This window comes from Salvia miltiorrhiza, chromosome 7 (assembly GCF_028751815.1).
Source record: "Salvia miltiorrhiza cultivar Shanhuang (shh) chromosome 7, IMPLAD_Smil_shh, whole genome shotgun sequence".
Taxonomy (NCBI): Eukaryota; Viridiplantae; Streptophyta; class Magnoliopsida; order Lamiales; family Lamiaceae; genus Salvia; species Salvia miltiorrhiza.
In genome coordinates this window covers 12,365,967-12,438,055 of record NC_080393.1, presented here as the reverse complement: position 1 = coordinate 12,438,055, position 72,089 = coordinate 12,365,967, and the positions used below count along the sequence as shown (strand labels likewise).

The 72,089-nt window shown below is 35.3% G+C and overlaps 5 protein-coding genes across 6 annotated transcripts; 1 reads left to right on the top strand and 4 right to left on the bottom strand.

Moving 5' to 3' along the window:
• Nucleotides 1-11,566: 11,566 nt before the first annotated feature.
• Nucleotides 11,567-13,370, bottom strand: LOC130992664 (uncharacterized). The gene is made up of 2 exons (XM_057917402.1): nt 13,349-13,370; nt 11,567-12,481 (listed from the first exon to the last, which is right to left on the bottom strand). The coding sequence occupies exon 2, from the start codon at nt 12,477-12,479 to the stop codon at nt 11,751-11,753; it is 729 nt and encodes a 242-aa protein (XP_057773385.1). The 5' UTR covers nt 12,480-12,481; nt 13,349-13,370; the 3' UTR covers nt 11,567-11,750.
• Nucleotides 13,371-23,078: 9,708 nt separating this feature from the next.
• LOC130992608 (amino acid permease 6-like) lies at nt 23,079-28,437 on the top strand. The gene is made up of 6 exons (XM_057917313.1): nt 23,079-23,427; nt 23,796-23,889; nt 24,213-24,427; nt 24,522-24,664; nt 27,560-27,787; nt 27,862-28,437. The coding sequence occupies exons 1-6, from the start codon at nt 23,145-23,147 to the stop codon at nt 28,276-28,278; spliced, it is 1,380 nt and encodes a 459-aa protein (XP_057773296.1). The 5' UTR covers nt 23,079-23,144; the 3' UTR covers nt 28,279-28,437.
• A 3,508-nt stretch (nt 28,438-31,945) lies between these two features.
• LOC130992551 (receptor protein-tyrosine kinase CEPR1-like) lies at nt 31,946-35,126 on the bottom strand. Its single transcript, XM_057917226.1, has 2 exons — nt 32,637-35,126; nt 31,946-32,560 (listed from the first exon to the last, which is right to left on the bottom strand). Exons 1-2 carry the CDS (start codon nt 35,116-35,118, stop codon nt 32,187-32,189), a joined length of 2,856 nt encoding a protein of 951 aa, XP_057773209.1. The 5' UTR covers nt 35,119-35,126; the 3' UTR covers nt 31,946-32,186.
• Nucleotides 35,127-38,855: 3,729 nt separating this feature from the next.
• LOC130992629 (E3 ubiquitin-protein ligase RSL1-like) lies at nt 38,856-41,682 on the bottom strand. Of its 2 annotated transcripts, none has more exons than XM_057917345.1 (2): nt 40,545-41,682; nt 38,856-40,040 (listed from the first exon to the last, which is right to left on the bottom strand). In XM_057917345.1, exon 2 carries the CDS (start codon nt 39,916-39,918, stop codon nt 39,067-39,069), a length of 852 nt encoding a protein of 283 aa, XP_057773328.1. In that variant the 5' UTR covers nt 39,919-40,040; nt 40,545-41,682; the 3' UTR covers nt 38,856-39,066. The 2 variants fall into 2 exon arrangements, with proteins under 2 accessions (XP_057773328.1, XP_057773327.1); XM_057917344.1 differs by having other exon boundaries at nt 38,856-39,902; nt 41,247-41,682.
• A 15,683-nt stretch (nt 41,683-57,365) lies between these two features.
• LOC130993822 (protein FAR1-RELATED SEQUENCE 5-like) lies at nt 57,366-59,197 on the bottom strand. Its single transcript, XM_057918859.1, has 2 exons — nt 58,842-59,197; nt 57,366-58,752 (listed from the first exon to the last, which is right to left on the bottom strand). Exons 1-2 carry the CDS (start codon nt 59,195-59,197, stop codon nt 57,366-57,368), a joined length of 1,743 nt encoding a protein of 580 aa, XP_057774842.1.
• Nucleotides 59,198-72,089: the final 12,892 nt, after the last annotated feature.

The following is a 72,089-nucleotide window of genomic DNA, read 5'->3' as shown; positions in this document are numbered from 1 at the left end:
TCCTTTGCGAAGTAATTGCGTCATTGGTCTCGCTATTTTAGAGAATCCTTCGATGAATCTCCGGTAGTATCCTGCCAAACCTAAGAAACTTCGGATTTCATTAGGTGTGGTTGGTGATTTCCACTCGCGCACTGCTTGCACCTTGGCGGGGTCCACCTTGATTCCATCTGCTGATACGATGTGCCCTAGAAACATTACTTCTTTCAGCCAAAATTCGCACTTGCTGAATTTGGCGAACAACTTCTCCGTCTTTAATGTCTCCAGGATGATTCTCAAATGATTTTCATGCTCTTGGTCATTCTTAGAATAGATGAGGATATCATCTATAAACACTAAGACAAATTTGTCTAAGTATGGATGGAAAACTCGATTCATGAGGTCCATGAATACTGCCGGTGCATTGGTTAGACCAAATGGCATGACAACGAATTCATAGTGACCATATCTTGTGCGGAAAGCGGTCTTAGATATATCCTCTGGTCTGATCTTCAGTTGATGATAACCAGACCTTAAATCTATTTTTGAGAATACACTGGCTCCTTTGAGTTGATCGAACAAATCATCTATCCTTGGAAGAGGGTATTTGTTTTTAAGCGTCAGTTTGTTCAACTCTCGATAATCAATGCACATTCTCATGGTTCCATCTTTCTTCTTGACAAAGAGTACAGGCGCTCCCCAAGGCGAGACACTGGGCCTGATGAAACCCAAGTCCAAGAGTTCCTGTAGTTGCACCTTCAATTCTTGTAGTTCCTTTGGGGCCATCCTGTACGGTGCCTTTGATACTGGGGCAGATCCAGGTTCTAGATCAATGGTGAAATCTAGTTGCCTGTCTGGAGGTAGTCCTGGCAATATTTCAGGAAAAACTTCTGGAAAGTCTCGTACTATTGCCACATCTTCCACCTTCTTGTCTTCACTAGCTTCCCCGTTTAGGTAGACGAGATAAGCTGTGCTTCCTTCCTTCATCATCTCTTTTCTGGCTTGTAATGCGGATATCACTGGTACTCTTTTCTTCATACCTATGCCGTGAAATTCCGTCGGTTCCTTTCCAGGTGGTCGAATAGAAATTTTTCGTTCACTACAAAGGATGGTGGCGTGATTCTCAGCTAGCCAGTCCATTCCTAAGATTATATCTACATCCCACATAAGCAGAATATTAAGATTGTTCGCTACCATCTTAAGTTCTCCTATTTCAAATTCTACGTTCGAGCAAACATGTGTGGTGGTAGATCTTCCTCCTGAGGGTGTAGTGATTCTTAAGGCACACTTAGCTCGTTCTGATTCGATTTCTAAGGTATCTACGCAAGGGGCAGATATAAAAGAATGCGAGGCACCAGTATCGAACAGAATCATTATGGAAAAACCTTTAAGCTTGCCCATACCTGCCAGGTTTCCCTGGTTTTTCTCGGGCTGGTTTTGGGTGAGAGCAAAGGCTCTCGCCTGCTGCGGCAATGGTTGTTGCCGCCTCTGTTGCTGTTGGCGTTGTTGGTTCCTGTGTTGGTATTGCTGGTGGTATGGCTGTTGTTGGCGGGGCTGGTATTGGTATTGCTGCTGGTATGACTGTTGTTGGCGGGGCTGGTGTTGCCCTTGAACTGCTTGCAGGGGCTGGGCATAAGTGGCCCTGATTGCCGCGCCCTGCTGTTTGTTGGGGCATTGTGTGGAGTAGTGGCCCTTCTGGCCACACGTGTAGCAACTGTCAGTTCCAGCCTTACAGACACCACGATGTGGTTTGTGGCATTTTGGACAAAGGGGAACTTCATTTTGTCTTTGGCTGCCTCCAGCTGGGGCAGGACCCTGTTGTTTCCCCTGTCCTTGTTGCTGATATTGTCCAAACGGCGCATTTCCTTGCCATGGCCTCTTGTTAGTCTGGTTTTCATTTCCTCTATGGTCGTTCCAGTTGCGCTTCCCTTTAAAGTTCTGAGGGCGTGCAGGTGGGTTGGCTGGCGCTGGGGTCTGTGATGGAGCCAACCTTTCTACTGGCATCGCAGCTTCGATGTCCAGTGCCCTGTTCAAAGACTCAGTGTATGAAAGTCCACCATGACTAGCTAGAGTCATCCGAATCTCGTGCCTCAGACCGGCACAAAATTTCTCCGCCATTTTCTCATCAGTATCCACCTGTTGCGGAGCATAACGCGATAGATCGCAGAACTCTCTGTCATACTCTGTCACCGTCTTCTTCCCTTGTTTCAGGCTATAAAACTCAGCCTCCTTCTTCTTTCTGTAGCTCTTGGGAATATACTTATCATATAATCCCGTCTTAAAGTCTTCCCAAGTGTATGCTGCCCATTGTTCGGGAGTCAGAGTCTTTCGGCGGGCTTCCCACCAAAAGTCAGCCGATCCGGCTAGTTGGAAAGACATACACGAGAGTCGCTCCTCTTCTGTGCAGTGTAGGAAAGTGAAGATACGCTCCAAGGCGCGTATCCAAGCTTCGGCCTCGGCTGGGTCGCCTGTCCCAGTAAATGTAGGCGGATTCTGTCGAAGAAACAGTTCTTCAGTCCTTCTAGCAGGGGGTGGAGGGGGTGGGGTAGGTTCCCTGTCGTTTCGCCGCCCTTCAGGTATTTCATCGCGATTTCCATCATTGTTAACGTTTCTCCTAGGGGGGCGACCTCGTTTAGGCGGCATTCTGCAAATTACAAACACCCTTTTTAATACATTCTATACAGGAATCTCTAAGGCAATTAAGAAAGAACTGTTTGTTAATTTTAACTTATCATAACTCCAAAACTAAGACATTAACAGGAACCGTTGTATATACAAGTCACATTATTCAAAGTTACTACATTCTTAACTGACTCGTGAAGAATAAAACCCGTAGAGAAACATAAAACATACACGAGATCGTCGTAGAAAACCCATGCTAGGGTCATTTATATCTCATGGAAAATTGTCTCATCGAGGGCTTTTACATTGTCAACCCAAAATGTAAGTAAAGTCTATCTAGTACTCCCTATGATGTATCGGCTTACTAGTTAAGCAATCGCAAAAGGGTTTTTATTCACGGAACGTCCTAGAGACCAACATTTCCGTACTAATGCTAGCTAGAAACAACATAAATAAAATCATAGTCATTGGAACGAATCATCGTTTCCGGAGTACATCCACAAGCTAAAACTATCAAATTTGTGAACTCTGAGTCGCGGTACGACTGTTCCTCGGTGACGCCAGGGGGTCCTCTTCTGGATCCTCCTCGGGGTCCTCCTCCTCATCCTCCTCGGGGTCTTCCTCCTCATCCTCCTCGGGGTCTTCCTCCTCATCCTCCTCGGGGTCCTCTTCCTCATCCTCGCCCGGCTCCCAGCTGGGCAACGGAGTCTCTCCCTGGCCCTCGCCTGTCTCCTGCATGATCTGGGCTGAGCGGAAGATATCGTCCACAATCTCACGGATCGGATCGTCTCTGGTGCTGATCCTGGCCGTGGCACGAGGCTTGATCGGAGCTGGAGTTGGCACGGGTTCAGGACGAGTAATCCTTATCGTACCATACTGTGCTGTATCGTCATCCTCCTGCATAGGGTATTTGCCCCTATCTAGAAACTCCCTCATGTTGGCCATGACCCTGTCGACATTTGCCATGGCAGCCTCAAACCTTGCGTCTATCGTAGGTATCAGTGGTGGTGGAGTAGCAGTAGCTCGGATCACTGAGTCAGGGGGCGATGGGAAATCCCTGCGAGCCCGTGGACGAGAAGGGCCTGTCTCGTCATCGTGCCTACCACGGCGCCCTAGAACTGAGGCTCGTGGTGGAGAATCTCGTGGCAAGGCCATCGGAGACTCAGGGGCAGTAGCGGGTGTCTCCGCTGGCAAAGGCGTCCCCACCTGTACGTAGTCTCCCGGAAGGATGTAGGGCCCTAGAGGAGCACGGCCCCACAAAGTGAAACAGATCTGAAGCTCTGCAATAAAGCTAGGGAAGTCTCCCATGAGGTCGTGGTAATCTTCTCGGCGAAAGATGTAGTGGGCAGAAATCTGTCTAGCCCATCCCTGCCACTCGGAAGGTAACAGTAAGATCAACCTCTGGATACCGTCATACCCTGATACTCCATGTGCACTCGCCTCGACCCAGTGTCTGTGAAAACCTGCGAGGAACTGTCCGAGGTTATCCCCGTGACATGGAGCATAGGTGCGGTAGGACCGCTCGACTTCCTCTGGACTAGCCCATGGGGGCAGTGGTCGTCGTCGGGTGAAAACAGTTCTCGCCATCTAACAAAGGAAATTCTATCGTCAAAAGTAGCACACGACAAGTAACTTAAGGCGATAAGGTTCTAAATATCTAAAATCGGAAAACAAGTTTGGTTCAATAACCATAACGTGCAAAAACACCTCATCATCTAAATCTAGCATTTACACACGCCATACAGGTTCTTAATACTTAATCACAGATTACCAATTCGACTATCATATAGTTCTAGTGTCGTTGTTTCCCGAACTTAGGGCTTGTTATGTGATGATGATATTTTCTTAAATCTAGCAACGAGCACTAAAAGTTTCAACAAAATAAATTCAAAAGGCCAAGCTAATTCGAGATCTCATCGTAGAAAAACACTCGAATGTTTAAGCTATGCCCATGCCATCAACGTACTATTGGCGTTCGTTACGCTGCTCAATCTTCATGCTCGTGGTTTCATCATGCGACCCTTCGTGTGATTCTTCTTTCTCTATTTCGACCGTCATTTGTCGATGTCATCGTAACATGAAGAAAAAGTTAAGGCATCTCCCTAAGTTCTCTTCTATGTTCCGTCGTGAGAGTGAGCATATGTAACTTAACAGTTCTAAGTTCTTGTGATTCATACAATAGTCATACTTATTCATGCTTCATACATTTCAAGAAATTAACTTAATTAAAACTTGAAAGTACTTACCATAACCTCCGTTGAGCGTGACGAGATGTAGTGCCAAGCTTTTGTCAACTAGTTCAAAGTGTATTTACTTACTTAATCTAGACTCAACTTAGAAAGAATGAGTAGTACTCAGAGCAAAAGAAATGCTCTGATACCATTCTGTCACGACCGCACTTGCTAAGGATAGCAATTTCGGGAAAATCGCGACTAAGGGAGGGAATTTAGGAGCGGGATTTAGAAAGGGCATATTCGTTTTCTTGATGACTCGACTTGTATAAAGAAATCAATCGAAATATCTAGATATCAATGAAGGCCACAAGGGGACCGTACATAATATTATTCAAAGGGGTACTCAACGAGTTTGAGTACATTATTAAATAGTACATATTGTTTTGACAGATAACATAATGTCTTAGTAAAATCAGTGTTTGCAGCGGAATAATAATTTGAATATATGTATGAAGACATATACTCTACTCTGAGGTACTCGTCCTAGATTGACAGAAGCTCCGCTTGCACACTACATCCTCGATCACCGCTCAACCTGCACATTTAAAAATACATGCAGGGCTAAGTACAAAAGTACTTAGTGGACACTTGCCGAAATTTACATACATGCATAATATTTTATTGTCAAGCCTTTCAACAGTAGTAAAATACGAGGGTTTTCCTTTAAAGACTCGTATTTACCAAACATAATATCATTTCTTTCATCAATAACCCGCGCAGGTATTTTATATCATTAATCACCATATCAGTAACTCATGCCGAGAGGGAGGCCTCCCTCTACGGACACTATGATCGGCCAACCCGCTAGATGACTCACGATCACAAGGTGTACACTAATTCCGAAGGGATTTGCGGTCCCATCCAGAATCCGAATTCGATTAACATCAGATAGGCAATTAATAATAAAACATAAAGCATTTAGGCATTGACAATATCATTTAAATTCATAAGCATAAAGTCTTAACAATTCTAATATATAATTTTAGTTTATACATAGAAAGCCTACCTGAATAGCAGACTCACGGTTTAGCTCTAACTCTGGTGCTTGACCTTTAATTCGAGAAAATAAAATAAGATTCTAATTCTCGAAAAATCTCAATAAATGAGGATGCGTGAAATGATTATGCATGACTCATATTCCTTTAATTAAATTATGAGATGTTAATCCTATTTAAGGAATTAAAGCTCGTCTTATGAGGTCGGATTATTAATCTTTAATAATCTACTCATCTTAAAATAATCTAATTCACTTACTAATTAATAATTAGTAAGTCTTAAAATTTATCACTAATTAAAATAATTAGGTTTAAATAATGGGCCTAAATTAATAAATCTCATTGGTCTTAACTAATAAATTTCATTGAACTTAATCAATTAAAATAGTAGGAGTTCAATTAATAAAAATAATAAATTCATTATTAATAATTAATAGAAGCCCAATCAAAATAAATAATAAGAGCCCATTTATAAAAATAATAGAGTCCAAACAATATATATATTAGCCCAATGGAAATAAAATAAGCAAAACCCAATTGAATTAATCTCCGGCCCAATAAAATAAACTAGGCCCAAAAGGAATTTAATTCGAGCCCAAATGAACAAATTCGAAGCCCAGTGCATTAATAATATTAGGCCCAACATCAATTAAATTCTAGAGCCCAACAAATGAGGCCCAAGATAATAAAATCATGAAGCCCAATAAGTGAGCCCATCATCATCCTTAAAATAATTAGTAAATTTTAATATTAATCTTATCTCGTCAAAACCTTAGACTCAAAACATTATCACATACTATCATTTAGGTTCGAAACTATTTATTCGAACATCAACATGCGCATTAATCATAACTCGTTCTATTTATGTCATCAAGTCAAATATTCCGTTATTTAAAAACAAAACCTATAATATTACATAGATAAATTATATCATCATAGATCATGCTTTCTCATACATAAAACAATTTAATCCTTTTCAAATAATCCATATTAATAAGTCGTTTGAAAAGAATTAATTTAAATGAGAGTTTAACTCAAAATATTTTATTTATAAACCATTTATAAATACTTGAAATAAAGAACTCCATTTAAATAATTAATTTAAAGGTCAATATATAATTAAATTAATCAAGCTCAATTTAAATTAATAATTAAGAGCTCAAATAATTTAAATAGATATAAGCCCAAATTAATTAGATAAATTAAGTCTATCATGTTTTTCTTTGAGTAAGCCCCAAACAATTAATTAAATCGGCCCAAACAATTTAATTAAATCGGCCCAAGAGTTTAATTAAATCGGCCCAAGAAGGAGCCCAATATTTTCGGCCCAAACCCGGCTCAAACCCGGCCCAAACCCGGCTGAAACCCGGCCCAAACCCGGCTCCCTTTTCTAACCTAAATATACACACACAAACACTCAAACACACACATTCAAGCTTCTCTCTCTCTCTAACTCTCGGACCTCTCTCTCTCGCCTTTCCCTCTCTGTTCAGCTGAGGGCGGCGCCGCCTCCGGCGCGCCGCCTCGCCGTCGCCTCCTCCCCTCCTCTCCTTCGGCCACCGCGACCAGCCACCAGGTGTCGCCACCCTCGACTCCCTCGCTCCCTCGGCCGCTGGAACCAGGCGCAGCAGCGCAACCACGCCGCCGCTCCGTCGCCTCCGCCTCTCCTCCATGGCAGATCCGCCGCCGCTGCAACTGGATCTCGGCGAGCACCGTCGACTGGAAGCCGCTGGAGCTGCTGCTGTTCGCCTGGGGTCGACGGATCTGGCCTTCGGTCGTTCGTCTTGCTCGGAGTTCCCGCCGCCGTTGGCTTGCCCGGAGTCGCCGCTGGCTGGCCCGCGATCGACGGCCAGCAGCTCGCTGGAGGAGCGCCGCCGTCAGCCGCTGCCGTTGGCAGCAAGAATCCGGCAGCCGCCTCTCCTGGAGTCGCCGTCGCCGTGAGTCGCTGTGAGGAGCCGAGCATCGTCTCACAAAGGTAAGCCCCGGATCTCCCTATTCTCATTTCATTTTAAATTAAAAACTGAAACTCCTCTTTCCCTTTCTTGGCAGATCGGAGACAACCGCGGCTCCGTCGCCGTCCGTCAACCGCCGGCGACGACGAGCCACCGAGGCTGCCCTCCCCCTGACCTCGACTCACACACGCAAACAGCCAACACAAAGGGTTTTTGTGCGAGAATCATATACTGTAATTGCTCAAATAAAAGTTTTAACTCTTTCCTTGTAACTTCAGTTCACAAGTACATATTTAGTAACTGTAAATCTATGAATTTGCTACTCATTTTCTTCATTTATCAAAGCATATGTAAATCTGAGTTAATGAGCATGTGTTGGTATTCTGGAGTTGATGTATACAATTGAAGGATATTATAATATATAAATTAGAAATATAAACCTTGAATGATGAAAGATGTGGTGTCGTTTCTTGGCTGCGAGAGAGATGGTAGATGAATGTGAGAGGTGGGAATTGGCTGAAAAATGGTGTAGGTTATAAAAGAAAAAAAATGGGGTGGCTTGGATGGAAATTCTTCAGCTTACAGGTATGAACACTTTCAGCCTGCATGTAAGACTGAAGAATTTCCTTCAGCATGCGCTCCAAATTTCTTCAGCTGGCATGTAAGACTGAAGAATTTCCTTCAGCATGCGTAGTAAGAATTTCTTCAGCATGCTAGGATTATTCAACTTTAATCATTAAAAAAAAAAAATCTAAGAGATTAATATATTAATTATATGGTTCCAAACTCATTTAAATACATTAAGACATATAAGCCTAATTCTTATTGAAGCATAAAATCCATTTGAGCTTGCTTCTAATATAAATTAAATTACTCATGGGCTTAAGTAAAAATCGATAAAAGATTCATATTTAACACTTCAGTGTTAAATTCTCCACAATAAATTAATGGACTCAAAATATATTTTGAGTGCATCATCTATTGAAAATAAAAAAAAATAAATCATCACATATATAAATTATCAAATTCATATAAGTTCGTATTTTATAAATGGATGCTGAACTCTAATTACCATAATAAATCCTTAAATCAGTAATTAAAAGTATATAATCCTTAATAAAAAGTCGGGTCGTTACAGAAAGAGTGCGGCGGGGCGGTGGAATAAGAGGGAGGGCCACGGGCCTAGATCTGCAAATCGTGGAGGAAGAAAGAGGGCGGCGGAAATCATGGAGAAAGAGGGAGGGCCGTGGGGCGGCGGAGTTAGAGGGAGGGCCACGGGCCTAGATCTGCAAATCGTGGAGGAAGAGGAAGGGCCGCGGGGCGGCGGAAAACGCAGAAGGAAGAGGGAGTGTGGCGGAAGGAAGAGGGAGTGCGGCGGGGCGGCGAAAAACGACGATGTTTTAAGCTTCTCTAAAACGCTGCGTATTACTCATCGGCGAACAATTACAAAAGCGTGTGCCGGGAAGCCACGTCAGTGCCACGTGTGTTTTTGAGTCGTCGGAGATTTAATGGTTGTTAAAATTGAACAACGGGTCAAAGTTGGTGTATTAAATTGAAATTTTGAAAGAACGTGTTAAAAATGGATTTTCGCTAAAGTTCGTGAATTTACAAACAATTAACCCTTATTATTATTATTATTATTATTATTATTATTATTATTATTATTATTATTATTATTATTATTATTATTATTATTATTATTATTATTGAAGAAACTGAAACAAATAAAGTTTTTAGATATGAAAAATATATTTTTCTTCCCTATATAAATAAAATGTACGGATATATTTTATAAAAAATAAAAATAAAATTTTAATTATTTTGATAGACATAAAATAAGATTTTGCTTTAAAGTAATCAGGTTTATAATTTACATACACTTGCATGTCTCAATTCAAACTCAATTTAAAATTGATTTTATTGAAAATTAAGAAGATATATATATATATATAAATTCATACAGTACAATATATTGCAACATATACATATAATATATACGCTTTTGAGAAATATAAAATTAATAACAAATATACATCTAATCACTAACATTCAATTAAAATCATTTATTGTATATAAATTATAATTATATATATCTATATTTATTATTGATTATATTTATTAAGATTCATGAATCTTTATATGAAATGTAATAGTTAATTAATTAATAAATGATGAAGATTATATATGGTAAATTATTGAAATGGAACAATTCTAAGCATGCCACAGAGGTTAAGGCTTAATCATTTTATAAAGAAGATTTATTATTAATTATATTTATTACGATTAATTTTTATCGAGATAAAATAAATAATAAAATTTATTAATTTAGATTATATGTAAGTTAATATTATGATATATATATATATACATTTATTATTAATTATATTTATTAAGATTAATGAATCTTTATATGGAATGTAATAGTTAATTAATTAATAAATGATGAAGATTATATATGGTAAATTATTGAAATGGAACAATTCTAAACATGCCACATAGGTTAAGACTTAATCCTTTTATAAAGAAGATGAGCATGCTTTGTATTCTTTTGAAGAAATATAATAAATGAGTCATTTTCTCAGATTTCTCTCTTAATATCTTGTTATGGTATCAGAGAGCATGTCATTGGCTACGTAACTATCTCAACTTTCACTCTGTTTTTACCTCTGTTCGTTGAAGATAAATGCAGTAGTAAAGAATAAAGTAGCTTATGTTGACGGATCATTGCCAAAACCCCATGAAAATGACAACTCTATTATACTTGGATGTGACTAGTGTAGCGACATCAACATGCATATATATATATATATGGTAGTCTCTTATGGTGTGTGAAATGCTAAGAAATTTGCACTCAAGCAATTCTGTTGTTCCACAAATTAGTTCAAATTTGATGAGACAAGCCAGATCTGGTCAGATTTGAAAAATCGCTGAATTAGTTGAAGCTCATTTGGATGTGGCATTTGCACACCAACTTCATGGTGTGTGAAATGCTAAGGAATTTGTTAATTTGGTTGGAGATAATGTAGGTGGCACCTACTTCACCTTCATTATGTATTATCTCAAAGTCTTTCTGCAGATCTATGTCAACGTAGGGATGTTTGTGGCTGAGATGAGCGGCGGCGACTCTTTCCAGCTGCTTGGTATGGCGGAGAGGGGAGTTGTTTGCTAGGGGCGCCTGTGGTGCGCATCCTTTTCTCGGCTTCTGGGGTGGTTCTGCTTTCTTGGTTGAGCATCCAGGAGATCGTGGCTGAGGAGAACTTCTTGTATTGCTTTGGGATGATACTAGAGTTTATATAGCGTTTGTGAGTGGGCCCGGAGTGCACCCCGGCCTTACAAGATTCCGGTGGAGACGTGGGGCATGTGCGTCCCTCCGACCGCCCTCATATGTGTGGTGTTGGGCTTGTCATCCCTCAAGGTTATGGGTTGCGGTTGCGTTGGGGCTGATTTTGCAGCCGCGTATCAAGCATAGTTGGAATTTCGTACACTTACTATTTATGTTGGAAATTCTATAGCTCCAACAATGAATTGCCAAATTCATGTTACCAAATTTATTAAGTTGTTAGGATAACCTAAATTGCTTTCATAATGGGATTGAAAATTTCAACATCGAAGCTTTTGTATTCCGATACTTAAACTAAATGCTAACAAAGCCTAATCCACCTTAAACTTTTCCATAGTTCAATCTGAACAAACCAACATAACACAAATATGAATTATGATGGCATGCATGCTTCATCCTCTTTTACACAATGCATAACACACCAAATCAAAGATTCTAAAACAAACGTGAAAAAAGAACATTCTAATACCGGTTTAAAAGACTTAATATCATCGAGTTCTACAAGATCAAGTAATGGACTGTAAGACACAAGGCCAACCAAAAGCTAGCACCCAAAATCCACCAATGCAAAGTGTCTCAAGAAAACATCTATATCAACAAAAAGTGTAGAGAATGACAATAAGTTGGGAGCTTAGAGTTTAATGTCTAACCACTTGTTGTAATAGACACAAGTCGTCGGGGAGATGACCCCGCCGGGTGTGCACAAAGCAATCCTGGGACACATACCACAAGGAATCGAGGCGAATGCACCTATGATGGAAGTCTCTGCAGCCCCTCCTGCTGCTGCACTTGGGAGCTTGTAACACGTTTCTCCAATAGGAATCCCAGAAAAATCTCCCAAACCATTGCTTTTCACCTCCACTAATTTATTGTCCAGCACCATCGAAGTCAGCAACTCAGCCAGCTGCGGCATAGGGATGTCAACTTTCGCCACTCTCCTCTCCTGCACGATCTTGTGGAGCCCCTCCAGAGTAGCAACCTTGCTCTTTTTCACGAGCAAACAGCAAATGTCTTTAAGACTATCAACAAATTGGGTGTCGATCTTCCCCTCTGAATACCAGACGCCTCCACTAACCACGTCAGAGGGCGTGAAGTCGGCTCCCATGTAGATTTTCCTTGCTGCACCCCCTCGATGAATGCCTTTCACCTCTTTAATAAGGGCTTTAGCCTCCAGAGTCTTGATTGCTTTATTGACGACGGGGTTAGGGATCTTAGTCTGATACTTGATCTCTGTCGCATGAATGCCGGAACCCTCTTTGCTGAGGATCAAATCAAGGATCTTCTGCTCATCACTTGATAGAGGTGGTGCACCTGCTGCACCTCTCTTCCGCTTGCCGGATGCACCAACCGCCCGACTCATGCCTGTCAAAATTGATCATTACGCAATTTCCCCCAAATTTATAAAGCCCCTTCTTCACCTTCAAATTAACACCAAATGCAGGATAATTCATATATTTATCAACTTCTATAATTTCACCAACTCAAAATAACCAAATTTTCAGTTAAAAAGTTCTTACGCATATGATAATTCCACCGCAATTAGTGAAGATTGCCATAATATTTATAACATCATATTCAGGGTATGAACAATAACAGGTGGATACCTTCGAGATGAAAACAAATTTATTACCAAAAAAGAAAAAGGTAGTGAAAACAAAACAGAAGATAAAATAGTTCATATTTGATTTTGTGTGCAAATTATGAACCACACATTGATACCTCACCTTTTAAACTACCTCCAAGACTGGAGAAAACCGGAGAGTGGCAACAGCTGCAGGCAGAGTTCGGCCGCTGCTACTTCAAGGTATCTCAATTAGCCACTAGCTTTGCTCGCCTTATAATATTAGGGCTCCACTGTATAAAATGGAGTTCTGGAGCAGTTAATTTTGGGGATCAGTTTATAAATTCCCTTTTCGAACAGTTAATTTTTGGCACCCAAAATAAGCTTTTTAGTTTATTTTTCCAAAAATCGAAAAAAGAAAGAAAAAACTAGAAGAAATATAAGCGTTTCATTGTTCAATTTTTTTCACTTTCCAAACACCAAATGTATAGAAAGAGCGGCATCTTTTCACCGGAAAAGGAGAGTGTTTCAATTTTGAGTAAACAGCAAAGTTGTGAACCGATGAGAACGAGAAATATTAAATTGGTTTAAATTAGAAGATCAGATTAAATATCCTCAAGCAAAGTCAATGTAGAAAAACTTTTCTAAACTTTACTATTCATACTTACAGGCCTGAACATGGATGTCTCTGTCGTCGAAGGAAGAATCGTGGGTGGCGGCCGGCGTCTGTATATGATCTCTTTTTGAGAGGGATGTGTTATTTTTTTGGATTAATATGCAAAAACACCCTTACATTACCACTCCAACTACACTTAAGCACCTAACTTAACGTTGATAGCAACTAACACCCCAAAATTCATTAAGTACTACAATTAAACCCATTTCTTTCACAAAATTAATTTTTTTTAAGGGTTAATAGCCGCTAAATCCATGAGAAATTTTCATTTTCTGGTTTATATCATGACCCCTAATTTTGGCGGCTAAATACACCAATTTTTAATTGGTTCTGATTTTTCCCTCGATTTAGGAATCCGGCGAAATCGAAACTGACGTGGACGCCGGAATGCCAACGTGGCAGCCGGAATAACCACGTCACACACACACACACTCCCCACTCTCTCTCTCACACACCCCACTTTCTCTCTCTCTTACACGTCACCACTCTCTCACAGCTTCACAACTCTCTCTCATCTCTCGGCTCCGCCGCCCTCCCCCTTGACCGCCACCACAGCTCCGGCCGGTAGCTTCGCCGGCCCAGAGCCTCCGCCTCTGCTCTCTCTCGCTCATCTCCTCCGCCTCAAACAGATCGAGCTTGAGCTTCCGCCTCTGCTTCTCTCTCTCGCTTATCTCCTCTGCACCTCCGACTCCGCCTCTCTCCCCCCCTACGCCGCCCTCCACAACCTCCAAATTCATTCCACAACACCAAATTCACAATTCTCTCAAACGGCGACGTCGAACCAGAATGGGAGGGGGGTCGAGCCCTGTTGTGAACAAGAATTCAGAGAGAGATAAGCTCTGGTGCAGGGCGTCGAATTCTCCGGAAGAGCGGCATTTCCCGTCGAACTGATGGGGGAAATTAGGGCTCACCCTTTTGCCTCGATTGTGGAAGAGTGAGGTGCAGAGACGAGGAGGTGAGATGGGCTGAAGCACCGGCCGTTTGCCATTCTTCAGGTTGCAGCGGCGGGATTTCGTAGGGAGAGGGGTGGCCGGGAAAGAGAGAGGAGGGGGCAGCGCTGTGCTTGGCGGCATGGACCAGTCGCCGGAGGAAGGGCGTTGGTCTAGTCGGCGACGGAGACGGTCGAAAAACGGTGGTCGCGCCGGGGTGGAGAAGGAGGAGGGTTTGCGCAGGGGGTGGGGGAAGGGGAGGGGGTGACGTGGCTAGATTAGGGGATATAATTAATAATTTTATTCTTAATTAAATATAAACTAATTTTAATTAATAATGAAACGACGTCGTTTTGTCTAAGTACTTGCCACGTCAGTTTCGATTTCGCCGGAGTCCTTCGCCGTGGGAAAAATCAGAACCAATTAAAAATTGGTGTATTTAGCCGCCAAAATTAGGGGTCATGATATAAACCAGAAAATGAAAATTTCTCATGGATTTACCGGCTATTACCCCTTTTTTTAATCTATATAATCTATATATATATATATATATAGGGTGTGGTTCTAGAGAGAACTACATTATTTGTGAGAACGGGAGAACCATCAAATCTAATACACCCACTGTAAAAATTAATGCATTCGCTGTTAAAAGTAATACACTAAAAAAATAAAAAAAAATGCTCTCTTCAGGATTCGAACCCAGGATCTGCATTCATCCAACAAGATGATGCATCCACCGTAGATCTTGATGATCGAATGGCTGAAAATGGTTCTCCGGTCTTTTTTTATTTATGGTTCTTTCTTGAACCTCTCCCTATATATATATATATATATATATATGAAACACCAGTTTCTAGGAAACTTTTTACGGCCAGATTTTCTCTTTCTTCATTTTTTTCATTCATTTGCTGAAATTCCTATTTTTATGCTCCAATACAAATTCAGTTTTCTCTTTCCAATTTCCACAATATCAATTCATCGCAATTCAGTAACTGAAATTCCTATTTTTATGCTCGAAATTCAGTTTTTCTCTTTCCAGTTTTCACAATATCAATTCACACAATTCCCCCTTAATTTTTTTTTCACACAATTCAGTTTTTTTTTTTTGTTTCACACCAATAATTCATATTTTAACTCTCTATCGTATCATTCTTTTAAAAAAAATCTATCTTTTATTTATCTATTTTTTTTATTTCTTTTTAAAAATTGAGTAGTTTAATTAATAAAGAAAATATTTAATACACATGTCAAATTAAAGAGCACAAATTAAAAGAGCATTAATTTGTTATATATTGTGTTGAAAATTAATTTTAAATATAAATATTATGAAAGTTAGAAATCTCAAACTCATTTTTTTCTCACTCTTATTATTCTTTTATAATGTAAAGAGAGAGGAGAGAGGAGAGAGGAGAGAGAAGAAAGAAGAAATAATGAAATTAATCGAAAATAAATTCCACTTTTTATTCTCTAAACGCAAATTAAATTTTCTCTTTCAACAATTTAGTTTTTTTTCTTTCCGCAACAACAATTCCTATTTTAACTCTCTATCTTATATTTATCTATTTTTTTTATTTCTTTCTAAAAAATGTGCAGTTTAATTAATAAAAAACTATTCAATATACATATCAAATTAAAGAGTACGAAAAAAGCTTTAATTTGATATATAATATATTAAAAATTAATTTTAAATAAAAAATATTATGAAAGCTAGAAATCCCAAACTCATTATTTTCTATCTCTTATTATTCTTTGGGTTAAGTACCAAATTCCCCCTATCGATGACGTCCATATCTCGTACAGGACCTTATAGTTAGGGTAAGAGTTGTTTACTACCTCAACGTGGCAAAATCGCACCAAATACCCCTTGCGTTTTAATGGCGGTTAACACTGTTAGAAAGAGTTAAGTACCAAATTTCCCCCTACAGGGAGGTTATTTGGTGCGATTTTGTCATGTTGAGGTAGTAAACAGCTCTTACCCTGACTATAGGGTCCTGTACACGATAGGGACGCCATCGATAAGGGAGAATTTGGTACTTAACCCTTATTCTTTTATAATGTAAAAGAGAGGAGAAAGAAGAGATGAGAATAGTTAGAAATGATGAAATTAATCAGATATATAGATATAAAAAAGGAGAGAAAAGAAAAGAATAGGAAGAAAGAGGTGAGGTAATTTTTTTAAAACTTAATTAAAAAAAAATTAAGGGTTAAGTACCAAATTCCCCCTATCGATGGCGTCCCTATCGCGTATAGGACCCTATAGTCAGGGTAAGAACAGTTTACTACCTCAACGTGGCAAAATCGCACCAAATACCCCCTGCATTTTAACGACGGTTAACACCGTTAGAAAGGGTTAAGTACCAAATTTTCCCTTATCAGGGGGGAGGGGTTATTTGGTGCGATTTTGCCACATTGAGGTAGTAAACAGCTCTTATCCTGACTATAGGGTCCTGTACGCGATAAGGACGTCATCGATAGGAGGAATTTGGTAGTTAACCCAATAATAATAATAATAATAATAATAATAATATATTATTCATTTCAAATCTATTTTTAATTATTTTATATTAAACTAAAGATATCATGATATTTGATAAGTTGCCCAAGTCGTATCCACAAGGAAAGCTTAACAGAGCTAGTGATTTATGCGTTACACAGAAAGCAAATTAAATTCTAAACATTCTATTCAAGTAGTTCAAAGTTGTGTATCTAAAACAACGACAAATAAATTCAAGATAATAAAATAAATGAAAATTAAAGGATTAATTAAAGATTCTAGGGCGACGGATCATCTTCTTGGGAAATCAATAAAGAAGTGAAGATCATGCACAATTCATAAACTCACAAAATTCTCCGAACGTAGGTGCTCAAACCATAGTTTTCACATTCAAGCATGAGTCTACGCTAATTAAATCACATGAATTCATCAATTATTAGACTACACGTTTCCGATTAAGTCTAATTCCAATTCAACCACGGTCAAGCAACGAGTTCTTCTCTCGATCTCACATGTTGCAAACCCAATCAAGCAGTGATCAATTGCTAAATTTAATATCAAACAATTGAATCAGATAAAGTGCATCAATACATCACAAGCAAATCAATTAAACCCAATTGAATCTCCAACCCTAGATTATGGAAATTAGTTCATCATGCTGTAAAAATAAAAGAAATAACAAAAGCAATCCATACAATGAAAGCAACAAAAAATGGTAAAGAAATTCTTGCCAAATAAAAGTGTAATCCGTTCCAAAAAAGCGTAGAGAAATCAAAATAAATGAAAAACTAAGGTTCAACTAATGTTTATGCTTCATCAAAGTGAAAGATAGAAGTTAGAATGAAAGATGAGTGGTTTTCTAACTCCTAAAGACTCCTTTTGAAATCAAATTTTCGTCAATAACCGCTTCAGTTAGTCGCGGCTCACCCGTCATTCTGCCCTTAACAGCTTCATTAGTCAACCGCGGCTCACTCCAATTTCTCCTTAATTAATTCCATAGTTTTCCTCTTTTCATCCAAAATTCTTTCTTTTCAAGTGCCGAGTACCTAAATCATTAAAAACACAATAATAAGCTCAACTCGACAATTCAAAATGGAAATCACCCCAAATATACACACTTTCACAAGAGACCTAGAGCTAAAATGACTCGAAAAACGACTCAGAAAACAACAAAACAATATTCAAATACGAATTCAAAATCACGATATTCGACTCGATTCGATTCGTTTACAACCCTAGTCACTCTCACTCATGCATTTAGCACACCATAGAAATCTGCATACAAACACTCACTCTCTCTGCATACATTGTCTAAGACATCTGTTCTTGTCTCGTTCCAATTCGTCGAAGCCAGTTGGTCTATGGTGCTACTATTCATGAGACGATGTTGTTTTATCTTTGAGGAGGCGTATCTCACTTTGCAAACAGAAAATTCTTCTCAACTCGACTAATCTGTTCTTATGAGTTTCACTTTCTGTAATCTTAATTCAATTTAATTCTCTATAATTATAATCTCTTATCTTTTTCTTTTATTTGCAATCGCCCGCAAACTTTGTATATACGACACCCACAAAACCCCATATCATAGGTAAAGAAACATGCCTAGTCGTCATTAGTTTTTGGAAGAGATAGGTGAGGTTTAGGCAAGAGATAATCCGAAAAGTACTTCATTTTGCCCAATTTGTATATCTATGTGACAAAAGCATGACGTAAGAATTGTACATAATTGATTGATTTGTTTGTTTGTTTTTCTCTCTTTCTTGTTGATAATGAGGTGAACTCTAGATATTCCAAACAGCCAAATAAAGAAATACGAACTCACCCAAGCTCGGAGGAATTCAATTGACTTATTATTACTACAAGAGATAATAAGGAAAGCCGTAGTCAACGGGGGCTCCATTTTGAAAAAATTAATTAATACTAATATACAAGTTCTAATTGAATAGCTATAACATTATTATTAGTGCATCACATTCGATGGTTCGGACCGTACCATTTGCCAAAGATTATGGGCATTATATAGTTGAAGAAATGAGAACCACAAAATTAATTAAAGAGCATGCACCGTCTATGGTGGATGAAATTATTGATACCAGAAAAATTTAAGTATAAGAAATCCCTCCTTGGAACTCATCATTAAAGATCAAATCGAGGTCCTAACTTCGACATAATTGTGTTTTCTCAAGATTTCTTAAAACAATAGTTTTGTGTTAAAGCCCAAAATTAGGGATTGGAATATCCACCTAGACCAGATTCTGCCCAACTTTCGGTAAAAGGAAACTAAATTACTCCTTTATTATGGTAAAATAACAATTAATGCGTAAAATACGTCAGAAAATACGTCAAAAACTGATTGTCGAAGAATTTAAATTATGTTTTACTTAAATGGTGTCTCTGTTAGAAACATCAATTTATAAACCTTGCATGTTTATGATCGAACTAATGCCGATTATACTATTGTTAGTACAGCGTAATGGCATTTCTAATTCTCATCGTAAACTCGCATAATACACATACTTTTTCTTTCACGGAAAAATTAAATGATACTACTCCCTCCGTCCCACGAATCTTGACACGTTTGGTTTGTGTATGAGAATTAAGGAGTTGTAGATTAATGTTTTAAGTATGTAGGTAATAAAGTATAAAAATGATAAAGTAGGAGAGGGAAGGTAATAAAGTGATAAGGAGAGAGAATGTAATAAAGACCCATAATTTTTGGACTAATTATTACCTTATTTGAAAATGCGTCAAAATTCGTGGGACGGCCCAAAAAGAAATACGTGTCAAGATTTGTGGGACGAAGGGAGTATTATATTTCAAAGAGTAATGCTAAACAGCCACATTGTGGCTACCCACAATTTACTTAAGTAGAAAATAATTTAATTTATTTAATTTATTTTTTAAAATAAAAATAAGATTTAGTTATTTTATCATATTCTCTACATTATAGTTATTTTTTTGCAATTTTTCGGTAACTTTTTTATTTTTATTAAAAAATAAATAAAAAATAAAAATGCAAAAAAAAAATTAAAAAATAAGTACAATGTAGAGAATATAATAAAATAACTAAATCCTATTTTTATTTTAAAAAATAAATTAAATAAATCAAGATTATTCTTATTATATTAGTGTGTGGGTAGTCACAATGTGGCTGCATAGATTTATTGTATTTCAAAATCATTGGATCAAAATCTACCTCCAAACTCAATTAAATGAACAATCCAGCAGATAGCCTATTCATTAAGAATTAATTAGCATTTTTTTTATATATATAAAAATTAATTAGCATTTCTGACCGCATTACTCGTGAAAAACACTACACAACGCGCCCTAAAAGTAATTAAAAAAGAAAATCACAAAGCGAAAGCAAAAGAAGGAGGAGAAGAAGACTACTTTTTTTTTTATCAGAAAAAGGCAATTTATTAAGAAGGAGGAAGGTACCAGAGGTACCAAAGACAGCTTACAACAAAAAGCTATAAAGCTGTGAAGAACACCATTCCAGGAAAGGTGACTCCCACGCAAAAAAACCAAAAATCTTGTTCCAACTCCACATTCTAGTTTTAATCTCCATGATAATGCTCTTAAGCACCCAGACCTTGTCTTCGAATCTGCTTTCATTCCTCTTTCTCCAGATCACCCAAATCGTGCACATCCACAATGCCTTAAGAAACTGAGAACTCTTCTTGCAATTTGCCAAATACACAAAAGAAGAGAAATGTTCGGGGATACCCCGCGGTCGAGCCCAGCTGTAACCCGTCCAATTAAGAATCTGATCCCAAATCATTGCCGATTTCGGGCAGTCGAGTAACAGATGACTTGCCGACTCTAGCGGGAAAAAACAAGCAACGCAGCCCTTTTCCACCTCTCCCACTTGAACATTTCTTCGAATAAGATTGTCACAAGTTGGAAGTCGGTTTCTGAGGACACGCCAAGTTGTCACGCGAACTTTCTGTGGGGCTGTTGTATTCCACAAATCACTGAAAGATTTCATCTCTTCCGGCTCAACTCTTCTTTCCTCAAATTGGTCACTAATTGCTTGATAGGCCGAGTTTGCAGTGTAAACTCCATTCTTTTGGGCTCTCCAAAACCATTTATCCACTGAACCAACACAAGGAGAGAAACCAACACAAGGAGAAGAAGACTACTGAAAGCGTACTCCACAAATTAACCCCTATACTCATGCTTCATGAATCATGAGGTAATTAAAAATCTAAACCAACTTTAATTAATTGTGTAGGTACGTGAATTTTAAAAGAAATAAAGACTTTTTTTTTATTAATTTTATATCTTTGTTTATTTTGGAATCTTATGAAATCTAAGATTAAATGTGATATATTATTGATAAAGATACTACCATATATCTCAAAGATAAAGATCAATTTCTTTGGCAGCAAATAAAATCTTAATATTGATATATATCAATCTTCAAGAGCCAATAAAATCCTGCAACGTCAGCCTTAGGCCTATAATCATGTGGGGTTAGGCTCAGAGTCTGGCTCTTCCTACAATTATAAATAGGGATCTTCATATCAGTTTTAAACACATAAAATCATAATTCAAGAGTTCAAGAATTGGAGCAGAATTCTCTACAACGAACTTCTCTCCAATAATCAATCTCTCCAATAATCAAGATGTCTCATCAAGGTTTATGGTGTTCTTCGTGGAAGCAGCCCAAAGCTCAAGTCAAGCCCAACGTTCGATCCATAAATAAGACGAATGCCCTCTATATCAACGTTATAAAGCCTAAAGCTCAAGGTTTAAGGTGTTCTTCGTGGACGCAGCCCAAAGCTCAAATCAAGCCCAACGTTCGATCCATAAATAAGGCGTAGGCCTTCTGCATCAACATTCCAAAGCCTCAAGTCAAACCCAACGTTTAATAAACGAAAACAAGGCGAAGACCCTCCGCACCCACATCATAAAGCTCAAAAGATCAAGTACAAGAAGATCGGAGGCATATTTCTCCAACAAATCTCAAGGGCTACTCAAAGACAATCCAATAATCAACTTGAAGAAAAGAATCAGATGATCAATTAGAGATAACAACCCACACAAATATATTTGATCTACAAATATTAAAGTTGTACGCAATTTTATATTAATTAAATTAAATACATAAAATTTGTGTTTACAGACCGATCACTCAAAATTATGTGTTTCAACTAGTGCACACACATACAGTATAAAATCATACATATGGAGATGTAGGGTGTGTTCTCTTTGATTGATAAATTTATCGTGAGAAAAATGAAGGATAACAAAAAAAATTTCCGTTAAATGTTGTCTTTCTTTTTCCTCATTTCCTACAAAATATAATTTCACAATTTCTCATTTATTCTTTTCACTTCAAGGAGGGATAATATTATCACACTAAAAATAGAATAATAATATTATCTCTCCTTAAAGTGAAAAGAATGAATGAGAAATGATGAAATTCTCGATTTATAGAAAATGAGAAAAAAGAAATGAGACATTTAAAAAGAATTTTTTTGATTATCCATTTTTTTAGTGATAAATTTATCAATAAAAAAAATTACTACATGCGTAGAAAAGAAAATGGAGGGAAACAAGTAGGAAATTAGCAAGGATTGATGATGTATTTAGTTCCCTACATAAATAGTCCCCTTCCTATGGTAGACACAACTCACACAACTAAATGTGTCATTTAGTGATGTGGCAGTCCCACGTAATAGAGTCTTTGTCATATTTTTGCTGACTTATTAAGGAGGTTTACTAATTAATGTACATCTCACTATTTTGATTTCTGGAATATACGATCTTTGTATTAGTAGTGAATAAAAATTTACATAGATTATGTCATTATTTTGGCGTTATAGTTATGCTAGCTTTTTTTTTTTTTAGTGATTATTGATTCTAGTTAAAATAGAAAAGTCTTTTTTTATTTATTTTTAATTGAAATAGAAAAGGCTTTAAGCCCCATAAATTAACTAAGATTCAGCATTTTTTGATAAGCCTCGTTTACTTATTAATTTTGTATTATAATACCTCATAATTCAATAGCACTAAACATATAAAATTATTGCATTCACTGTGAAATTAATTGCACTCGAAAAAAAATAATAGAATTTTCGTTTTTCATATATCAGAGTCGAACCTCCGTAAATCTTAACGATGGAAAGACTGAAAATGATCACTATATTTTCAATTTAAATATATATTTTTATTTAAACCTCATCATATATATTGATAAAGTTTTAATTGACTTAACCACCCCAGATTTACTGCTTTTAACTTTAAACTTTAAAACCAATTTTTGTCCTCTTGAATATACTTTTTGGGGTCTCATTTTCCATCTATATATACCCTTCCACGCCACACCACACCACACCACACCACAATTCCCCTACATGGAGTATGAGGAAGCAAGCAAGAGTTTGGACGACGACGGGCGTGTCAAACGGACAGGTACATTGCTGACGGCGAGTTCGCACATCATAACGGCGGTGATAGGGTCGGGAGTGCTGTCGCTGGCGTGGGCGATAGCGCAGCTGGGCTGGGTGGCGGGCCCCGCCGTGCTCATGGCCTTCTCCTTCATCACTTACTTCACCTCCACCCTCCTCGCCGACTCCTACCGCTCCATTCACGGCACCAGAAACTATACCTACATGGACGTCGTGCGTTCCCACTTAGGTATATTTCTTTTATTGCGCCATTACTTTTTATAAATAAGGAAAAGACTATTCAATGACCACATGATTTACCGACGACTCTATTTATTCACTCCTAAATTCCTTTTGATTTCGACAAGCTCTCACTTCTACCGATGTATAGAATTAGATTTCTGTTTTTATTTTGGTTCCATAATTATTTGGACAATTTTTAAAAGTTGTATTAAAAATGGTTTAATTACTTTTGCCGTGATTTGTATGAGAATATTGTTGAAAGATTTTAGAATTAACTTCCCTTTCCCCTAATTAATTATGGCCTGTGGGGTCTAAAATTTAGTGGATGCAGTATTAAATAGTAGTAGGAGTTTAATTGAAGTGTAATTGTTTCAGGTGGTGTTAAAGTTCAACTATGTGGACTGGCTCAATACGGTAATCTTGTTGGGGTCACTGTTGGATACACAATAACGGCTTCTATCAGTATGGTGTAAGTACGAGTTGCGTGAGACCATCTCACCACTTAAACTTATAAAAATTCGAGAATTTAAACACAATCGGATATCAATAAAATTAGATGTTAGCCCCAACATAAATTTAGGGGTAATTGACAATCGTGTGAAAAAAATACACTCAACAATTTCAGTTTACGTGCAAAATCAGAATTTGGTGAAAGTTCGTGTATTTATCACATAATAAATTTACATAAACTACAAAATATATATTTGAATGTAGACATTAGAGCATTTCACACAAGTTTTGAAATTGTACAATAAATTTGAGTTGATTAATTTTTGTTTTTGTTTGGTGTAGGGCTGTAAGGAAGTCGAACTGTTATCACAAGCATGGGCACGACGCAAAGTGCTCTACATCAACCTACCCTTTCATGATAATATTTGCGGCAATTCAGATAATTCTGAGCCAAATACCCAACTTTCATGAGCTGTCGTGGCTCTCTATCGTCGCCGCCGTTATGTCTTTTGCTTACTCTTCCATAGGCCTCGCTCTCTCTGTAGCCAAAGTGGCAGGTAATTACACTACATATCAAATGTTAATTCGATCTCGTAAAATCATGTTGTAATTATTTTTTGTCTTTTTTTGGGGTTGGAAAAAATGATAAAGGTGGTGGAGACGTGAGGACGACGGCGACGGGGACGACAGTAGGGGTGGATGTAACAGGATCAGAAAAGGTGTGGAGAACCTTTCAAGCCATTGGAGATATAGCCTTTGCTTATGCTTACTCCACTGTGCTCATCGAAATTCAGGCAAGTCCTCACACCATTAATTTATATATTACTATTTGAAAAGTTACATGGTTTTTTTGAGTTCTAAAGAAAGATGAAAAGAATAGTAAAGAAAATGGTAAATATTAGTATAAGAAACCCAACTAGGCATCATGTCAATTTGATAGCTTGCCGACATTTTAGTTGAATTGGTACATAATAATACATATAATGAATCAAAAAAATACAAAACACTGAGACCCCAGATGTACAACTGATTTTGTGAAGTTTGTCATGGCATGTAGTGATAAGATCATGCATCTACCAAATATACAACCATCTATTTTTCTGTACAGCTCACTTGTATACTATGATCATATATCCTTTGATTTTTCTTCCAAACCAAATTAATTACAGGGCTCATTCAATTCCTTTCTAAAAACATTAATCCTTATTATCCTATATATATATATGAACTAATGCTAATTTTTAATTTTGGGGAATCATAAACTGGTTCCAATAGAATTTGAACAGCACGTGACGGTACTGCCACATGGGCATATAAGTTATGAATGTGGGTATTTTCTTATAAATACAGTGTGTATTCCTCTTTTCGATTTAAAAATTGGATATATCTCCATTTGCTTCATCTTTGTTTTAAGGTTGGCATCCTACTTTGCCTTTGTATAGTGGAGGTCACTGTTGAGATTAAAACGGACCACATTAAGTATTTCTGTATTTAATTTGTCATATATGATCTGAAAGCTCTCCATCCTTTAGGAAATCAATCATGCACGTAGATCTGGTTAATGTCATTTGTGGTATCTGTTCTTACACGTATGACATCTAGCTCTACTTACTATCTGTGTTACATCTCAAACACTATCATCACCAAAGCACACACAAAGTGTGTTCATCACAAAATAAGAAAAATATTAACTACTATGAACGAGCATGAACGTTGAATGTGCATGGCTTTACATTTTTTTTTTGGCTTTACAAACTACGTTTTAACTGATATACTATTATATATGGACTGAGCACAATTATTTGGTTTCTCATTTTTAGGATTTTAGTATGGAAAACTCAATATTAGGTTGCAGAAACTTAAGAGGCGTAATTAGTATAATCATGGCTCATTTAGTCTTTTAGGGATTACTTTGAGTCATACGAGATGAACAGATAAAACTAATTTAAGCTTATCTATCTATTATTTTGATGAATTAATTAATTGTGAACTTGTTTGACTTCTTATCCTTCAAATACTCAAATTCTATATTGTATCAATTTATATATCACTAAAAATAAATGCCCTTTTTGGGATGTTTCAAGATATAGTCAATTTTCTTAATTTGAATTATCTTAAACTTTCTCAGCTCTCAAGAACATAAACAAAAAGCTAAAAAATTAAAATATTAAGGGTTAAGTACCATTTTCCCCCTATCGATGGCGTCCCTATCGTGTACAGCACCCTAAAGTCAGGGTTGGCGCTGTTTACTACCTCAACGTGGCAAAATCGCACCAAACACCCCCCGCCACTTAACGGAGCTTAACACCGTTAGTAAAAATATTTTTTTTTATTATTAATTAAAGTGGGCCCCAAAATCGCACTCCAACGTGATTTTCTCTCACTACACTACTACCCATCGGAAACTCACACGCACACTCATATCAGACGACGCCACCGCCTCTGAAACTCCGGAAACTGCATCGTCGTCTCCTCCCTCTTAAGCGCCCTAGTCCCCAACCCCCAGACACCACTCCAGCAAACGCGCCCTCGCGCTGCCTTTGCTAACCTACCCCCAATTCTAGCCAGCCCTTCTCCAAATCCCAGCGAGAACGGTTTGTCGCCGGGGAAGGAGAGGCGGCGGACCTTGCGTCCGTGAGTCGGCGGATTTTGGTGTTGTTTGTCGTGTTGTCGTGTGTGTGCTGAGGGAAGAGAGAGACAGCCTTTACAACCATGAGTTTTCGGACCGAGTGTGGGTATCTAGAGGCGAGGCAGAGCTGTGGCGGTGGCGTCTGCCCAGATCTAAGAGGACAGGGGCCGAGGGAGGTCAGGCGGCGTGAAGGCGCATTCGCCGGAGTCGAGCGGCGTCAATGTGTTGCATTAAAAAAACCAGCGATGTGATAGAGTTTTTCTGAAATTGGAGGTTTTGGGGGAGAAATCTGTATGACTTGAAGAAGACCGGCGATGGTTATGGAGGAATTTGGTGGCCTGAAATGGTGATGGAAGAAGACCAGCGATGGTGATGGAGGAATTTGGTGAGATCGGCATTTGCTTCGCTGGAACTCAAGGAAGAGGGAGACAATGGTTGTGGGCCGGAGAAGAGGCACGTGACGGCGGGGACAGCCTCACCGACGGAGGCAGCCACATCGACGGCGGCAAATAGAAGGCGGCGGCAGAAACAGTGGACGAAGGGGAGAGATAGTTGGGCCCACCTGAATTAAAAAAAAAAAAAAAATTCCTAACGGTGTTAAGCTCCGTTAAGTGGCAGGGGGGTATTTGGTGCGATTTTGCCACGTTGATGTAGTAAACATCGCCAACCCTGACTTTAGGGTGCTGTACGCGATAGGGACGCCATTGATAGGGGGGGAAATGGTATTTAACCCAAATATTAAATATGTAGAAATTTTAATTTGTCATATCTTGTTTATTTTAAATTCATTATCTTCACTTAACATGTATCAAATTAAATGTCTCTACATGATCTATTGTTTTAACCTAGATAAAATTACAAGAAAGTCAAAGAAAAAAATTGTACAAATGAATGAGAGAAAATTGAAAATAGTTGTGAAAAAAACAAGTTGCATTATTTAAAATCCCGGAGAAAATCGAAATTTGAAGTAAAGAGAAATAATGCGATTACTAATTTTGATATAAATAAAAAATTTGGGATGGGATCCGTTGGATTTGAGTAAAAGAAGGGAAATGTACAGGACACGTTGAAGTCAAAGCCAGCAGAGAATAAAGTAATGAAGAAGGCTTCATTTATAGGAGTAACAGCCACAACTATATTCTACATGCTCTGCGGCTGCGTAGGTTATGCTGCTTTCGGAAACAAAGCTCCTGGAAATTTCCTCACTGGATTTGGATTTTATGAACCATTCTGGCTCATCGATTTTGCCAATGTTTGCATTGCCATTCACCTCATTGGTGCCTACCAGGTACTCATATAATTTCATGCATTCCTTCATTCAAGCATAGGAGAGGAGAGGATCCTAATTATACATTACTGCAGGTTTTCGCGCAGCCCATTTTCGGGTTCGTGGAGAAGTGCAGCAGAGAGAGATGGCCGGACAGCAAATTCATACACGCGGAGCACATGCCCTTCATGGGGGGGCCCCACGGCCTCAACATGTTCCGCCTGGTGTGGCGGACTGCCTACGTGGTGGTGACGGCGGTGGTGGCCATGATCTTCCCTTTCTTCAACGACTTCTTGGGCCTCATCGGGGCCGCCTCCTTCTACCCCTTGACCGTCTATTTCCCCATAGAGATGCACATCGCGCAGGCCAAGCTCCCCAAATACTCCTTCTCTTGGCTGTGGCTCAAGATACTCAGCTGGACTTGCCTCGTCGTCTCCCTCATCGCCGCCGCCGGATCCATCCAAGGCCTCGCCTCTGATGTCAAGACCTACAAGCCCTTCAAAACTCAATGACTTCTCTCACCGCAACTTCTCTTCTTTCCATTCTATAATCTCATTCCATCCAAAAAGACTACAACTGTAATTACCAATAAATGTTTTTTAAAACTGGTAGCGCTGCTACTATATTACAAATTTCTGTTTTTATTTGTATGACAAATGTTTGTTTGAAAATGTTCGTTAGAGGTGTTTTTTATTTTTTTTGTTTGACAATAGTTTTACAAGAGGCTGTTTGGCTAAGCTTATTTTAGAGCTTATATGATGTAATGTTTGAAAATTTATAAATTGTCAAAGTATTTTATTATTAATTAAACTTATAAGTTTAGAGAGATAATTTTGAGTTAAAGAAAAAACGTTCTACTTAAACAGAAAAAATTGAAGAAAAATGGAATTTAATATATTAAGAAATCTTACTAAGATTTTTTTTGGAATAATAAGATTATTATAGAATAATAAGTTAGATAATTTCTTAGGAACTTATAAGTTATTGGAGCTTATTTTTATGCGTTTACTTTGGTTGTAAAATTTTCATTGGAAAATGATGGAGATGAGAAAATATTATATTTTTCTCTTTTTTTTTTTAATCATATGTTTACTAGAGATGAAAAGATGAGAAAATGTTTGAAAATATTAATTTTCACACCTTTATCCTAAGATAATATTATCAAACATTGGAGAAAATGATTGAAAAAGAGCTATACTTGAGAAAAAATATTTCACGTTGTCCGGATTTTTTTTTCATCATAATAAATATGTGAAAATGATGAAAAATGGGTGAAACATGTTTTTTCTCTCATTTTTCATCAAAGTAAACACATAACTTTTTACATAACTATAAGCTTTTAAACAATTTATAATCTAGCTAGTACATTTTAAAGAGCCAAACACCCTCTTTGTAATAATACGAAAAAATAACCATTTTGCAGACTCATTTTTATTAAACACATTTTAAATAATTTTTCTAGCCACCTTTATGGTGAATATTCAAAATTTCCCTCTGGGTTAATTAAAAGATAAATCATGGGTAAATTTTAAAACAATTACTACTTCCCTATGAATATAAGTGCTCAACTCATTACTCACTACTCAAAAAGTCAAAATCCATAGTGAAAGAAACTTGACAAAAGCTAATGAGGAAATAATTAATTAATTACAAGCTCATAGCTGAATCTTGAAAGCTGTTTTTTTTTTTTTTCATTTTATTTTCGGCCGGATCGATGATAATCCACATTACAAGCATGTAAACTTATATACCAACCAACCGATGATTCTAGATCAAAACAAACTAAACCAGATACGCCCCAACTTACGAAAATGCTACTCCCTCCGCCCCAATTCAATAGGTCACAATCCTTATTCGAACATCTCAATTCAATAGGTCATTTTCAAAAATGAAAAATCAACACATAACAAATACTCTCATATAACCCATTATTTACACCAAATGTCATTGTAACTTCACACATAATTATATTTTCTTCATTTCTCTTTCCTACTTTTTGGACACATATATCTTCAACAAAAGTTACTTTCTATCTCCTATTTTATTATAAACTATTTGTTTCTTAATATTCGTATCCAAAGCTTGTGACTTATTGAATCGGGACGGAGGGAGTATAATAATACTAAATAACTCAATATAAATTTACAAATAAATCAATTAACGCATGAATAGTCGTAGGGTTGAAATACAGTGAGAATGTTACTTCATCCGTCCCAACGAAAGCTGTGCGTATTCCTTTTTGAGCCGTTCCAACGAAAGTGGTGCATTTCTTTTTTTGGTAATAATTTTACACTACAAACAATGTGGCCCCACACACCTTTACACACTTTTACACTACAATCTTACTTTCCTTAAATCCCGTGCCAAAAATAAGTGCACTGCTTTCGTTGGTACGGAGGGAACATTTTTTGTGAAAAATAAAATTAACGGACAAAATCAATATAAATTTATAAATAAATCAATGTAACACACGAATAGACATATAGACGTATAACATTTAATGTGGTGAAATTTTCATCCCCTCCAAGATTCGAACCCATGTGAGAATGACTATTTATATGTTACATATTCGTAAATTTTATTGACTTTTTCGTTATTCTCATTTCACACTATCAATTCGAATAAATATCAATTATAATATATGAAATTTCATGTTTATTCTCATCTCTCATCGCATTTAGTTATTGGGGTATTGGCCTGTAAATACTCGAACTTTTTCCATTTTTTGGTTTTGTGCCACAACTTTAAAATGTGTCTATAAATGCCTGAACTTTGTATTCTTTCTGATTTTGCACCCGATGAATTTCCTTAAATCATTGCCGACATGACAACCGGATTGACATCTCAAATCATACAATTACATGTTCTAGATCTCACATTGACAATAAAATCATCTGCTTCATTATGCACTTCAAACTTTTCTCTCAATTCGGCTGTCATGTCGGCAATGATTTGAGGGTAAAAGTTCATCGGGTGCAAAATAAAAAAGAATACAAAGTTCAGGTATTTAATTATAAGCTAATTTTAAAATTAGGATGTAAAGAAAATAGAAAAACTTTGAGTATTTATAGGCCATGCAATACCCCTTAATTATTTATTCTCACTAGTAACACATGTCTTCATATTTCCGATAATCTGATATTTTCTTGTATTATTGCATCTCTTATTTAATTCAAAAAAATGTAATTAGCTTTACTAGTTGACACTCCTTCAAAACACTCAGTTGATCAAGTAGTTATAAATATACTCAGAGAACCTGCGACATCATACACAAAGTGATCTTTGGTTTGGTGGAGGAGATAGCTAGATATAAAATTCATAATATTGGAGGATGACGAGTGATAAATAATCATCTAAGGATGCATTATCTTTGGTTGTAAATTTACCATGGAAGAATGAGGAAGGAATAATATTATCCCTCCAAAAATAATCTGATAATATTATCCCTCTTATATAGTACACATGAGGAATGAGTAAGGGTCAAATGGGAAATGAGGGAAAAGAAAAAAAATACTTTAAAAAGAGTAAAATTTTGTTTATCACTTCTTTTTTCATGATAAATTTACAACTAAAGAGAACACATCCTAATTATACAAATCAAGTTATCCATCGCGATCAAGTTAAATTAATTTATCACTCATGCATGTCTTATCAGTCAAATCAAACACTTCTAAATTGTACAAGTGGAGAATAGAAAACCCTAGGTTCTAGCCACGAAGACAAACGAATCAACAAATTCCCACCACCCCTTCTTTTCTTTTTCTATTAAATTGACCCCCACCGAAACCGAAACCGAATCAGAAGACTTCAATAATTGGGAATGAGATTTTGTGTCCCACTTTCAATTTTATGTGTTTTCTTATTTATTTTTCTTCACTCTCAATCTTATATACTTTAGTTTAATTTTGTGATTATTAACTAGGGTTTATTCCATCAATCTAGGGTATATAATTATTTTTTATCATTTAATTTCACTTTTATTAGCTAATAATAGGTTGATAAATTCAAAATCACGGTATATACTTTTTAAAAAAATTAATTTTTTGAAATAAAAATTAAATATAATTTATAGTATTATAATAAAAAAAATTATAAAAAATATTTTTAAAATAATAGATATAAGCATGGAACACAGTGGTATACATAAAATTGTGGGACACTGAATTTCATCTCCAATAATTGAAGTATAAATATAGAGAGGATAATTATTTCCTTTTTTGGGTCAATACAAGAATATGCATGGATGTCACAGACCTTGCCAGAAATAAAGCAACAAATATACGTGGCCTAAATTCTCATGAATATGCAAACAAGATAGGAAAATGGGTGCATATGTGGGGGTGACTGTAAAGAGAGAATAGTGATATATATTTTTTGTAGTGATCCAAAACAAAAATAACAAATTAAAGAAAAGGCAAATTTAAAATATGAGGTCTTTAGGTTTAGTAGGGTCTGGCAATATTCCTTGAACATCTTTGGAAAACTTGCAGCAGTTGAATTTGCAAGGGTCTGCCTCAATGAGGTGCTGCGCGACTTCGTTCATGGTGGGGCGCAGCGCGGGAGCTCCGCACGTGCAACGCAGGGCGATGGTGAGGACTTTGAGCATGTCATCCTCGTACAACCCCGACACTCGCTTATCCACCACATCCGCCTTCCCACTCGCCCAAGACACAATGTTCTTGCCCTCACCAAACACCGCCTCCACCGGCTTTTTCCCCGTCACCAGCTCAAGTAGCACCACTCCGAAGCTGTACACATCACACTTGGTAGTCGCCCTTGAAGAATACGCGTATTCTATTGCACCATGCATGCATCCAAATTATATATAGGATATTGAGTATATATAATTAATTAAGATACGTATACGTACCTGGTGCTAAGTAACCATAAGTTCCTGCAATAACAGTCGTGGTAGAATCCTTAGAGCCTCTTGCTTGAAGGATCTTTGCAATTCCGAAATCAGCAAGTTTGGCTTCATAATTGACATCCAAGAGTATATTAGTGGACTTGATGTCTCTATGAATGATGGGAGGCATGAGATGGTGGTGTAGGTAGGCCAATCCCTGGGCGACCCCGACCGCGATCTGGTGTCGAATAGGCCAATCCAACACCACTTTCCCTCTGTGTATGGCATCCCACAGATTCCCATTGGGCATGTATTCATACACCAGCAAGCTGCAGTCGAGGCTCGACAAGTAGCTATACAGCTTCATGATGTTCTTGTGCCTTATGCTTCCCAGAGTCTCCACTTCTGTTACAAGCTCCTTCTCCATAACCACCTGCTCCTCCGAAGCTTTCCGGCTCCACAGCTTCTTCGCCGCCACAACTTCTCCACTGCTCAGCTCGATCTTGTACACCGTGCCTGAGCTCCCGTATCCCACGATGTTCTTCTCCACCATGGCGTCCGTGATCTCTCGTTGATCGAAGCTCAAACGGTGGAAGCTTTTCATGTCGTATGAGAAGCATGATGATGACAATGTGTGATCCTCAGTTTCCACAACCTTTCTCTCTTTCCCATACCATCTCTTTAAAACTAGGACCATCCCAAGAAGCGCGATTGCTAACATAAACAAAATAGCTGTTAACCAAACACATTTTGTGTTTTTCTTGCTATGGATTAATCTTTGGGAGCAGATGGAGAAATTCTGGGGTGATGATGAATGGATTTCTGCAGGTAGACAGAGGTTTGGATTGCCAACAAAGCTCTCCAACATACCTCCCTTTGTGAATGGGATTGGTATCACACCGGAGAGATGGTTGTTGGAAAAGTTCAAGGAAGTAGGCAATAATTTGCTCATGCTTTCTGGGATTTCACCAGTGAGGCAATTCTGTGAGAGATCAAGAGCGTTGAGAGACTTCAAGGAAGATAGGGATTCCGGTATGGAAGAATTGAGCTTGTTGCCGTGTAGCATCAAAATGTTGAGGCGTCTCAAGCTCCCAATCTGAGAAGGAATGGCGTCGGAGAGAAGATTGTTGCTGAGATCGATCTTGACAAGGCTTGTTGCGAGAGAGATCTCTGCAGGGATGGAACCCGAAATCCTATTCCCTTGCAAGAAGAGCTGCGACAAGTTCCTAGCATTTCCAATACTTGGTGATATGGAACCCACGAAATTATTATATCCCAAATCAATGATCCATGCAAGAGGCAGTGAGAATACCCCTTGTGGTATCTCGCCTCCTAGATTGTTATTACTAACTCGAAATCTTACAATGGACTTGCATTCTGCATAACTCTTGGGGATTTCTCCCGTGAATTTGTTCTGCAGCACCAGGAGGTAGTTCAATTTTCCCCCACTGCACAGCCCCTCCGGCAGCCTCCCGGAGAGCTCATTCTCCGCCAAGTCCAACGCAACCATGGCCGATGATCTCCCCAGATCTCTCGGGACTTCTCCGCTGAGGAGATTCTCGTACAGAGACAGCGTGTTTAAGCTCGTCGAATTCGCAATATCAGATGGGATTTCTCCTACAAGACTGTTGTTGTAGAGCTGGAACACTCTTAGTTTTGGAAGGCGACAAACGGAAGCCGGAATCCTGCCGCTCAGCTTGTTAACGGACATGTCTAAATCGACGAGCTGCGTGAGATTCCCAATCTCCACCGGAATCTCCCCTTCCAGCTCGTTGTAGTAGAGCTCGAGGTGCTGCAGATTCTGGAGCAGGCCGACTTCTTTTGGAAGGCGGCCGGCTAGATAGTTCCCGCTCAACTCGAGATCAATGAGGGAAGTGATGTTCCAAACTGAGGTCGGGATCTTCCCACGCAGCATGCACGTGGACAGAATCAAGGACTTGAGCTTTATCAGCTTAGCTATGGTCTCCGGCAGCTCCCACAAGTTGAAGAGAGGGTTCTCGTTGAAGTTGAGCACCTCAAGATTGGTGAGGTTGGTGAGTGAGAGAGGGAAATCGCCTGAGAAGAGGTTGTAGGAGAGATCAAGCACCCTCAACGAGCTCAACGGCGTGAAGTCGGGCAGATGTCCCGTGAGATACAACGAGCTGGCGTTGAGCTCTTCCAAGAAGGAGCAGTTGGCGATGAGAGGGAGCTCGCCATGGAAGTTGTTATGGCCGAGGCGGAGAAGGCGGAGCTTTGGAAGATAAGAGCATACTTGGGGGGGAAATGTCCCGGACAGTGACCAGCCGGAGATGTCGATTCCGACTATGTTTTGCTCGTCGTCGCAGGTGACGCCGGCGTAGTAGCAGTAGGTCTTCCCATTGGTGGAATCCCAGCTGGAGAGAGAGTTCCCCGAGGCGTAGTTGTTGATGAGATGGAAGAAATAGGTTTGGTTATTGGGGTTTGTTTGGAAAGAGGTGTAGGTTGAGAGCATGAGGAGGAGAAGGAGGAGGTGGTGTTTGGGAGCCATGGAGAGAAGATCTGAAATTGTTTGAGAGGATGGGAAGAGATTTATAGGTGGGGAGTGGTGCATGCATGATGGGGGGAAAAAGTAGGAGGTTTCTTGGTGATAAGTTGAGCAAAGTGAGATAGTGAAATGGATATGTATAACTTTATATTTTTGTAAAGTTTATACCTCATCATGGAATAAGATCATCATCACGGAGGCTTTTTATATCATTTCATACATCGGTATTTCTTGGCAATACTTAGTTGGTTAATGATATTCTATCCCTTCCTTGAACAAGCGAGTTAGACTTTTAAATTTAATCCTATGCAGTTGTGAATTCATTTCATGTCAATATAGTATATGATTGTGTGTGGTCGGATGAGATCCTTTGTTTCATACTTATTAACTTTTTAATGTTTTATTATTAATTTTACTGGAGTATTTGGTAATTAAGACTAGCCAGTAAGGTGCACATTTTTGTATATGCATGCATATTGGTCAAATTTAATCCATGAAGAATCCCTTAAGTATAAAGAATAAATACTTAAAGAATAAAGAATAGATCTAGACCTCCTAGATTTAGAGCCACATCAGATGGTTACTAAAATTTAGGATCTAAATTCAAAAACAAACTAAATATATTTAGAATTTGGTTTGATAATTACGGAAGGGTAATTAGGTAACCTCATTAAAATGAAAACCGCATCCCCTAATTTCACTCCACATTTCGCAGCCTACCATTCTCTGCAAAAAAGCACAATAGCTAAGGATTCTCTTTCATGTTTCCTTTGAATTATATAATATATTGAATATAATATACTTTATTTGGTGAAATATTTTTATTATTCATATTATGTGAGTAAAAATTGTATTCTGTTCACTGAAAATTTTGTTACGTTTATTGAAAAGTTGTGATTATTTCTTACGTATTATATTCCTAAATAATATTGTTATTCAGAACTGTGAAAATATTTAACATAAAATATTTCGAACAAGTGTTAAAAAATTATGAACATCTAAATAAAAACTAAAAAGGGTATATATATTGAAAAGTTGTGATTATTTCTTATGTATTACTCCCTCCGTCCCATTATTTATGGGACGTTGCTTTCCGGCACGGAGATTAAGGAGAGTTGAATTAATGGAAATTATATGTTCAGTGTTATTTTAATTAGGCACACACGCACACAGTCACACACTCACACACTCACACACACTCCATCTCTCTCGGCCCCTCTCTTTCGCCGGACCAGTACACGGCGGGTGGCGCCGGCGAACGCCGCCTTGTCGGCCCCTCTCCGTGCTTCCCCTGTCCTCTCTCTCCCTTCCCTCTCTCCCTTTCTCCATCTCTTTCTTCGTTTTGGCAGAAAAGGGAACGCCAGCGGATCTGCCGCCATGCCCTCACCGGCGTCGAGCAGTCACCAGATTCATAATTTAAATTACCAGATTCACCGGCGTCGAGCAGTCACCAGATTCACCAAATTACCAAACCAAAAAACAAGATCTAAATTCACCAAATTCACCAAAAAACAAGATCTAAATTCACCAAATTCACCGGCGTCGGAGCCCTAAATCCTTCGTCCTCCAGCGCCACCGGGCTCCGTCGTCGGCCAGCTCGATTCACCAGCAAAACCCACAAACCAAAAATCGAAACAAAAGCCACAAACAAAATCAAAACAAAACCCACAAAAATCGAAATTCAGTTATTGAAGACGAGACCTACACATCCCAAACCTACAAAAAAAATTCGAACTCCACCGCCGCTGCTTCGTCGCTGCTATTCACCGGTGAGATGAGGCGGTGGAGACATGGGGGAAAAGACAGTGGAGGCGTCGTGCAGAGGAGGGAGAAGGCGGCGTGCAGAGAGGGGGAGCCGGTGGAGACGTCGCACAGAGGAGCGAGAAGGTGGTGTGCAGAGGGGGGAGACGGGCACCGGCGTCGCACAGAGAGGCCGGCGGCCGGAACCCAAGAAAGCCGACGAGAGAGAGGAGGTTTCAGGTGGAACGTGAGAGAGAGAGGTTCAGATTTTGAAAACATTTTCAAGTCCCTAAACTCGTTTAAGAGTAATTAGCGAATATATTAATGCTTAAATGCCCCCTGATTTTTTCCAAAAAAGGAAATGTGCCATGTAGGTTGGGACAGCCCAAAAAGGAATACGTGTCATGAATAATGGGACGGAGGGAGTATGTTTTTATTTTAGCCTACCCATATATATATATATATATATATATATATATATATATATATATATATATATATATATATATATATATAAGGGGAGGGCTAGAATAAAAACACTCTTAAGTGTATAAAATATAAATGATTTTATGCCCTTAGATCATCAAGATCTACGGTTGATTCGTAACCCTGTTGGATGAATTCGTGGTCCTGAGTTCGAATCCCAAAGGTAGCAAAAAATTATTTTTCACAATTCGTAACCATGTTTGATGAATTCGTAACCCTATTGAATAAAATTCGTACATTAAAAAACGTTTATATTTATATTTTAAGAAGTGTTTTTACCGTAGCCCTCCCATATATATATATATATATATATATATATATATCATTCATATATAAATTACTAAAAACTAAAAAGGGTATAATAGATCAATTAAATTTTGTAAAATACGAATTTTTTTATAATAGGTATAGATTCGTTGTAAAAGTAAATAGTAATATTCTTATGTATATAATGATTCTAATTTATATATATCATTAATTAATAATCTTAAAAATATAATAAAAATGAGGAAAAAGGTAAGATAAATTAAAAATGAAATAAGGTGTGGAAAATGATAAGTGCGATAGAGTATCCATTTGGTGTCTTATTTCTAGCAGTACACTCGGTGACACAAGCACAACATGGATATTTTGGTATATCAATGTTGCAATTATAAAAAAACATAAAAATGTTTTCGTATATCAATATCGTTTCTTTTCCAGCTTACATTTATTATCTAGAAACTATATATGTTGTCGTGCACTGCGTTTGAGTAAAGACCTTTTATCTCATGAGATATAAAGCATTGAAAAAAAAAAGTAAGTTGTCGTGCAGTATCCAAATAGTCAGTCAATATGCTATCGTGGCTCGATCGCCACTTGACATATGCATGTTCAAATATTAATATAACAATATCATCAAATTATTTCTCACAGCCACAGGAGATCTCATCAAACCAGAACCATACAATCAACATGTTTGAGCACCTGGAAATACAGAAAATGATGAATATTTTGTGGAAGTGCAATGAATTCTTTTTTAGACAATTATTAAAATAAAGAGCGTGTATATGCCCATACCATTTATGAGCATTTCTTGTAAATATTACTTCACGTTACTACGTTAGTATCTTTTTATATTTTTAAAGCATCATAAATAAGTAATTTATACTCCATATTTGATGACTTCAGTCACAATCTATGAGGTATAAGAAAAAAAATTAAATTTATAAATTATAATGCTGAAGAGGACATAAATGGTGTGGCATATCAGTCTTACCTTCGCCAAAAAGATTAGCCCAATTTGCTACACAAAATTATTATGTACTCATAGCTTCTAACTATTTTGTTTTAGGGTACAGTAGCAAAGATTCTCATTTAAAGAGTCGAAGTGTCACTCCCTTAAAACGAAAAAAAGAAAAAACATCGAGAGAGAGAGAGAGTTGAAGTGCTTATACAATCTTTCTCAAAACTAATTGTTTTTTTCTATTTGTTAAAAAAGCAAATTAATCAAGCATTTGATGAAAAACTGTGGATTAGAGGTCAGAAAGAAGAAGCTGGATTAGAGGTCAATGTGTAGGAGAAACTGTACGTACAAGAAATTAAACAGCTCAAGCTAGGAGGAGATTCCTAATTCTTGCAAACATATGTCTAAACATCTAAACATAATAACTCTTGCCTTGAAGCATCTACACTAATAAAGACCAATAAACATATATACAGAGCAGAAGCCACGGCTCCGTGCATCTACGATTTCCGGCGGCAGCTGCCGTGAGAATCCGACCATTTGGCTCCACATCTGTAGCAGAACTCGTATTTGCACCTACAAGTAATGTGCACGCAGCCTTCTGTTTTCTCCACATACATCTTGCACTTGGGGCACTTCTGCCAGCTCTTCTTCTTCGCGAGTTCCTTCACTATCTTGTCCACTTTCCCTCCCTTCTTCGCATATAGCTTCTGGAACTCCTTGCACGTGAAATCCACGTGCCAAGGGACGCGACACTGTGCACAGAACCACCTGCTGCACACCAGGCATCTTAGCTTCTCAAAGGCATCCCCATGATCATTCACGAGCAGAGCTGAGCAGTCACGGAAAGGGCAGTACAGTTTCTGAGATTCAGGGATGAGTGACATGCAGAGGGACTCGTCCCACTGAACAAGGGCTTCATCGGAAATCATTAGCCTACAAGCATCAAAGTCAAGTACAGCGTTGCAGCCTGGTGCAGGGCAGGCTATGTCTCTCACTTTATCTTGGATCTTTGCTACAACATGGCTGGTTGTGCATTCGTAACAGAAGGAGTGGTCACACGTCTCATTCGCGAACATCAGCCAGCTCTCTTTGTTTTCCAAACATATTCCACAGAAGCTTTGGTATGAATCCTCAGCAATCTCAGGCTTCGTCACTCCTTTGTAGACGTTAGGTTCTTGCACAGATGAAGATGGAATATTTTCCAACTCTGAAGTGAAAAATGAGGCTATCAGTGTTTCTTGGAACTGAAGTTCCTCAGCGTAATCAGCATCACCAATTGTCAATGCATCTTCGTAAGCAACATCTAGGCCTCTCGTGATTCCTCCAGAGTATGCTGAGATAGGAAACATATAGGGATCACCTCATTGTGTGAAAAAGAAACACTAATGCTTGAGCAAGTGGTAAAATACGAGTCTACTAACTCGCAAGCTAAGGTAAAACGAGAACCACCTGTAATGTATAGCAGGGGACCCTACATATAAATTTTCAACCAAAGAGAACGCACCCTTAGGGCCTGTTTGATATGGGTTTATAGGTAGGATAAATTAAATTAATACAGATTAGTGTGATGTTTGATATCATGTGCAGTTAATATGGTCAACTCCTACTTAATCCTACTTCTCCATGCTATTTTGTGGGATTAACCCATACTAATAATCCGCCCACCCCCCTCGGATAAATTTAATACTGAGAAGTTGGATAAAAATTCTGCTACCCTGTCTCACGCATATCGATGCAAATGCCCAAGTAATGGTGGACACACATGATATTTTTAAAATTATGTGAGGATAGTTTTGGTATTAGATAATATAATCCAACATAATCCTATGGATATCAAACATAATATAGGATTAAGTAGCCATGATATCAAACACCCATGAAATAATATAAATCCACACTAATCCACACTAATTTCTCAAGATAATTTTAATCCTAATCAATCATAAATTGCAAATCAAACGGCCCCTTAGTTTACATGCTTAAACCTTCATAAGCTGCCTCCTCTATCTCGTCATGGCACTCCGGGCAAACCTACTACGTAGTGTTACTCAACTAGCAAACGGGCTAGCCACAGATGGAAAAACTGATTGTTGTATGTGTAGAATACAAACGCATAAACACAGAAGACATCTATTGAAAGCATCCCGTGCTCAAACAAAGAAACACAAAACAAGAATCATTTGTAGTTTTAAACAAGCCTGATTAATGATAAACTCCCACATCAAAGGGAATTTCCCTTGCGATATAAGGTTCTCACACCTAATCATAGTGTTAGATATTAACTGGTGAGCTACATAGAACTAATCATGAGTTGCAAGTTTATTACAACTAATTGATAACATATCATCTCAATCACACTGAAAACTCCATCTACATAAAAACCATAAATCGAATCAAGAACAAATCAATTCATCGCCACAGCTTCAATAGGTAATAAACACACACATACAAAATGAAAAATGAAGCAATATCAGAAAATGCAGTGAATTCCCCAAAACTGTGAAAATGCAAAAAATTGGACCATGACCTAAAGATAATTAACGATTTAAATAATCACCACAAACATATCTAAATTTCTAAAACGTAATTAACTAACGGTCCAATTTCTTCTCAAAAATCATTTGCATGTGATTTCCTTCCATCAATATGAAATCAAAACATCGGCAAAAACTTTTACCGTTATCCACGATAGGGCCCACGCGTCTCTCCGGAGAGGGGGCGTTGACGAGGGGCGCCGAATCGGCGGCGCGAATGAAGGGTTTATTGATTTTTCTGAAGTAGAGAAATATCCATGCAGGCAGAGTGATTGCGAGAAAAGTGCCGGCGGAGTACATTACGAAGGAGACGATTGAAGAGCCGGAGTCCGACCGGAGAAAGGTGGAGAGGTGGTGGTATGTGGAAACAAAGGCTTCGAAAGTGGCCGGGATTAGGCCGGAAAATTTAAGGGCCGATGGCCACTTGAGTGTCACCGAAATCATAATCAGCGTTGGATGAGATGCAATTCCAGTGCAGCATTATTGGTGATAAATATAGTTTTGTATTCATTTTATTTAATAATCATTCGCACTAATATTCTACAGTCAACATACGTTGCGCGTATCACATATCTATCTATTTATAAATATATAATACTACTAATATCAGAACCGATCACCTACCCACCGTGGGCAAGCATAACGTGCCCACCATTGATGTGGCAATTTTAATTAGGAAAGATAATTAATAAATCTTACTCTAATTAAAATTATCTTACTATAATTATAATTGCCACATCATGGTGGGTACGTTATACATGCCCACGGTGGGTAGGTGATCGTTTCTGCTACTAATATATATGTGCAAGCTATAGTAACGATTCTCTATTCCATACAATTCGATTCTTAATTTTCTTAATTTTATTTTTTATCCTCTTAATTACAAATAGTATTATTTTCAATAATCTATCTATAATCAAATATATAATAGCAATATATGTTTAAGCTACAACAATGATTCTCTATCCTATCTCACAATCTCGTACGATTCTATTATTAATTTTCTAAATTTCATTTTTTGTCCTCTTAATTACAAATACTATTTTCAATAATTAATTTCATTCATACTATATTAATGATTTCTCTCTTCACTTTATGGAAACATATTTATTACAATTAGATTTTTGTATTATATAAATGATTCAATTTATAATTACTAGATTATATATATATACACACTGCGAAACACATCATAACCATTACATAATGTCAATATGCACAATTGCATATACATTAAGAATTGCACAGACATTATATTGTTGCACAGACGAGAAATTAGCGATGCAAAAAAAGAATTGTTGAATATACGATAAAAGTTTCATGTATAAAATATTAAAAATAATAATTAAAAAAACGATAAGTAATATAAATTCATAAATACCTTCAGTATTCATTGTATATAAATAATTATTTTCACTGACTTCGGTAAGAATTGATATTAAGCGTATGGAAAAATAATGAAGACTTAGAGAAAAAATAAGAGAATAGTAATGTTCAGAGTATTAAGAACAGAAAATAAAAAACCTAGAAAACCAGATGGAACGTGCAACATAAAGATCACTACTAATGAGGCGTGTTTAATTAATTAAGAATATTAGAAATTACTTAACTAACCTTTTAATTATTGAAAAGAGAAAAAAAGGTCCTATCTAATTAATCCCTACTAATGAGGCGTGCTTTTTAAGTGATTAATCTTAACCACTAGATCTAAATTTTAAAAGGCCAAGATTAGTTCCTAGTTCTCATTTTAATAGAGGTTTTTAGTAGAACATCTTCATATATATATATATATATGTGTGTGTGTGTGTGTGTATACATAGAAAGGGATAGTTAGTGTTTAATTAAATGTGGTCACATTCTTTTCGGCACGTAGATTAAGAAATGAATAATTAGTGTTTAATTAAATGTGGTCCATCAAAATTAATGAATTCTTCAACCTAAATTTATCTTCTTCGGCCTAACTTCACTGGCGATGGCAATGACGGCGATGCCGGCGCCGGCGGTCGTTGCTCGCCCCTCACCTTCACAGGCGAACCAACGGCAGGCGAGCTTTGGCGCCCATCAAAACCAGGCTCCGATTTTCAGCCAAAAACCAAAAAAAGGCTTTGATTTTCAACCAAAAACCAAATCAGGCTTCGCATCGTCGCATCACCTTCCTCACCCAAACCAAGCTTCGATTTTAAGCCAAAAACCAAAAAATGAAAGAGGCAACCCAATCAATACTCCTTCACTTACCCCCAAATCGTGGACCCAAGCTTCGATTTTCAGCTGCTCGCCCCAACTAGAGGCCTAGGCCCCCAAATCGATACCCCGCCGCTCGCCCTAATCGAAGCCCTAGGCCTCCAAATCGCGGCCCAAGCTTCCATCCCAACCTGCATCGCAACTCACCTTCCTCTCCGGCGACGGTGACGACATTATAGAGAGAGAGAGAGAGAGGATTGGGAAGGTAAGTTTAAATTAGAATCTTAATTAAATTTAATTTAATGGGTTTAATTAAATCAAATCTTTCCTATTTTAGAAAATGACCACTTTTAATGGGATAAACCAAAATGGAAAGGTGGCCACTTTTATTGGGACGAATGGAGTATATAATAGAAAAATAGATTAGTCCTATGTGGCAAGTTGGCAACACCAAACTTTTGCTTTTTTATTTACCTTAATTCTATAAGTATTTTCATATTTATTCATTCATAGTTTATTTAATAACAATTATACTTATTTTTGTCAAATCTAAAACCCCACATTGATTTTTTACAAAACTTCATCAAATAAAAAAAATATTATAATGAGAATATTTGTATGAGAATATGCATTCATATAGTCATATTGAGCAATGAAACTCAATTTTCGGTCAACCATCTAAAAAAACACAAATTATAGCCATTTTTTATGATTTCGATCCAAAATACCGTTGACCCTGCGGATCTTACTCTACCCAACCCAACCCACCCCGCGTGCAAACTCGAACCCAATCCGCCCTAATTAAGGACAAAACAGTCATAAAATGTAAAAAAAAAAAAAGGCCAAATTTTGTGCTTTTTTAGATGAGAGGTCTAATATTGAGTTTTATTGCTCATATGACTATCTCAAAAAGTTGACTCTATTTCTGTTCTCTCATTTAACAAGGAGTATATTTATTTGAGTAATTACCCTGTAAATACACAAACTTTGTTCACTTTCTAAAATTTAACATGAATTTTAGTTTTCATCCACAAATACATGAACTTAACGTTATTTTTTTTAGTCTGATTTTTAACACCGATAAAGATAAACTCTATTTACTGTTGACGTGGAGGCCGAACTACATGACGTGGATTACGGAATATGCACTTGAATAGAGTAGTTATATTTATTATTGGAGAGTGAATAACATATATGGCATTTCAGTCTTGACATCAACAGTAAATTAGAGTTTTTCTTTGTCGATGTCAAAAATTAGAAAAAATGCTAAATTTGTGTATTTGTAGGCAGAGAATAAAAATCATGTTAAATTTCAAAAAATGAATAAAATTTGTATATTTATAGGCTAATAACCCTATTTTTTTTTTATTGGAATGAATAATTTACCAATTTCAATTTTCAAGTAGTATTATTTGTATAGAATTTGTAGGCAGAAAATAAAAGTCATGTTAAAATTCTAAAAAATAAAACTATCTCTTTGGCCATCAAATTTCTATACAAAATTTCAATTTTCAAGTAGTATTGTTTGTATAGAAATTTGATGGCCAAAGAAATAGTTTTATTTTTTAGAATTTTAACATGACTTTTATACTTCATTTGTCCAAATTTTATATGTTTTTTTTTAAAAAATTTAAAATTGCATTCTTTTATATATAGAATTTTAAAAAAACATATAAAATTTGGGCAAATGAAGTATACGAAAAATATATAATATCTCCAATTCTTAATCATTTTATATATTGAATTTTATCAAATGAAAACTGGTATAAAAATGGTATTTCTATTCTCCACTTAACAAGGAAACCAATCATAATCATGCTATAGTTACTTCAAATATAATTTGGCTAATTAATTAATTGACCAAATAAATAATTATATTTTTTATTGTCAAATTAAATTTAGCCAATATTAATATTTAAGTAGTATTGTTTATACAGAAATTTGATGACCAAATAAATAGTTTTATTTTTTATAATACTTCTTTTTAATAAGGTAAAATAATGCAATTCTGAGATAAAAAAAATTACTTGACTTCTTTTTAAAAGAGATAAAAGAATATAATTTGAGATTTAAAAAAAAAAGAAAAACATAAAAATGAGACAAATGAAGTACTACATATTATCTCCACGTCCTAATTAATTTTTTTATATGAAATTTCATAAAAACGAAAACTTATATGAAAAAAATATATTTATATTCTCTCATGTAACAAGAAAATCAGGCATAATCATGCTACAATTACTTTAAATATTCAATAATTTTTCTTTCATTGTGTTGATTAAAATTTATTAATAATTCAACTAAATTCAAATGTCGCACTCTGTCAGCAAAAAAACAATTCACTTTTACTTTTAAGTATATTTTTTCTTGATTGTAGATTATTATTCATTACTTTGCTATGTTTATCCGCAATCTTATTCCTTAATTATGGGGGGGGGGGGGGGGGAATCAAGAAAAAAATATATGAGATATTAAATTTAGGGTTAATAGCCGGAAAATTCATGAGTTTTTTTTTCATTTTTTGGTTTATATCACAACCCTAAAATTTGACTTTCAAATATATTAATTTGTAATTGGTTTCAAAATTTTCCACAAATTACAAATTCGCTCAAATCAAATCTGATTTGGCAGGCGGAACGTCAACGTGGCAGCCGAAACGCTAATGTGGCAGTTGGAATCACCACACACACACACACACACCTTTCCCTCTCTCTCTCTCTCTCTCTCTCTCTCTCTCTCTCTCTCTCTCTCTCGGCTCCAACGCCACTTCTTCAGTCGGTAGCTTCACCGACCACCACCGTTGCCACTTCTCCAGAGTTGTATTTCCCTCACAATCCTTCCAATTCAAAACGCCACATAGAGCCTCCGCCTCTCACTCTCGTTCATCTCCTACGCCTCTCCCCCACCAACAAAGATCGAGAGGGGATTAGAGCTCAACTTTGGGTGAAGGCGGGGGTGGGGGGACAGTGGTGGCGACGGGGTCGGGGTAAGGGGAAAGGTTCGCCGTGCTGGAGAATTGCCGACAACGAGGGTGGGAAAGTGACAACGGCAGGGTGGCCGAACGGGGAGGGGGATGGTCTGTGGGGATGGGCGGGGAAGGGGGAAAGGTGACACATCAGTTTCTTAATTATTCTTAATTATTTTAGATTTTTTAATTTATATTTTATTCTTAATTATTTTTAATTAAATATAACTTGTTTTTAATTTTTAATAAGATGACGTCGTTTCGTCAAAGAAATAATTTTTAAATAACCTGAAATATGACATGGCATCGCCGGATGAGAACCAAAACGACGTCGTTTAGTTGGGGGCAAAATTATGTCGTTTTAAGCTCCAACCATGCCTCCTAGCCGGAAAACTGATGAGATGTCGCCGGGATCGCCCGCTTGGCGGTGGCAGCCTTGGGTGTACTGCTCGCCGGAGTCAGGGAAAGCCGGATTCAACAAGACAGAGAAGAGCTGACTCGATTTCGAAGGGAAAAGAAGACACTAGGGCACAAATTAGGGAGAGAAGACCTCGGGCACGAAGGAGAGTGGGGAACGTATGGAAACGCGGCGATGGCGCTGGAGTTCGAAGGCCGAGGCGGCAGCGGCGGCTTTGATGGAGAAGTTAGGGCACGAATTGGGAAGGGAAGAATTTATGTTCAATTTGTGAGGCTGAACACGATGAGAGCGGCGGCCGAGCGAGATCGGGTGGCGGCGCCGCGAATAAGGCGCAACCCTAGGCGGCGCAAACCCTAGGAGGTGCGAGGTCTGGAACAGTGTTCATGGAAAGTTTGGAAATGAACCCAAAGTTCATGATTTTTGGCGTAATTAATCCTTAATCTAATTTGGTCAAATGAAATTAATTAAAAAATAATTTATATTAAAATAATTTTATGTGTTATGATAATAGAAATAATATAAAATAATTATAAATGACGGTATAAAATTATTCTTGACGAATTTCGACGGATTTGAAGCTAGTATCAATGTTATGTATTGTTTCTAAATTTATATACAAACACTAAAATCATTATTAAAGTTAAGCGTCATTTTCTATTAGGATGTAAAAAGAAAATTTCTTCTAATGGCCTATTTGTAGTGAAAAAGTGCTTTTTACCTACTTTCACCTAAGTATAACTATTTTAGCAAAAGTTATCAATATAGTTAATAGGTCCCTTACTCTGATTGTTGTTATGGTCATGTGATCTTATCATCGTATATGTCCTTGTTAGAGGAAAAAGGGTCTTGTGACTTGTGAGGGCTAGCAGTATTTTGACGAAAAAATATGGGTGGGGGTTGGAAGTTAATAGGAGAGCTATAAAAATGAGTGAATTAATAAAATATGTATTTGGTTATTGTAAAAGTAATAAAATAGTTATTAAGATGAAAAGGGATAATAAAAAATAGTTATTCTTACAATTTTATTCTTGTTATTATGATAATTTGTAACCATAATGTTTTTTAGTTGTGTATTAACTATATTTTGCCTACAATTCATAATCATAAAATCTTATAATGGTGAATTAAGGACAAATAGTATTTCAAGAAAAATAGCTATTATTTTATTTCTTTCATCTTTATAGCTATTTTTTTTTGTTTTTATAACAGCAAAATGGATATTTTGATATCTTAACTCTACAAAAAAAAAAAAAAAAAAAAAAACTTTTATAGAGTCTTGTTTGAAAAAATCAATGATAAAGTCAATATTTAGAAAGTTAATTTAGGTTAATTTATGTCCCCTCGAGTTACCAAGATTACATCTGAAAATTCAGCGTAACACGTCGTTAGTTATACAGTTCTAATAATGTTGAATGTTATATTGGAAAAGCGTAAATTAGTTTATACTCGTTAGTTCTAATGTTTTAAATATTTATTTGTTACATGAATTTATATCAATTATGAAATCCGCTACAGATACACAAGCCTTTGCTTTCACAATAATGACATGTTACATTATTATTATGCAAACATATCATACCGATCGATAACTACATTTTTTTTTCCCTTTAGTTCGGAGAATAAAAATAACAGTGAGATTTGAACTCTAAATTTTATAGGATTCACAAACAGAAATTTTCACTGTTCAAATGTCCCATTGGGGACACCGATCCAAAACTAATTAAATACCAATAGTAAGATTTTGGTATAGTCAAATGTATATATATATATATATATATATTTTAGAAGTCAAATGTATTATTCCCCCATCCTCCATATTTATGCATATTTGTTCTTGTTGGTACATCCCAAATTTATACATACTTTATTTTTGGGCACTATTCACACATAATTTTTATAATTTTATCCTTTTAACTTACACACAATCTATTTAACAATACCCTCAATGTGGAACTCTTTTTCCATTATCAATACTTTAAACAATTTTTTATTAAAACTCGTGTCATGGTCAATCATACGTAATTACATATTTATAGAGGACCGGGGAAGGGGGGGTATATTTATGGTGTGCTCGATACACTATATAAGCTAAGATTGTTAAATAATCTTTGTTTAATTATATGGGCGTTTGTTAGTGATGAGTAAAAAAATATGCATCTCTTGAAGACCGAATGATTAAAGTCAATCCAACTGTAACAACTTTGTTGATAGCCTAGCAGCCCTGATTTCTCGGGATTCGACCCTATCTTATGACCATCACATATCCGATAAATGAAGATTATCACAAAGATATGGATAAACATGAGGAATTATAGTTCTATTATAAGTCTAAAAGAAGTCTTACTTTTACTAGAATTCTTAGTATTTTGCCTATAAATATGGGCATATATTCATTATTTAGCAACAACTCTGTAATTGTAAACTCCCACCACAAATAGTGAATTATTCCGACCGACCCTACGTGGATGTAGATCTAGATCGAACCACGTAATTTTTTGTGTTCTTTTAGTTTTCTGTTAGGGGCGATATTTTTAGGCACAACTGTTAGCACATACTCCCCCCGTCCACGATATTGTTTTCACTTTTCTCATTTTGATCCGTCCACAATATCATTTCCACTTTCATTTATAGCAGTATGGTCTACACACTCCACTCACAACAATAGTGGGACTCAAACTCCTCTTACAACAATATTCATTACTCTCAACTACTACCCACTATTTTCTTAAAATTACCCATTATTTTCTTAAAATCCGTGTCATTAATAAAATAAAAATAATATCGTGGACGGAGGGAGTATTAGTTAACAAATTGGACCATGATAGTTAAGGATCTTGCCTTATTCTACTATTTCACCTTTATAAAAATACTCCCTCCGTCCCCTGAAACTTGAACAATTTTTTTTCGGCATGAGGTTTAAGTAGTTAGTATTTTGTCATAAAGGGAAAGAGCTCATATAAGGAAAATGATAAAAATTTGCCATATAAGAAAAATGCTCAAGCTTCGCAGGACAATACAAAAAATAATACTGCTCAAACTTTGTGGGACGGAGGGAATAACTTCCTCCACATTCTCATACTATTATTTATACTAGGCTAGATAAATAACTAATCTCATCTTTTCTATATTACTTATCTTAATTTTATTAATCACATTATTTCTAAACATAGATACTAAACACATCCTTAAAGCTAACAAAATCCCGATACTAAAAAAGTTTACAATTTTATATAAAATGTAATCATCTTTCGAACGGTAAATCTAATCTTAGTTTATTTTTTCGTAGCGTGGATAGATTATCAAATTTTGAATAATTAATTGGTTCTGAAGTTCAAAACAAACACTTAGTTCAAAACAAACAATTGTTTAAGGTGGCTTAGATAATGACTTACCAAACTTATGACTGAAATTGAAAGATATGAATAAAAATTGTGTACTAATAGTTTTTTTAATCAAGTCACCTAAAGAATGTTTATAAATAAAAGCTACGGATGGCTTTGGAAAATATTATTCTCATGATAAAAGAACAATATTTTGGTCCACTAGACTTTTTGATGGTGGTTTTAAATTATGACCTCAAAAGTAAACTTGGTATGTCTTTGGCGTATGAAATAAGGCACGCAGACGAGCGAGCAAATTGACAGATAGTGATGCGTGTGAAATATGAATTGAGAGGGTATTTTAAGTTGGCCTAACCCCTAATAAGTTACAACCACCTACTCCAACTCCACTCATCTCATCTCCTATACGCACATTCGGATTCTTTTTTTGTTGCTCGATTTAATTCGATCAAGTGTTCTTTAACTTAATAAATAGTACTTCCTCCGTCCCTTGCATCTTGAGTCAATTTTTTTCTGCACGAGAATTAAGAAAATAATATTTAGTGTGTTAAGTGTGGTATATGAAAAAGTGAATAAAGAAATTTTTTTTCCATATAAGGAAATGACTCAAAATTCGTGGGACAGCCCAAAAAGAAAAGTGACTCAAGATTCGTGGGACGAATGGAGTAGTATTTTTTTTAACATATACCCATAGGTGTCAAATGAAAGGCCGGTCCTAACCTAACTCGGCCCAAAAGGATAAACAGAGCAAGTTGGCATGGGCCGCCCACTCGAAGAGGACTCAATTAGGTTTTTTGTTTAATTTAGAACTGGGCCGACCCTAAGCTTATTTGAAGCTCAACCTAGCCCAAGCCTGTTCAATCAAACTACTAATATTTTCTTAATTTTATTTATGTTTATGCTTCATAATCATGTAACAATCTAATGATTTTATTTTTGAAGGTTGAATCTTTAGTTTATGGAAATAATATGGTAATGCCTCAAGAAATAAAATAGTGTGTATGTAATTATAAAATACTTCCTTCGTCCACGAAAAAACTTCCTATATTTCTGTTTTGGGATGTCCACAAAAGAACTTCCTACCTATTTTTGGACTATACCCCACCACTTATAATTCTCTTACTTTTCACTTTTCACAACTCCCAATATTAATTATAACACCTTTTCACCACTCCCAATACACTCAACTACCTTTCATCCACTCTCAATACACTCAATAATATTTTTTCTTAAAACCCGTGCCACTCCCTCATAGGAAGTTCTTTCATTGACGGAGGGAGTACCACTTTTTGTAATCTAATATTTTTAAAGTAATGAAAAAATTAAAAAAAAAAATTACTCCCTCCTTCTTGAGCTTCAACAATTTCTTTTTGGCACAGATTTTAAGGAATTAGTATTTTGTGTGTTAAGTGTGGTGGATGAAAAAGTAGAAATGTGAATAAAGGGAAAAACTTTTGTCATAATATAAAAGTGCTCAAGCTTCGCGGGACAATCCGAAAAGGAATACTGCTCAAGTTTTGCATAGCGGATGGAGTATAAAGTGCAATATTATTTTATAAATATTAATTGTAATAATTATACGGTCGAGTAATTTTACGACAAACTGATACATATACTGGAAAATAAAAAATTATTATTGTATTTTAATAATGTTCAAGGATATGTAAACTTGTGTAATATATAATCTGAAAATATATATCATTTTCTTATTTATGTATTTACATATATGGGTATAGATTGAATCAATCAATCAACTACCAACACCTTTTCTAAATATTCATAACTCAGAGAAAGTAAGTAACATGTGTGATGAACTTTAAAAGAATCCTTAAGAACAACTGGAGAAGAAAACACTTTTTATTAATATTTGAGCATCTTTGTTATAGATGTTAGTGTGCGAGTCAATCAAGCGCTCAGCCACAAGCGAAATCAATTTCTCCCGAGAAATCTCGAATGCATTCACAAATGATAATTACGCCTTGACTTTATTAGTACTAGTACCCCGCCTGTGCGATGCACAGAGAACATCAAAATTAAAAGACATTACTTTTACGTCATCTCACACAATGCACGGGTCATGACATATCTTATAATTTATATGTATATATTAAAATATCATCATTTATGATTTAGATCAATTGATAACAAAACAATAATTCCTACTAATTTATATATTATTTTATTTTAAATAGTGTATGATAATAATATTATCACCTCAGTGAATATTATATTAAATTTAATGAGTATCTTATAACAATATTAAATTACTAAGAAAGTAGAATTATGATAACAATAACACAATTTGAAATTATTTTATATAAATCAATTATTGTATATATATACATACACACACACACACATATATATATATATATATATTACAGACTTTACAATATAGTCTATTTTATATCTAATTAACAATAAAATAATTACTCTATCATATCATTACTTCAACTCTATATCAAAATTTAACATGTCACTGAAAAAATTGAAAAAAAAAATGTAAATTATATTTTTCGTATATATGAATATCAATGTAAAATTAAATTTAATTGATAAAAGATAATAGCAAATGTGTGTGTGTGTGTGTGTGTGTATATATATATATATATATAGGGTTGGGATCTATGAAGAAGTAACTATATTTCGTTCTGAATAAGTCAATAAATTTAACGAATAAATCACGCGACCGCACGAATAGTTATTTTACTGAATAAACACGTACATTTTGCGTTCATGCGTTCACGTGATTTATTCAGTAAATGTATTGAGTTATTCAGCCTTCGTTGTTTCCTTCTACATTTAGCATTCTTTATTGATCCATTCCCTATATATATATATATATATATATATATATATATATATATATTATTTTATAGCATATGCTATAATAATTATTTTTTGACGCATGCATTTGTTATAATTACTTTGAATATTGTTTGATTTCATTAGAAAATTGACAACATGATTAAGCTACAATGTAACTAATTTTTCTTCTTTCGTTTATCGATAATTTGTCGTCTTGCCTTTATTTAGTACATTGGCAAATGCAAAATTTGAGAATAAAAATATTTATGAATAATTTTATCATCTATCTCTTATATTTAATTTGATATATATATATATATATATATATATATATATATATATATATATTATTTTTGATCTATGGAGGTGGGGAACTGAAACTAGAGGGTTTCACCGACTCTAGTTTTCAGTCTGATAAAGATGACTCCAAATCTATGTCAGGGTTTATATTCACTTTAAATGGTGGAGCAATTTGTTGGAAAAGTTCTAAACAAGAAACAGTTGCTGATTCCACCACAGAAGCTGAATATATTGCTGCATCAGATGCTGCAAAAGAAGCTGTTTGGATAAGGAATTTCATTCAAGAGTTGGGTGTCGTTCCTTCAGCTGTTGATCCAGTACCTATATACTGTGATAACAATGGAGCTATTGCGCAAGCTAAAGAACCAAGATCTCATCAAAGATCCAAACACATTATGCGAAGATACCACTTGATTCGAGAAATCATTGGTAGAGGTGATGTCGTTGTGGAGCGAGTTGCTTCAGCAGAAAATGTAGCAGATCCACTTACTAAACCGTTGTCACAAAAGGTATTCGAAGGACATCTTGTGAAGATGGGTCTAAGATACGCGGGTGATTGGTGCTAGGGCGAGTGGGAGATTGAAAGAGTTACACCCAGCGCACCAATTAGATTGGTCATTTTATTTATATGTAAATTCAATCTCATTGGAATTTATATTAATAAAGGCATTTATTTATCTAATGTATTTGTTTTTAATAACTTATGCGATTTAGATGAAATCCTTAGACCATAAAGAGTTATAAGATATGATCACGCATATGATGGTGATTATGAAATATGTCTTTAAAGCTTTGGTCTTAAAATAGTTCCGAGTGAAATAACTATTCAAGAAAAGGATATTGAATTGTTGGAAATAGCTCGCATATATGATACACACTCATAAGATGAGAATGTTGCGTTTCATCAACATTAACGTAGTTGACGTAAGTGTATATATGTGGGTGCTTGTTGGAGAACAAGTACACCGAACTGACCCGATAGAAATTCTTATATGGAATTCGTTTTATCGAAATAAGAATTACTATATTATGATAGTATACGATTAGTCCTTTGACTTGAGACACCATAGCAATCTTGTATTAGTTCTATTTCATTTTGATATATTTTCTGATTGCTAGTCAATCACTAAAGATTTTATGTTGGATGAAATATGAACTTATATGGAGATTAATGAGTGGTCAATAAAGAATCTATTACTTGTGAGACAAGAGAATTTCCTATAGTTTTCATTGTTCATAACTTGAAGACCTTGGCCAGGGCATAATGAATTATGATTCATTAAAGAGTTATTGAATTCAATTGAAAATATGATTATTGGATTATTTTGAGTTTTTGATTTAATTCCATACTCAATATCCAATTGGAAAATTAGATGATAGAAGGATTGTACGTGTATGACGATTCATAATCAAAATAGGTTTACTCGCTATTTCACATAGTGCTAGATGACCATGCTACTTGCTAGATGTTCCCATGGTTTATAGGTTCTTGAAATTAAATAGTTAATTTCAAGTGAATTAATTTATCGGATAAATTAATTAAGTTGTAAAGTGTTACAAGCCTGTTACTGGTGCTAGTTGTGAACCTAAGAGGGTCACACACAATTTAGTAGAACGTGTCAGATTGAATCGATTTAATAGTTAAATCCAATTAATTAAATTGAGACTTGTTCTAAATTAATGAGTCAATTTAGATATTCAATTAAATTAGTTTTATTGAATATAATCAGATTAACAAGTCTGATTCTATATTAAATTAATTGGATTAATTTAATTAGAGATAAAGTTAATTAGATTAATTTTAAATCTAATAAAAATCAGATATATATATATATATATATATATATGGATATATATATAGCTGTATCCGGATATAAGATATCTGGGTATTCTCCAGATTGGAGAAAAAGAAACGCCGCGTCTATTGAGTAGACGTAACTATAGAAATAAATTAATTCTATAATTAAGGCAGTTAATTATAGGGTTAATTGGATCGTTTCTCTACAGAGTTAAAAACGATTCTACAGATTTATTTTTCTCTCACTTTTTGGCTGCTCGGTCTCTCGCCTTCTCTGAGCGACGCTTTCTGATTTTTCAACACAAGAGTGCTTAGTTTTGCTAGCGAAGAACTAATCACTTGACACGGTCGCTAAAGTGTGGACTTGATAGAGGGGATACGCTTGGATCCCTGCGAGCAACCGATTGCTTCCAATCCCGACATCAACCGGAGTGCGAAAAGGTATGAGATTCTTTTCTCACTCGTTCATCATGTTAACGTGAAGTCGTTAATGTCGTTGGAATGAAATAATAGTTATTTCATTTATAATTTCGAAAAAAATTATTTCCGCTGCGTTTTTCGACCCGATCCCAACAGTGATATATATATATATATATATATATATATATATATATATATATATATATATATAGGGTTGGGCTAGGGTGAAAACACCCTCAAGTGTTTATAATAGGAATACATATTGACCATAGATCTTTTAAATCATACGGTCAAGATTTAACTTTTAATTATGGATTGGTTCAAATTAATTTAATGTGTGAATCGTACTTAAAAGGAGCATAAGGGTATGTTTGTAAAAATAAAAATCGGCTGCTTATCTTCACCTACATTCCTCCGAAAATAGAGCCCTATTTATTTGGAAATTAAATTTGCCTGCGAAGTGAAAGGGTTGGATTAGTTGAAACGTATCTTTGGTAATTAATGACATATCTAATCTAATTTCTGAAGAAATTCTAAACCACTATTTTGTAGTGTATGAATTAGAATCCTGAGGGTTTATTTTCTAATATTCTCACTTCATCACTTCCGGCGCTGCCAGAGGACGATTCATCCGAACTGGAAAAAAAAATTAAACCGGGCTAGAGTATTATTTATCTATAATGGCGATTACGAAGTCAAAGCGAACTGGTATGTAGATGATGATGGTGTGCTTTTTTATTTATTTTAATTAAATTTTTGGTGCTGTTTTGCTTGACCAAAAACCGAAATGGGGTTGAATGTTCGATTCGTCCATGGGGTTGAATGTTCGATTCTTGTATTTGTTGGAAAAACGACGACATCGAGGATTCAGTAGTGATAGGTGTGTATCGAAAAAGTTTCTTTATTTAATGGGATAAACCTCAATATATATGTTCTATAGAAGCATGATATGTGATCTGTCATTGTCGCTATATCGAATTGGATTTTATGTGTTCCAAACTCTGTGGTCCCCCACCATTTTTATATTTTTCAAAACGTTTTGTAGATTTAATAGCTTTTTTGTTGGTGAACCCTAGTTTTTTTTTTTTGGCCTTTTTAAGATTGTCAGATATCTTATGGTTGACAACAGTAAACTATTGTTGTTTTAATGTTTATCTTCATGGATCTGCCACTGCCGGTACATCAATTTTATTAGCACAAATATTTATGTATGAATCATTTTTGTTTCTTAATTTAATAAAGTTGGAATAAACCCAAAAAAACAGTTGGTCGTCCATGGTTTTTTAACTCTTTGTTGAATTGAAATATGCATAGGACACTGTAGCTCGAAGGACAAAGGGAAAGGGATTGCTACAGGCGAAGATGAAGATGATATTTTTCAAGGTTATGTGATTATTGTTTGTCTCTATCATATGGTTTTGTATGCGTGCTTCATGTAGTGGCTCATATGTATAATGAAAATGAGCAATGTGCATGAACCATATTTTGTTGTGCATGAGCAATGTGCATAAGTATGAATCAGTGTTCATGACTGCGTGAATCATATGACAATGCATACTATTATATAATTTAATTCATGCGTTTCTGTTATATACTACTAAATCTCTACATAAAAACTGCCGTTGGAATGCATATACCGTAGAAGTAAATGGGTTGGAGAAGAAGGGAGAAGGCTTATACTGTATGAATCAGCATTAATTCTTTGTTAAAGGAAGTTTTTTTAACTATGGAAGATTTTTGAAAAAACATGTTATATCTGGAACAAGTAGTCTGAGAATTCGTGATGTCTGTATGAATCATATTGCATTCCTAGTCATTTAAAAGAATTAACTAAGTTAAAACAGTAAAGTTGGCAAAGGTGGTAGCAAAAAACTTCATTACGTGTATTAAATTGCATTAAATAAAACAAGATGGGGGTAATATAGCGTTATATCCAATGGAAAATGAACTTTAGAATCTAGACATAAGGTTTGTAAGTCCAAAACTGTAAAGTTTAAAAAATGATAAAAAATCAAAAGCAATAGTAAAAAATCACTCCTCGTCGCTCTCTTCTTCGACAACCTTACCACAATTGCGGGAATCATGTCTAACTAGACGGCAACATTTCCTGCATCTTCTCTTTGGTTTTTTCGCCTTTTCAGCTGCTACCTCATAAGTTGACTTCAATCTCTTGCCACTTCCCTTAGTCTTCACGGCATCTGGTGGATGAACAGTTACAACTGAAGGGATCTTCGAACCATAAAATAATTCAAACATTTTTTGCTTTCCGCTCGTCGGAGACAAGCATTGTGCACCGTTTGAATTAATTTCTGCCCAACGTTTCAGTTCTGTTAAGAGTGAATCAGCTAGCTCGTCATTCCCTTCTGCAATGCCAATACAACGAAAAGCCTCTGCCATCAATGACTTGTTGCGTGACTTCATGTTGCTAGTTGATATAACTTCTGCACTAGCAGCCTTTAGCCATCGATGTACTATATATTTGGAAGGAATTAACTTCATTCCCACGTTTGGCATAACAACAAACATATGTCGACATATAAGACCAACCCTCACAAACTTTTTGCAGGAGCATGTAATGGTTTCTTCAGACGCTATATGCACAACCTTAAACACACCATTAGATCTGTCATCTACGGAGTACCATTGCTCGTCGTCGTCTGTCACCATTGACTTTATGCGGCATCTATCAATAGCCTCAATGATCTCCGTTTGAATATCCATAAACACATTCCTGGTGTATATAAGTGAGGCATGGTGTTCCAGTGGGGTGTGAGTCTTCAATTGGGGCACCGTTGTCTGATCTACAATGCACGCCTGTTTGTAATTATGCAGTTGTGCCTCCATAGCACTCTCAAAGTGAATGTAGAATGCAGCGAGATTGGAATTCCGATTCAAGTATCTCCGAAAAAAACTATTATTGCTTTCGGATAATGATGTCGTTCTAAACAAGCCGCTCATGCTCAAATCTCGAAAGTAGGCAGGTATCCAATACGAACGGAGTGAAAACATATCGGCAAGCCATGTGTTGTCAGTCAACTCATACTGATCTAATACTTCTGTCCATTTCCTTTCAAAATCAACTGGCTCATCCAATTCCGACCATACGACAAAATGTATCTCGCTTTTCAGTTCGGCATCTTCTTGTAAAGAATTCGGCAATTTCTGAGCAAGCTTCATCATGATATGCCACATACAGAACCTGTGTCTAGTGTTGGGCATTACATTTTCAACAGCAATTTTCAACGCTGGGTCTTGATCAGTTATAATCATTGCAGGAGCGGTTCCCATGCATTCAATAAACTGTTTTAAAATCCATGAGTATGAATTCACGTCCTCTCTGGTTAGTAACCCTGCTCCAAATGTAACACACCCACCATGATTATCCTTGCCGGTAAATGGAGCAAAAATCATGTCGTACCTATAACCATTGTAAACGTTATAATACACATGTAAGTTGAATTGCACAATTTTTTAAAAAATTTATACGTGTACAGAATATTTGATTACCTGTTCGTTTTATACGTGGCATTAAAGGACACCGCATCACCAAATAACGAGTAATTTTGAATAGCAACAGCATCACTCCAGAACAAACTCTTCACCTTGTGAGTTTCATCAACTAAATATTCACACTTGAAACATTCATCAGTTTCACGTTTACTTAGAAACCTGTCAAGTAGTAGTTGTGCATCAACACCATCCGCGTATGAATTCATGGTGTACGATAGGTTTTTAAAGTCCTTGCTGGTGCACCCCACTTCCTCAAAACTTCCAACCAGTTCTTTAAAAATACGAAATGCCCTCACTGGTCCAATATTGGACTTGGCACACTTCAGCATAATCATCTGATGTGACTCATCCATTTTGCGATTGAATTTCATAAGGTGACGAACATCTTCAGTTACGAGGGAATGATTGTGTAATTCAGAGAAGCTGGTGAAAACATAATAGCCATCATCATTAAGTGTTGTAGTGATACGAGCCTTACAGCCATTTCTGGTAGAGGGTTTCCGGCGTCGTATTTTCTTTTGAACACTTGATTCTGATATATCTTTCTTCGAGTCCGGCTTCACACCTTCTCTTCTGCAGATGAAGTATTGATACAATACTTGTCGATGTTTGCCTCTTTTCATACCCCCCTACGAGTATCGAAGCCCGCTGCATGTCCATACACAGAATAAAACTCATACGCTTCATCCAATGTCTTGAACACTTTACCCACGTATGGTTTCTTACTATCCTCACAAATTGGTAGGTACAAATGAGGACGTCGGAAATCAACATGATTATTTACATCATCTGAAAATTGTATAGAATAAAACTTAGTAAAATAGGTTTCTTATATAGTATTAATGAAATGCATTGTCAAATACAGTCAGATTTAATCCATAGACAAGTAATAATATGATATTGTTTCGCGTGAATCAATAGTATGAATTATAAAAGCAAGTGCATGAATCAGATTACAATTCAGACTATTGTAGAGTAAAACTTAGAAAAATAGGTTTCTTATATAGTATTAATGAAATGCATTGTCTAATACAGTCATATTTAATCCATAGACTGTAGACAAGTAATAACATGATATTGTTTCGCATGAATTAATAGTATGAATTGTAACAGTAAATGCATGAATCAGATTACAATTCAGATCATTATAAATCTCCACATATAAACTGAACGATCTACTCACAGAGTTAATGGTGACAGAAAATTAGGCAGCGAACTAGATATGCAATCAATAACTCTACTAAAAGAAAAAATGAAAGAAAATCAGCCACCGAATCGGACATAGATTGATGAATCGGACATAGAATGAATTGTAACATGAATCGGACATAGATTGATGATATACATACCACACGACCCCATAATGTTCTTGAAGCGTCGACTGCGTTTTCTGGAAATTGAGGTTTTGTGTTAATTCAATGTACAGAGGCTTCGTTTCTGGAAATTGAAGATTTCTCGAAAGAATAATTGATTAAGTGATAGCAGATTAGGTTAAGTGATAGAGTAATTCAGATTTGGTATGATATGGAAAGATCATGCAAATAAAAACCAAATCAATTCTACCGGTTTTACTAAATATGAAAATTACATGAATATCCTCATTCAATATAAACGTGTATAATGGGGCTGATAAAAGGGACGAAATCCAGCCATCAAATCTCTTAAAATCAATGGATGATATGTGATCCTATTTTAAACAAAAAAAACTGTTTTTATTTTAGCCCAACTCTCTCTCTCTCTCTCTCTATATATATATATATATATATATATATATATATAGAGAGAGAGAGATAGGTTCAATGAAAAAGGCCTAAATGTAAGAAAGAAGAGAGAAGTAATCTCATTCGTTGATCTTATCTAATCTAACGGACATGATTTATTCACGCCATGTTCAACGGATTTTTTCGTTGAACATTCGTGAATATATACAATATTTTTGGGGGTTCTGGGTTTCGACCCCCCATATGTTCAACGAAAAAATCCGTTGAACATGGCGTGAATAAATCATGTCCGTTAGATTAGATAAGATCAACGGATTAGATTACTTCTCTCTTCTTTCTTACATTTAGGCCTTCTTCATTGAACTTTGAACTTTATATATATATATATATATATATATATATTATTGATCAAACTACATGATTATTAGAAAGAAAGAAAAAACACGAAAAGAAATTGAAAATGAATAATATTGGGCTCATTTTGACATGCAGGAATATCTAAAATGTGGAAAGAGATATGAAATGATTTTGCAATAAGAATAGTGGCGAATAAAAGATTAAAATTTGAAAAAGGACGGTAATTTTTTACCATTAAAGTCCTCTATATATAGTACTCCCTCCGTCCCAATATTCAAGTCCCCTATTCCTTTTTGGGCCGTCCCATGTAACAAGTCCCCTTTCCTTTTTTGGCATTAATTAGGACTCAATTAAGCATTTAATTAAAGTCTCTCTCCTCCCCACCAACCAACCCACCTGCTTCTCTCTCTCTCTCTCTATCTATCTCTCTCTCGTCTCAACCCCACCCACCATCCTCTTCCACCGCTTCCCTCCTCTCACCGCCACCACTGCGCCGGGCTCCAACACCTCCTCGCCACCGTTCCTCTCACCCCTCCACCTTCCACCGCCTCCAACACCTCCTGCTCCGCCTCGCGTCTCCGCCGCCAACGCAAATCGCGCCGCCTCGCGCTTCCGTCTTCACCTACTCCAATGCCACCGCCGCTTCGCGCCTCCTCCTGCGCCGCCTTCCACCGCGGGCAGATCTGCTCAAATAAGTTAGGGATCTGCTCAGATCTGCGCCGCCTTCCGCCTTCCACCGCTTCGCGCCTCCCACTGCGCCGCCTTCCACCGCGAGCTCAATTTTATGATTTTGATTTTGAAGTTAGGATTATTGAATTATGATTTCGTCTATTGGAGTTGATTTTTTATTTTGATTTATGAAAGTGGGAGAAAGAGATTTTGCTAGATCTGGGAAATGATGTAGGTATTGCTATGGGTGTGTTCGTGTGTTCTGTGAGACCGCCGGAGGTGTTCTGTGAGACCGCCGGAGGTGTTCTGTGATTTCGTCTCTTCCACCGCTTCCCCTTTCCTTCCTTTTTAATTTTGCTATATTCCTTGTTGTATTAGTCAATTGAATTAGTAAATAAAATAACATTAAATAAAGCACTAATCATATGGTCCCTACTACTTTTACATTCACTTTAACTCTCTTAAATACCCGTGCCCAAAAGAAAGGGGACTTCATTAACGGGACGGAGGGAGTATAGAATAGAATATAGATACATGTTTAATTAATTTTTATAGTTATCTTTTAAGTTGGTCAATATTGTGGGTTAGTGGGATGTAGTTAATTATATGTGAGTGTTAAATAACTAGTAAGATTCACTTAAAATTTTGGTGCTAAATATTTTTCCGTTAAATTGGTTCTTTATATAAAGATATAGACGTAGTTTAGCGAGTAATGTGTTGAATCTGAGCCTAGATATTCCAGAGATTTCCCAGGAGATGTGGCTGGGTGGTTGATTAACATCGATAACAAAGACGCTGAAATATTAATAAAAAATTGTTTTATTCTTAAAGATTCTTCTAAACTCATTACACATGTTACTTACTTTTTCTTGAGTTATGAATATTTAGGATAGGTGTTGATAGTTGATTCACCACTATCCAATTTCAAATTCCAAGAGTAGTTGACAAGAAGAAAATGACAAAAATTAAATTTATAAATGGGAACTGAAGTCTATTGTCCAATTCCAAACGTAATTGACAAGAAAAAATGACAAAATTTAAATTTATAAATTATAGGTATTGTATATTATTTTAATATAAAAATAAATAATACTCACTTCGTCCCAAAAGAGTGCGCAAACTTTTTCTAGCACATATTTTAAGAATGTAAGTTGAGCGTGTTGTGAGAGGAGAAATATGCACACATTAATGATCAATCTTATAGCAAATCAATACCAATCAATTAATAAACTGTTAAATATATAAAAATAATAATAATAATAATAAATCATGATACCAATAAGGATTGTTATGCATCTATACATTCTACATCATAGTAAAAATTGTCACCAAAATAACTAATTTTGGTATATTATTTTTTTTTTTGGGGAGGGGGTAATTTGATCATATGTATATAATATATATGTTCAAAACTTAAGTATTCTCCCATTTTAAGCATACGAGCAAAGAAAAAGTTATATGCAATAACAATATATGAACAAACCATCTTTCACACAAACCAATATCCAAAACCTCAAAAAAAAAAAAAAAAAAAAAAAACGCATTAGTAATCACACAAATTACAATCTCTATCAAATCTAATCAAGCAAAGCATACCTCATCCTAAATCACTAAACACCACCAAAAAAGGAAATTTCCAAAATCAAAATCTAGTGCTTCAGTATTTCATAGTCCTAATAGTAATAGCCAAATTAGTCCAATCTTATATTATATTATTTATATTTTAGCCATTTTTTTACTATAACTAATTAGTCAAGAATACAAACTATATATTTGTTATCATTTCAGATAATAGCTAAATTGATAATTTCATAAAGAGTTTCTAAATAGCTCAGATGATGGATTTTTATTTATTTATTTTAAATATGAGGCTATTTTATAGTACGTGACTTGTTTGTTCTATTAAAATAGTATTTTTGCAGTATAAACTTGCATTACACAATCAAATTTCCTAAATCACTATGAGAAAAACACAATCACTGAGTAACAAAGGAGAATCCAAACCAACATAAACCTGCATTACACAACATCACAAAAGAATCAAGTAACACCTCACACCATGAGCAACCCACTATTAAAACCAAGAAACACCACTTACAAACTCAAAGATGCAAACTTTGACATTACAAAATATAAATAAAGCTAAATACTGGTTGTGAGAAAAGCACGTACCTCAAAGGATCAAAATTATATATGACTACCATTAATAAATTTAATATAGTAGACATTTGTCATCGTTCTACACTTTTTGTTTCTATCATGCATCACCAAAAAGTTTTTTATCGCATAAACACTATCTTCTTTCAAGATATATTTGAACTTGGGGATCAACGTGCGATCAAGTGTAGCATGGATGCGGTCACCCTATATGAAAAAATACAACTAAATTAGAAAACATAATAATGTTGCAAGAATGCCTAAATACGTAATAGTTTAGTGAATAGAGATTTTTTACCTCACAATCATGAAAAATACACTCATAACTGATAAAATTGTTGGTGCTTAGAGAAATGATGAATATCAAAAGAAGAAGTGAGTATAAGTAAAAATTTCACATCAAAAATTAGTTTATATAGGCCACAGGGATACACATTTGATGAGAGATATTTATGAAACTTATATATTTAATATATTATATTGAATGAGATGCTTTGATAATGGAGTTGATTTTGGTTTGATGATAATAAAAAGTTGTTACATTTTTTGGAGATATATATGAAATGTTGCCAAATTACACATTTCACACTATCACCTCTCTCTCTTTTAGATCTGACGCCATGCATGCCTGAGATAGAGCTTCTTCTTCGTCTCCTTTGTTTAACTGTAAAGATGATACAAAAATCTCATTAATCATGCATACTAATCAATACCTTACTCTACTTATTTCATAATTTCGTTGATAGTTGATTGGTATATTGGTATTTTGATTTGTTAGACAAAACATAGAAACATAATCAATGTGGGTCATGATTTATGGAGATATGATTGGATGATCTATTGTGTCGTGTTTTGCATTAGTAAGATTATTATTATTATTATTATTATTATTATTATTATTATTATTATTATTATTATTATTATTATTATTATTATTATTATTATTATTATTATTATTATTTGTCATACTTTGCCAAAATCACAACAAAAAATTAACAGCCGCCTTATATAGCCCTTCTTTTATTTATCTCCAAAAGATTTAATTGAAAATAATTAGAAATCAATCTATGAAATAGCGTGTTAATCAAAAATAATTTACATGAGATATTGCTACGAGTTCGTAAAAAAAAATTTGATTCTCTTGAATTAAAAAACAACCTATAATCTAAAATTGCGTGTAAATAAAAAAGAATATTCACTTTTGCAAATGACTACAAGATCCCTTGCAATTTATATGTATTTATATTCTAAATTTTATTTATTGGATGAATATTTTCGCAAAAGATTTAATTGAAATTAGTGATTTACAAATTTTTACATATAAATTTCATATATAGATGATGGGAATAAATGTCGTTCAATTAAATTAATGTAGATTTAATTACATTTAATTAAGAATATACATATATATATATATATATTCTTATCATCCTATAAATTAGTCAACTTTCTAAATATAGATCAACTTTCTAAAAATAAATTGAGTAAAAGGGCGGGAATTTTTTTTAGCTAGATGGACCAGCTTTTATATATGTATAGATTATTTATAGTGTTGTGTGTAAGGAAAACAAACCACAATTAATTAGTATTTATTGTAACTAAAAAAAATACAAATTTTAAAATAAAATTCATTAAAAATTACTCCTATTCATTTTATTAGTCATTTTAGCCTTTTCAATTATTTACATTTCACAAGTCATTTTGGCTTTCCAAATCAATTTTTTTCCTATATATTTAACTCTTTCATTAATTATTCAATGTAAATTGATTTCTAAATTATCATTGATTATCATTAAATAAGGTGATTTTGGATAAGTTTTTTGTTTATTAATATTTTTGTCAAAATTAGGAAGACTAAGGTCACGTTCATCTTAAATTATCATATTATGCAATATTATAAAGTTTAAATTTATTTAAGGCCACTATCTTAGGGTGGTTTGCAAAAATAGGTCAATATTTTTCGAACTTGCAAAAATAGGTTAGTTATTTTAATTTTTGATTTTCTTGGGGCATATATTTGGGAACAATTCGGCGTTTATAGGCCACATTTTTGGGTCAAAATATGGCCAAAAGAGCCTGATTGGGTTCAAATGTGGCTCACGAATGCCAAAATTTAAAATAACTGGCCTATTTTTGCAAACCAGCCTAATACCTTAAATAATTTTAAACTCCAATAGTATACAAGTGGCCATTATATCATGTTGTACTTCTTTATCCCAATAACACACTAATCCAGCTAAGTAATAACCCATATTATATTTTTTTTCCTTTAATAACGTAATTAGTTGGAGAGGCTATACCTTAGATGAGATTTATTGAAAAGATGCGATGAATCCAACACATTTATATCGTTGGTGCCCGACAAACCAAAATAATCATAACATGTGTGCGTGTGTTGGTCTAGTGATAGGAGGTTAATGCCTAATTAAGACCTGAGGTATTGGGTTCGAGTCCTCCGTCGCGCGGTTTTTAAATTTATTTATTTATTTATGTAATTTATCAAAAAATAATAATAATTGTGTCATATTCAAATATCATAATCCGCTACTGCTTTGAGAATAATCATTGAACTTCCACTACGACCTGCAAATTGTCCGGCCCATGCGGTCAGACAATTTAGCTAACAAATTCACATCTCTATTATCTAAGTCAAATACTCATTCTTTCTCTTTTTTTCTACACAAAATGGCTACTCGTGGTACTAACTATAGTAACGCCGAAGATATCCTATTGTCTCAAGTTTATATGCAAATTTCACATGACACAGTGATTGGGGTATATCAATCATCAGAAAATTTCTAAGATCTAGTACACAATGACTACAAACAAAGAAAAAAGCAAAATTAAAAGGATCATACGATAAAATCGTTGCAAGCTCGTGTTCAATGTATCTTGAAAGCAATAAAGAAATTTCACAGTTGCATAAGTGCAATTGAAAGTAGACATCAAAGTGGTGCCTCGAATGATGATATAGTGAGTATTAAACATGTTCAAGTGATTTTATTGCAATAATTACGATTTCTACATGAAATTAATTTATTAATAACTACTTGCAAATGCAACAAGTCGGAGAGTTTCTCAAAGAAGATCGAAACTACAAGTCGGTTGGAAATTTAACCATGTATGACACATTCTTAAAGATTTTGAAAAATTTCAAGATGGTACTCAGAGTTCTAGACAACATCCACGAGAAAATCATTCTTCTAAACCTAAAACTCAAACTCCTAATTCGCTAGACTCATCAGAATAGCGTTGGTGGTAGTTCTTCATCATCAAGACCCATCGGAATCAAGAAAGCCAAAAATGAAGAAAAGGTAGTCCAAAGATATTGCCAAAATGCAAAAATAGAATGAGCAACTTGCGGAGGATATGAAGACAATAAATGTATGGCTGGAACATCATTTGACCATTCAAACTAAAAGTCATGCACTTAAGGAAATGAAGGAAGAAAATAAAATGATATACATAGACTTGAGCTCCATATAAAATTCACACGTTAGTGCATTTACTGAAGCAAAAAAAAAAAGGCGCATTTTACAAAAAAGAGTTCAACAACAACGTGAACCATGCAAATTCTTTGAAGCTTGAGCATATACTTCATATTTCAATAATATTGGAAGATTTAGTTTCGCTTTACCATATTATTATATTAGAACTATTAGATTGGTTTTGTATTTCTCGTATAGTTTATTTATTTGCATCTGCTTGATTTTCGAATTATGTTGTCTAATTTGAATTGTGTTATCTTTATGTCATGTGGTATTTATATTGTTAGTATTGTTTTAAAATGTTCGTGTATTATACTTTTTAATATGTCAAGTAATTAAAAGTTCATCTATTTGATAATTTCAAATTATAATTCTAAGTAAAAAAAATTAAAAACATGAATTAATAAAATAAAATCAACTTTCGATAATCATTACTGTAGGGTTCATAAAAAAATAAAAATAAAAAAATCAACTTTCGATAATCATTACTATATGAGTTCATTTCCATTTCCATTTACAAAATCAATAATTGAGCCCAATTATAGGGAGCCTGAACTGAAAGTCCAAAACATAAATTAAAATTTTCAAATATAAATGAGAGCCCTAATTTTTGTCTTCTTCAAGCAAGTCTCTACCAATTTTCAACCAATGCAACCACTGCTTTTCTTCTTCTTCTTCTCTGTTTTATCTTCAACATTTTCTTTCCCGAAAATCCTACGTCTTCTCAATATCCACCAAGAATAGGGGTTTTGTAACATTCAATAAAGTGTTTTAGTGTGATGAATAGTGCAAACATAAATTTACTAATTTAGTGTGGCCTTATTTAAAATGTGGCCCCAAATCTATTTTGGATTTGAATTTGTAGATTGGAGCTCAGTTGGTGCTGCAAGTTGAAGATGGTCTAAGCTTATTAGGAGGCGTCTGGTTTGAGTGATAAGAAATGATTGATAAAATAATTCACCTTAATCAAATATTTGATTTGCATGATTGAGTCCGTGATTGATACGTCGACCCGCATCTAATCACTAAAATGAGTGATTGTTTATCACTCCAATATTGGGTAGATTATTTAATCACCTCTCCAATCCTATCAATCTTATCTATCACATCCACCAAATCAAACGTCTCCTTAAGGCTAGACCCAATTTTATGCAAAACCCAACTTAGCCCAAGCCCGACCTGCTCCAGTCATGGGCCTGGACTGATTCGGGCCTCATGTCGAGCGGGCTCTTTGACCTGGCCTATATGTGGTATGTGGATGAGTTATGGTATAAACCAAAATATTTGTATTGTAATATCTGTGAACCAATTTGATCTATAAATCTTGACTAAATGAATAATCAAAATGATTATTATTATTATTATTATTATTATTATTATTATTATTATTATTTTTTTTTTTTTTTTTTATGTATACAAAGTTTGGAAAAATTAGATATGCTACTTTGAATAAATTAGCAGCAGAAACATTAAAAAATAATAGTAAGAGTTACAAATTAAAATAAGTTCCACGTAACTAATCCAATCAAAATAAACATTCTCTAAGCTTAAAATATACTAAAGAAAAGTTGAAATATACGACGACGCTACTGCCCAAGAGTCCTCCATGCGCAAAGAGCAGATAAAATATGGGGTGGGCTTTACACAAACTCGGTCGATACGCAAAACAATTCATATTTGCGCAACACATGACGAATCACGTAAATATCGATATAATTTTAACATATTGCACAGTGGACTTATATAGGCTATTATTAATTTTAAATTTTTCGTTGAGTTTATGTTTGTTATGATCAATTAATATGTTTATTTTTTAAATATTATTTTTTTTATTACAATTAGACTTTAATTTTTAACATTTTTTGCAATAAAATATAAAAATATATTTAAAGGGACAGATTCAATTTTTTTACTATAGGGGCACAAAATAACTATGAATATAAAATACGTTAAAAAATTACTACATAATAATTCAAGTCTATTGGAGATAAAGGATTTAAAAGTTTACTTATTTATTACTTTAAATAAATATATACACAAATATATAAAAATACATAACACTTAATAAAAAAAATTAAAAAGTGTGGGGGTACATGCCCCTAGAGTGTAGGTACCCAATGAGTATCCTTTCTTCACTGGGTAATTTCACGCCCTGCCCCGTCCCGATTTAAATGGCTATTGAGTCGAATTCAAGGATGAACTTTTGGGGTGGAAAGGTAATACTTGACCCATCTTGTTAGTGTTTACTTCCATGCTGTAAAATATATATTTTCACTCGTTTTTCTTTTTTTTTTCACATATTTTATATTGTGATTTTTTTTTTCAAGCAAGATGTATAAATAATTTGGGCAGTTCATTCTCCTTTATTTTCAGTCCAATTCAGGATAATAATATTATGATGTATTGATGAGATAATATATTCTCATATTTTTCTTCCTAGCGAATATTAGATAAAAGATAATGTAATAAATTTTTTTCATATTTTCTTATCTCTCCATTTTTTATGATATACAAAGTTAGTTAAAGGAAAATGACAATATATTAACCACTATTAGCAAAGCATAAGATTACGATCTATACAAATTGATTAGTTTTCTGTTACTCCTGTCATTGTATGGTCACAAGGATGGTCGGCACTAAAAATTTAAAGATTACATGTCATGTTTTTTAATTACAGATAATCATACTATCTAATTTAATTTAAGTATAATTAAAGAAGAATTGATATAACACACGCTATTTATGAGCAGAGATCGTGAGCGTCGCTGCTGATGCATAGTCCAGACTAACATTTCTCTCTTTTCTTTCTTATTTTTATTAAATTACTACCGAGATCAACAAATTTACATAAAAATTAAAGTTTGATTCATTATTTTTCTCTTTAAGGTGCGTTTACTTTGATTGTAAAATTTTCATTGGAAATGATGGATAAGAAAATATGATAAAATATTATTCTTTTCTCCTTTTTTTTATCATATGTTTATTAGAGATAAAAAGATGAGAAAGTAGAAAATATTTTAACACTCCTACCTTAGGATAATATTAACATTAGAGATAAAATGAGTGAAAAGGGACTGCCCGAGAATATATTCCACCTTGCCCGAATTTTTTTTCCATCATAGTAAACATGTGAAAATAATGAAAAATGAGTGAAAATATAATTTTTCTCTCATTTTCCATCAAAGTAAATGCACCCTTAACCTTGAAGTGATAAATAAAATCATTATATTTGACTAAGATTTTTGGGTAACTTAGGAATTTGATTATATGATCATAATTTTTTAGGTATAGGAAAAAAGAAAATGATAAATGAGAATGACTTAATGCAAATTCGGAATATATGACAATTGACAACGATTCTCACATCAAAAGATGGTAACAATATATTGTTTAAAAGATAGTATAATATTCCATTCTAGTATTTTTTATATAGTAAAAGGAAATTATATATAATCGTGCAGATCAAAATATAGAAATAGTATTCATTTTGAACTGTCACGCAACACATTTATTCGATTTAGACGAGTTTTGTGTGTAATCAAAACTTGTGTAACAATGTTATTTACACTATTATATAAGTTCACATAATCAAAATTTGTGTAACAATATAAATAAATATGTGTTAATAGGGGAATCTACCCACATTGATAAAATGTCTTGTAAAACTACCCACTTTCAAAGTCAAAGACCGAAAAGCAAGTTTGATGGTGATGGGTTGCTTGGTTTTTTGTGTAAAAGTTGATGATGATGGAAATTGTGTAAGAGTTGTGTAAGAAAACAGTTAAAATTGGTACAAAATGTGAGAAAATGTGAACTCACGTCACTTTCATACATTATAAGATTAAATAGATTTACAAATTTTGAAAAAATTAGGGGACGTTTGTGTGTTACAAACATTAATACGAAGGCCAAAAAAATCACGAATATGTCAATTCTTAAGCAAATTTTTTTTTTGAAACCAGTAAACCACGTATCCGCCAGTAATTCGTAGCCGGCCGCAGTAGCCGCTGAAGTTTGTGACCGGCGGCTACTATTCAGCGGCTACTAATTACTGGCGGATACTTGTGTTATTCGCTTCAAAAAAAACAATTTGTTCATAATTAACATGATTTTGAATTTTTATCCTTCGTGATTTTTTATTGTTACATATGCACCGATATTTTTAGATTTTTATTTAATTTTACAAGGGGAAATATGAGAGATAGTGAAATATTTACAGTACAAGAAGTACACATGGATGGGAAATATGAGAGATAGTGAATCTGCCAAAATTTGGATTATAGTGGGGGTAATAACACTCACTTTATGCATGATTTGACTACACATAAAATAATAGACTTGCACATAAAATAATAAGAAATTATATACCAATTATTTGGAAATTCATATCTTCGGCAATGAAATAATATTCTATAGCCAAAAACTACAGTATCCGCCATAAAATTATTTTCTTTATCAGTAGCCGCTAACAAAAAAGGTAGGGCGGCTACTGGGTCCTTTGTACGATTTTCTGGCGGATACTGGGTCTTTGAGGCAGAAAATATTATTTTGTCTCAAAATATGTATAAGTTTTAATTTTTCAGCTTGTTATGAATGTTTAAGTATAACATACGCATTCCTCTTTTGTATTTGTTGTTTTTTTTTGTTAATTTTTTAGTAAAATATTAAAAGTACATACTGAGAAGGTGACTCTGCAAAAATTTTGATTGTAGTTGGGCATTAATGCTAATTTTATGCATGTGTGAAGTGACATGCAATAATAGATTGAAGCCGTATTGAATGAACACTACACTTCACGTGAACTTTTTGTAAGGAATCAAGTTTAGTCCTTATAAGGCTGCATTTGTGAATGA

Coding starts and splice junctions, on each gene's coding strand:
- LOC130992629 (XM_057917344.1), bottom strand. CDS start 41,547: ATGATTTCGGTGACACTCAAGTGGCCATCGGCCCTTAAATTTTCCGGC. Junction 39,903..41,246: donor GGGCCCTATCGTGGATAACG/GTAAAAGTTTTT, acceptor TTCCTATCTCAG/CATACTCTGGAGGAATCACG.
- LOC130992551 (XM_057917226.1), bottom strand. CDS start 35,118: ATGGCTCCCAAACACCACCTCCTCCTTCTCCTCCTCATGCTCTCAACC. Junction 32,561..32,636: donor TTATGGTTACTTAGCACCAG/GTACGTATACGT, acceptor ATGGTGCAATAG/AATACGCGTATTCTTCAAGG.
- LOC130992608 (XM_057917313.1), top strand. CDS start 23,145: ATGGAGTATGAGGAAGCAAGCAAGAGTTTGGACGACGACGGGCGTGTC. Junction 23,890..24,212: donor ACGGCTTCTATCAGTATGGT/GTAAGTACGAGT, acceptor TGTTTGGTGTAG/GGCTGTAAGGAAGTCGAACT. Junction 27,788..27,861: donor ACCTCATTGGTGCCTACCAG/GTACTCATATAA, acceptor ACATTACTGCAG/GTTTTCGCGCAGCCCATTTT.
- LOC130993822 (XM_057918859.1), bottom strand. CDS start 59,197: ATGGATGAGTCACATCAGATGATTATGCTGAAGTGTGCCAAGTCCAAT. Junction 58,753..58,841: donor GCCACGTATAAAACGAACAG/GTAATCAAATAT, acceptor CAATGGTTATAG/GTACGACATGATTTTTGCTC.
- LOC130992664 (XM_057917402.1), bottom strand. CDS start 12,479: ATGAGTCGGGCGGTTGGTGCATCCGGCAAGCGGAAGAGAGGTGCAGCA.